The 60,948-nt window shown below is 39.3% G+C and overlaps 2 protein-coding genes across 12 annotated transcripts; both read left to right on the top strand.

The window, feature by feature from the left end:
• Nucleotides 531-9,614, top strand: LOC100513868 (butyrophilin-like protein 1). Of its 9 annotated transcripts, XM_013977694.2 has the most exons (12): nucleotides 721-739; nucleotides 848-920; nucleotides 1,126-1,338; nucleotides 1,619-1,727; nucleotides 2,679-3,029; nucleotides 3,838-4,119; nucleotides 4,256-4,456; nucleotides 5,296-5,316; nucleotides 5,406-5,432; nucleotides 5,611-5,637; nucleotides 8,078-8,104; nucleotides 8,812-9,614. In XM_013977694.2, exons 4-12 carry the CDS (start codon nucleotides 1,646-1,648, stop codon nucleotides 9,312-9,314), a joined length of 1,521 nt encoding a protein of 506 aa, XP_013833148.1. In that variant the 5' UTR covers nucleotides 721-739; nucleotides 848-920; nucleotides 1,126-1,338; nucleotides 1,619-1,645; the 3' UTR covers nucleotides 9,315-9,614. The 9 variants fall into 9 exon arrangements, with proteins under 9 accessions (XP_013833147.1, XP_013833143.1, XP_013833149.1 ...); XM_013977693.2 differs by lacking the exon at nucleotides 1,126-1,338 and having other exon boundaries at nucleotides 531-739; XM_013977689.2 differs by lacking the exon at nucleotides 1,126-1,338 and having other exon boundaries at nucleotides 680-739; nucleotides 1,581-1,727.
• LOC102158214 (butyrophilin subfamily 1 member A1-like) lies at nucleotides 14,309-48,686 on the top strand. 3 transcript variants are annotated; one of them, XM_021098493.1, is made up of 11 exons: nucleotides 14,453-14,749; nucleotides 20,449-20,469; nucleotides 21,625-21,645; nucleotides 30,801-30,844; nucleotides 35,279-35,365; nucleotides 36,729-36,749; nucleotides 37,909-37,929; nucleotides 42,398-42,481; nucleotides 43,500-43,520; nucleotides 46,404-46,430; nucleotides 46,604-48,686. In XM_021098493.1, exons 5-11 carry the CDS (start codon nucleotides 35,350-35,352, stop codon nucleotides 47,128-47,130), a joined length of 717 nt encoding a protein of 238 aa, XP_020954152.1. In that variant the 5' UTR covers nucleotides 14,453-14,749; nucleotides 20,449-20,469; nucleotides 21,625-21,645; nucleotides 30,801-30,844; nucleotides 35,279-35,349; the 3' UTR covers nucleotides 47,131-48,686. The 3 variants fall into 3 exon arrangements, with proteins under 3 accessions (XP_013833132.1, XP_020954152.1, XP_020954153.1); XM_013977678.2 differs by lacking the exon at nucleotides 30,801-30,844 and having other exon boundaries at nucleotides 14,309-14,749; XM_021098494.1 differs by lacking the exon at nucleotides 21,625-21,645.

Genomic DNA, 60,948 nt, shown 5'->3' with positions numbered 1-60,948 from the left:
TAGTTACAGGCCTGTAAGCTTTTGTGAAACATCATTGAGATGCATGTTTTCAAACCGTGCTTTCATGGTGTGCAAATTATACCTCAATGCATTTGATTTCTCAAAAAGGTGAATGTACCTTACTGTCTCTGGAGAATATTTATTTAAGATTGTGGTATTCATTTGGCCAGACTGTTAAGGGCTTACATGCTAATGTTTATGGAATTGCTCTTTGTGTCCCCGATTATCCGTAAACCTTGTGTGACATGAAGAAACATGAATTAAACGTGGAAAGAGTGTGAAATGGAAAGAAACTGCCATTTGAGCTTTCAGTATCCAGCACTGAGCAACTGTGTTGTTACATCTGTTCTAATGTGGGGGGCCCTGAGGTTTTTGGAGCACAGAGCCCTCTATCTCTGACCTCTTGTTTTCCCTTGTGCAACTCTGCACGTGGCTTCTGATGGCAGTCACGGTGTGGGAGGAGGAAACACACTCCTCTCGGGTTTATTCTCCAAATCACTTAACTTTGTAAGTTGCGCACTTGGATAACCAACTGACCTGAAGATTACACAGCAAGATGCTTCCTTCCCCCTGAATAATGTGATTTCAGCCCTTGGCCGGTGGGAGGAGGGAGCTCTGCTGAGCATTCGCCACCAAAGTGACTTCAGAGTCTCTATCCTCCTACAGCTCAGCCCAGTCCAAAGTCCCCCCGGGATGACCTCCATTAGTTCCACTTTCAAAGTAGCTAGAAGAGCTGAAGGTAGGCTGCGACTTTCTTGTTAAGCCCCTTCTAGGAGAGGCATTGAAATGCGAGTCCCTCTTGGCAGCCCCGTTCGTCCTCCTCCCTGAGAATTTTTTCCCAATCCAGGGATGGGTTAGGAACCTGCCGTTTCCAGCCCCCTGCAGCCACTCCCTTGGATCCTGACCAGGAGAACAACCAGGTACAAATTGTCTCTGCAGCTGGGCCTTGTAGGTGCACCGTGGGGACCAGGACTTTCAGGACCCCCTGGCCCCGTGGCTCCATCTGGTTGGTGAGAGAGAGAAATGTGTGGCGATGTGCAGGTGTGTCTGTGGAACATGTGGGTCCTAAAAAAAGAAGGGCTTGAGCTCTGGGTCATGTGGTGAGAAAACTCCCATCTCTTTCAGGAGTTAAGCCATGAGAGCATTTGTGGTCAAAATAAATAAATACATGTGTGAAAGAACTAACAAATGAAGGAAGGAAGGAAAGTAGACTGAGAGGAGTGGACAAATTCTGTGTCTGACTTCAGTTCTCAACATTGAGTTTTCAACTTCAGCAGAGCCCTGGGGAGGAAGTGAATCCGCAGATAAGCGGGAAAGCCCACGGGACACAAGAAGACGGTTTAACAATTTTCCACACCTGCTGGGGAAACAGTTGGTTTTCAGGAAAAAAATAAAAAAAGGGCGGGGGTGGGTGGGAGTTAAAAAAAAAAAAACCCACTGGGAAGGGATAGGAGTTGGTGGTGTTTGTTTTAAGGTCTGTGAGGGCAAACAGCCAAAAACTTGTGTAGAAAGCATGTCTTGGAACACAGCAGTTTTTTTCTAAGAACAGTCAGATGGCTTCTTACCACCTTCTCGTGCAGGCAACCTCCTCCTGAGAATGAATGTTCTGTGCTTCCAGCTCGTTCCGCTTTCGGCTCCGAAGAAGATGGCGGATTTTCCCAGCTTCTTTCCTACTGGCTTTTTCTCCATTCTTGCCCTTCTCCAGATGTCCACGTGGTGTTCTGCGGGTCAGTGTTGTCCCTTATGCTTTTTTGTTGTTGTTGTTGGCTTGTTTTCAATGGCTCTTCTCATGTAATGAGTCCATCAGTCAGAGCTCGGCACCTTCTCAAAGGAAGTTATATTGGGGCGATCTCCTTCCCATGCGCACCCCTTACTCCTTGAGCAGACCCCATGAAACTCAGAGTGGAATATTTATCCACATCTTGATTAAGTAGGAGTGATCTTAGCCTGTTTAAAGTTGATGTAACTGTTTGTTAAAATATACTTTGTAATGTTTACACTGCCAAGAAAACCCGAGTCTGAGTCCAGATTCTCTGGACTCAGGATGCCTGAACTCTGTCTGGTTATAATCTTGGACACACAATTCATTCTTTCTGGGACATGAGTTCTTCCTTCATGAAATAAAAGGTGCCCTCATGATGAAGTTTTCAGACTCCAGGTTTGAAGAGAAACCAGCTATGAGGTTGCAATAATATTTTCTGTTATTGTCTCTTTAATGTGAAGTCAGGCAATGAGTATCAAAATGTTTACTACCTATACATGTTGGCTCAGCAGCTCTATAATAATGTATCCCAAAGAAAGCTCTCCCACATTTATATGTGTATTTGTATAACATGCTTATTGCAGGAATGTTTGTAGTAACACTGAAGTGGAGGCAATGGAAATATTCACCAATATAGGAAAAGCTTAAACAGTGACCAAGACAATCAGTAGAGCTGACTGCATGTCTTACAATGGTTCCTTATTGGAGAAATTTATATGTAATGATCCCGTTTTCATGAAACAGAATTATTTCTTTTCATTGGTTGTAGCACTTCACATGTACATAGCACATATAACTTTTTTCAAAGTAATGCAAAAAAGAAGGAAGTATGTTTGGGTCCCTACAAAATGCAGGTGCGTTTGCCATCTCATTCCCCCTCACTCTTTCCTCCAACGTGTTTCTGATTTTCGTGCAGTGTCCAAGTTTTCCGTGAAGGGACCAGCTCAGCCCATCCTGGTCCTGCTGGGGGCAGATGCCTCTCTGCCCTGCCAGCTGTTCCCTGAGCAGAGTGCAGCCCACATGCAGATCCGGTGGTACCGAGCTCAGTTCTCCCCAGCTGTGCTTGTGTACCAGAATGGGCAGGAACAAGGCGGGGAGCAAATGCTGGAGTACCGTGGCAGGACAGAGCTGGTGCAGGACTCCATTGGCAGAGGGACCGTGACCCTGCTGATCCAACAGATCCGTGCCTCTGACGATGGCCAGTATCGGTGTCATTTTAAGGAGGGTTACATCTCCCAAGAAGCCATCGTGGAGCTGCATGTTATAGGTATGTTAACATGGCATAGAGTGCATGTGTCACGGTGCACAGCAAACTATTACGTTTAGAAGGGACAAACGACAAGACCCTACGGTACACGGCACAGGGAACTATATCCGGTCTCCTGGGATAGATCATGATGGAAAAGAATATAAACAAGAATGTGTGTGCATGTATAACTGGATCACTGTGTAACAGATTTTGGCACAATGCTGGAAGCCAACTATACTTTAATAAAAAACTTGTTTGGTTTAACAATTTAAAAATACATAACTTTTTAAAAAGCAAAGGGAAAGGTGACACTATCTGGATTCCCAAGCTGGCCTTTCTTGCGATCTTCCATATGTTGATATTCTGCTTTCCCTTGCAGAACGTCAATTTCCTAAACTGTACAGCGAGGATAAGACCACATGCTGTTTGCCTTTCAATAGCAATGTTTCTGAAGATATTCTGGTATCCAAAAAGATCTCAAAAATTAATTAACCAGTAATAATTCACATGGGTCCTGACACCGTCAAGTATTTTTTACCCAATCAGGAGAGAAAAACAGCAATAATGTTAAACTCCTTTTTTTTCTGTCTTGAATTGTCCCTGTTTTTTTCTCTTCTTGGAATGACCTCAAAGCTCTCTCAGTCCACGTAAAGCACAAAGGCATTATGTTGACTTAAAAACTGAATCACAGGTAAGCCTAACACTGGCTGTGAGTGGTTTTGAATTCTGAGCTTCAGTTTGCTCCTCAGCCCAACGAAGAGCAGGTGGACCTTCAGCTTCAGGGACTCTGGAGTCCCAAGGGCCAGCACATGCTTTCTCTTCTCAGGCTTGGGCGCTGCCCCTCACGTTCACATGATGGGGCCCGAGGATGACGGGATCCGAGTTCTGTGCTCCTCAGGTGGCTGGTTCCCCAAACCCAGGGTGCAATGGAGCGATATGGCAGGAGCGAAGCTTCCTTCCCTTTCTGAGTCCCAGTCCCAAGATGGAGATGGGCTCTTCCATGTGGAGGCGTCTCTCGTGGTCACGGACAGCTCTCTGGGCAATGTGACCTGCTCCTTCCAGAACCCCCTCTCTGGCCAGGAGAAAGTGTCAGCCCTTTTCCTCCCAGGTCAGTAAAGCACAAACCCCAAGGCAGAGCTGGGGTGTGTTAAGGGCAGGGAGGAGTGAAGAAGGGCTGAAGGGAGCCTTGGAGAAAAGCTTCCTCCAGATGAGCCTCTCACTGTGTCTCCACATGCCTGTGTCAGAGCCCTTCTTCCCCAGGACGTCGCCATGGAAAAAAGCCTTGGCTGGGACACTCCCTGTGCTGGTGCTTCTCCTCATCGGGATGAGCTACTTTGGCTGGAGAGAACATAAAGCCAAAGAGCGAGAAGTCATGGAAAGGAAGAAAGAATCTCAGGAAAAAGAGGAGATGAGCAGCAACAAGGAACGAGCACTTGCAGCCAAAGGTAAGTCAGGGCAGCAGGTCAAATCAGAGGTTCCAGATACAGGTTGTGCAGGGCGGATGGGGAATAAAAGCTTGCCCAGGAACTGCAAATAAAACACAGGGTACCAGAGTTCCCGTCGTGGCGCAGTGGTTAACGAATCCGACTAGGAACCATGAGGTTGCGGGTTCGGTCCCTGCCCTTGCTCAGTGGGTTAACGATCCGGCGTTGCCGTGAGCTGTGGTGTAGGTCGCAGACGCGGCTCGGATCCTGCGTTGCTGTGGCTCTGGTGTAGGCCGGTGGCTACAGCTCCGATTCAACCCCTAGCCTGGGAACCTCCATATGCCGCAGGAGCGGCCGAAGAAATAGCAACAACAACAACAACAACAAAAAGACAAAAGACAAAAAAAAAAAAAAAAAAAAAAAAAACAGGGTACCAAGAATTCCACAGAGCTGGGAGATGTGTGGAAAGGAGAACACTGAGTGGGAAGTGTGGACATCTGTGCGCCGTGGTCATGAAGCCTCCAAATTGCAGCTCAATCTGCACTCCACCTTTTCGTGCCTCTGTGCTCTAACCTGTTTTTCTTTGGGGAAATGTCTTCCCTTATCTTCTCTTCCATTTTTGCCCTCCCATGAAGTTTAAGATCACCTGGGTTTCCTTCCCAGGTGATCCCATGTTATTTCCCATGTAACTTTTCTTAGCACTTGTCCTTTCACATTTGACATAACATGTTTGCTAATCTTTCTCACCTGCTTCGCTATGGGACCCTTAAGGGAAGGCCAGATTGAATTCATTTAGCTACCCCCCAAAGTCAGGAGAAGCTAGACCCCAATTTGATGGATTTTATATCTTCTCCTTTCAGAGAAACTCAAGGCAGAGCTCGGTAAGTCATGCGTCTTCTTGTGCCCTGTGTAAATCTGTTCCCATTTTTACCCTGTTCTGGGTCTCTCACTGAATCTTTTCTTTTTCCAGACCAGCGAAAGGCATTATACAAGGAAGGTAAGAGACCCTGTCATGTCAGTTGATGTCCTGATGTCCACCAATTGCTCAGTTCCCTATCCTTAGAGGAAAAGACTAAATGACCTGATGATTAGTAGAAGAGAAATAAGGGAAAGGAAGAGAAATATGAGCCTCCAGATCATTGCATCTTGTCTTACCTGTATTTGTTCTATTTTAGATTGGAAAAAGGCCCTGCTATATCCTGGTACGTAACTCTCTGGCCCCTGTCTTGTCAAGCGCCTATGGTGTTCTGAGCATAATAAGCAGAGTCATAAACACTCACAAACACACACACTTGAAAATTTATTGTGTATCACTCTGTAATATTTTGTATTTGGAGGCTCAAATAATCACTTGTTTTCCAGAGCTAATGATAAAGGAGAAACAACTGCTAACGGGTCAATTCTGTAACATATCTATGGTAGGACCTGACATGAATTGTCAGCCCATCCACTATGGAGAAAAAAAGGATGGAACTCAGAGTGATTTTGATGAAATGTGGGAAGAATAAAGAATTCTTTTTTTTTTTTTTTTTAAGGTCGTACCCTTGGCACATAGAAGTTACCAGGCTTGGGGTCGAATCAGAGCTGTAGCTGCTGGCCTACACCACAGCCACAGCAATGAAGGATCCGAGTCACATCTGCAACCTACACCACAGCTCACAGCAACGCCAGATCCCTAACCCACTGAATGAGGCCAGGCATGGAAACTGTATCCTCATGGATCCTAGTCGGGTTTGTTAATCACTGACCCATGAAGGGAACTCCAGAATAAAGAATTCTTGGAGTTCCCACTGTGGCTCAGTGGGTTAAGAACCCGACACAGTCTCTGTGAGGATGCAGGTTCAATCGCTGGCCTTGCTCAGTGGCTTAAGGATCAGGCATTGCCACAAGTTTGTAGATGCAGCTTGGATCTGGTGTTGCCCTGGCTCTGGTGTAGGCCTCAGCTGCAGCTCTAATTCACCACTAGCCTGGGAATTTCCATATGCTGCAGGTGCAGATGTAAAAAAAAAAAAAAAGAATTCTCTATATTATGTCAGCATTTCTAGTCTACAAATAAAGTTTCAAAGAGCAAAAGAGCAGTAAATATATTGTATTTTATGTTTGGAGCCATATATTAACTAGGACTTTTACTTATTTTACCTGTTTGAAATAAAGAAAGTAAAATTCAATGTACAGGGACAAATGCTTATGTTTGAAAACGCTGAAAAACAATCTTTCAAAATATTTTAATATCATTTGCAAAATTACGTTTATCTGGTAGTAGGGGGAATTCTAGATACCTTCTAAAATCTGTGTCTAGGAATTCTCTGGTGGTGCAGCCAGTTAAATATCTGGCATTGTTACTGTAGCAGCTCAGGTCACTGCTGTGGCGAAGGTTTGATCGCTGGCCCAGGAACTTCTGCATGCTCTGAGTGCAGCCACACACACACACAATCTATGTCTATGTATTGTGTGGATTGATAACATGCACGTGTGTGAATGGATGGATGGATGTGTAATCTAGAGCTGGGCCTCAAAAACATACTGTGCCATTCTTTGAATATATACGTGTGTAGGTTTTATATGCCAGAAGTTGTTCTGACGTTATTTCTGATCCTGTGGAACTAAAAGTCCATTGGGGAGGTAAGCTAAGAACCAGGCAACTACATGTGCCTGATAAGTGCTTTGATAAGAGGAGGTTGGAGGAACTCCTCCCAAGGATTATAGTTGATTAAGCAATTTCTTTTATGAGTTTTCTTTTATGAGATGCTGAAAAGGGTTTCCATGTTTCCAAAGGAGTGAGCAAAGTCCTGAGGATCACCTATGACTTTCAGTTCTGCTCTATCAATTACCACTGATAAGTCGGGTTATTTTCTCTCTCTTGACCTAAGTGTCCTCATCACTAAGAGGAAGAGTCTGGAATACATGATCTCAGAGATCCTCTGCAACTCATATTCATAGATTCTGTACCTCCAACTGTGACACTTCTTACAGGAGGGCAGTTAGTGAGAGACCACAGTGCTGCTCCAATCAAGAATTATGGATATGTCTTTATCTGCCTATTGTCCCAAAACCCTCTGAGAATGTACAATCTTTATATAAAGTCCACAAAATCACACTGGCAGTAAGAGACGTGGCCAAGGCAGAAGCAGATGCAGTTCTATTTCCCAAGAGGAATTTGTCTCTGGAGAAAAATATAAGTAATTTGATCATAATCTGGGTCAAACTAATAAGGGCCATAGTCGTAATCTTAAACTCTATTCTGAGGAGGTCATAGGCTAGAAAAACTATAAATACAATAGAATAAAATAAAGTAAATTTAAAAATACATTATCAATGAGAAGGTCCATAAAGTTTTGAGAGCATAGTAGAGCAGCATGCAGAGCATTATAGCCTGCTTCAGGTGTTCCCAAATCTGGCTCAGACTGGAGAATAGGCCTCAGTTTGGGGCTGAATTATGAGACAGTTCTAATCTGAGACAGAGCACAGAAAACATAGTATTTGTTTTGTAGTTTCTGGACACTTCCAGAATTTGAGGCTTTTAGAGGAGGAAGAGAATGTTGAGGGGAGAAGGTGATGCGGATGAGTCAGAGAAGGAAGTGTCTCACCTCCTTTTCATTCGATGAGTATGCTTCCATCTCAATTTGTATTTCTCTTTTTCAGACTGGAGGAAGGAACTTTTCAAACCTGGTAAGCAGGTCTTTATCTTTTTGGCTCCCTTCCAGTCTGCTGAGACCCCATTTTTCCTTCTTAACATTATCTCCCAGTTGAAAAGACAGAGGCGCCATTGTTCTGGTAAAGAGAGGGAAGAACGTGAACATTATTAAATATTATCCCGAACTGAAAATTGCTGCTAGGATTAGCTACTCTGGTCATGCATCCACTCTCACACACTGACACAGCTTTCTTGTCTGTGGGGTCCACTTGGTTCTGAAACAGAAATTAATATACACCTCAACGAGGAGACCCCAAACTCAGTTAAAAAAATTCAACTGCTGTTGAATTACTCAAAACAGCAAGAGTAATTCAGTCGTTCTTTGTAGAGAGGTCAGCTTCTATGGAGACTGTTACTAATTGAGGAACGTAGGTCTAATTTCTAGAGAACATGGAAAGAACACTCTTCTCCAATAAACACTTCGAGGCCCCTTCTCACTCTGGCACTCTGCCAAGACACTGACCATAGCGGAGATAAGACAAGATAAGCAGCATGGAACTCAAGACAGAGTACATCAAAACCCCCGGCACCACCTCCCCCAGTACACAGGCATTCAGAGGAGAGGTGTTTTTTTCACCATTCCTTACACATTTGCTCTATTTTGATGATTTCCCCTGTACAATAGTTATCTGAAATATACAACATTGGCCCTTTCATCCCCCCCTCCTTTTTTTTCTTCCAGCTCCTATAACTCTAAATCATGAAAACTCTTCTGAGGGCGATTCTGACCCAGTGAGAGAAGAGAACTTCGGAAAGGAAGCACCTAGTGATACACCAAGAGACTGCAACCTTATCACACTTGAACAGGAAGCATTCTCTTCAGGGAGACATTACTGGGAAGTGGACATTAAGGACACTGATGAATGGACTCTAGGCATTTATGAGATGCCCATGCAGGGGGAGGGGAAATGCAACGATCTACCAAAGAAGTTCAGAGTCTTAGAGAAGAAGGGACCGGACTACAGGGCTCTCATCTGTTCCAACCAAGACATTTCCCAAGAAGAGCTTGTCCAGATTGAAAAGGATCCACAAAAGATTGTGATTTTCTTGGGTTATGAGGACGGTGACATTTCATTCTACAGCATGACTGATGGTGCCCACATCTACTCCTTCACCCACTGTAACTTTTTTGGGCAAATCTCTCCTTATGTCAAGCTTAAATCCTATCTGCACCAATTTAAGTGACTTAGAAGAAGAACCTATAAACCGTGAAGACAGTAGCCCATTCTCTGTAAACTCTGACTCCAGACCTAGAGTATCTTCAGGACCACTAATTAGGATGCTTCCTGGCTTAAGGGTCTGAGTCTGCATGACCAAAGTTTCCAACCACATTAAGCAGTGTTTCTCAATCTACAGAGAAGAATCTTTTTTTTCCTTTTGTTTATTGCTGTAAATGTTTCTTGATTTATAAATTATATATCACAGATTTATACTTTTCTGAAAAATTACTGGAAACAAAGAAGTGAATAAAAAACATTGTGGTAACAAGTGGTAATTTTATTATTAGATACAATATACCTAAAAGTTTCTGTCCATTTGCTCTAAAGTTTTGTAATCCTCTATTTCTGTATTTGTTTCGTAAAGAACTAGTAGGAAACAGTTTATAATTATGCATGGGTCACATTTTAGTAGCACTGTTTAAGGAATAAAAATTAGATATACCTCTTCACATTTCTCAACAGCAACATGAATAAAATGGCAAAAGAGTTCTATTTCCTCTTTCTTTCTTTCTTTCTTTCTTTCTTTCTTTCTTTCTTTCTTTCTTTCTTTCTTTCTTTCTTTCTTTCTTTCTTTCTATCTTTCTTTCCCTTTTAGGCTGTACCTGAGGCATACTGGAGGATGTTCCCAAGCTAGGGATTAAATCGAAGCTGCAGCTGCCAGCCTATGCCACAGCCACAGCAACACTATATTAGCACGGAGGATCTGAGCCATGTCTGTGATTTACACCACAGCTCATGGCAGTGTTGGATATTTAACCCAATGAGTGAAGCTAGGGATCAAATCCGCATCCTCATGGATACCAGTCAGGTTTATAACCCTCAGAGCCATAACAGGAACTCCCAAAGAGTTCTATTTTCAAATATGGAAGGAGAAAATTTAAACTATAATTTGATAATGAGCTAAGCTGTATCTTAAATGCAAGGATAATCTGATAAAGCAAAAATATATATCAATCACAATCTGATTGATTCTAACAAACATACTGATCTGATGTCAACATGATAGAGGTCTGGAGAAATCAGAATCAAATGAGAGAATTTTAGGTATTATCTTATTGAATGATGAGAGAGAAATTTGATTGATTAGTTTAAGATGTTAATAAGGAGAATTACTACTTTGAATTCTTGGGAATTCTAAGTATATCTCCCAGCAAAGATAAGGAAAGACCCTTCTTTTCTCTCTATTATTGGAGCTATCTATCATGTTAAAATGAAATGATTAGAGTAAAACAGTAACCAGGGCTTCAGCAGGGATGAGAAGAAAGTGTGATCCTACCAGCCAGGCTGGAAAACCTTGTAAATGCAGTGGCCATGGTGTAGAGTACCCAGAAAAGTCTTGCCTTAGTAACTGGGAATAATTAGCACCATACTAAAAACTGATCCAATATTGATGAGGGGATTTAAAAGCAAGGTTCAACTCAACCATTTTTTTTTTTGTCTTTTTAGGGCCAGGCCCATGGCATATGGAGATTCTCAGGCTAGGGGAATAATCGGAGCTGCAGCTGCCATTCTACACCCTAGCCATAGCAATGCTGGATCTGAGCCGCATCTGCGACCTACACCACAGCTCATGGCAATGCCAGATCCTTAACCCACTGAGTGAGGCCAGGGATCAAATCTGCATCCTCATGGATGCTAGTTGGGTTTGCTAACTGCTAAGCCACAATGGGAACTTCACCAAATTCTTTTCAAGTATCTAAACTTCATCTCAGAGCAAAGCTCAACAAAGCAAAATTCACATTGTCTGGCATTCAATCAAAAACTCCCAGTTCAGGAAAGAAGCAGGAAAATATGACATACAGTGAACCAAAAACCAATAAATTAAAATTGACATGGAACTGGTACAGGTGTTCAAATTTATAGACAAGAATTTTTTTGGTTTTATTTTTATTTTTTTTTATAATTCAACAAATTTTATTATATTTATAGTTGTACAACCATCACCATTCACAACCTAATTTTAGAACATTTCACACCAAACCCTCAGTATAGACAAGAATATTAAAACAGAAGTTATAATGTATTCCAAATGTTCAAATAGTTCATTAGAGATAAACATTTAAAACAAAACCCCAAAATGGACTTCTAGCAATGAAAAGTTCAGTGTGTGAGATGAAAATTTCTTTGGATATGAGTAACAGTAGATAAGTCATTGAAGAAATAAGTGATGAGTGACCTTGAAGACATAGAAATTCAAACTACCTAAAGTTACAGAAAGAAATAATTTATAAAACGAAGAGTATCAGAGATTTGATGGAAAACTTTAAAGGGCATAAAACAAAGGTAATTGTAGACCTTGAAGAGAAAGGTGTGTGGATAGAAAAAAGATTTGAGAAAAATGAGAACCTAAAATATATTCTAAATTTGACCATTATAAGCTCCAGATCCGAAAATTAGCCTTAGTCTGTTCAGATTGCTGTAAAAAAACGCTAAAGACTCCGTGGCTTGTAAGTAGTATAAATTTATTTCTCACAGTTCTAGAGGCTGTTCATTAAGGTGAACAAGAATTAAAGTTGTACAATCTCACAACCACATGTTGAGACATTGTCACATTTAAATGTATGGAAAATATCCATGGTCACCAACTGAGACCTCACAAAAACTGCAGAGTCTAAATGACATGTGTATTAAATATAAGAATTCTTTAAATTCCTTAAGTTAACTTTGAACGTGCATTTTGTTAAGTTGAATGTATTCAGAAATATGTTAGGTATCACCTGTGCTTTATGCACTAAGAGGGACTGCAGAGCAGCTGCTGACACACGAAAACACGAAGTCTACATCATCTATAGCGTCAAAGCCTCTTATATACAGAAAATATATATTGTATACACACACACACACTGTTAGAGATAAAACAAATTCGGCAAAGTTGCAAGATCGACATGCAAATTTCAGTTGTATTTGTACACACTATGAACAATCCAAAGATAAAATTAAGAAAAAAGTTTTATTTATAGTAGATCAAAATAATAAAATACTTAGGAATGAATATAATGAAGAAAGTATAAGATTATAAATGTAAAATTACAAAATATTGTTGGAAGAAAGTATCAAAGACATAGATAAAGACATTCCATGAACATGGATTGAAAAACTTAGTATTTTTAAGATGGCATTACTAGGCAAAACTTACATTTCTCAATTTCAAAACTTACTACAAATCTGCACTGATCAATACAGTGTGGTTCTGGCATAAGAGTAAAATATAGGAGTTCCCATCGTGGCACAGTGGTTAACGAATCTGACTAGGAACCATGAGGTTGAGGGTTCGATCCCTGGCCTTGCTCAGTGGGTTAGGGATCTGGTGTTGCCGTGAGTCATGAGATGTGGTATAGGTTGCAGACGAGGCTTGGATCCCGAGTTGCTGTGGCTCTGGCGTAGGCCGGTGGCTACAGCTCCCATTCGACTCCTAGCCTGGGAGCCTCCATATGCCATGGGAGTGGCCCAAGAAATGGCAAAACCCAATATATAAATAAATAAATAAAAATAAAATAAAATTGTATTTAAAAAACAGAATAAAATATAAATCAGTAGAATTTCTTGAGAATCCAGAAAATAAGCCCATACTTTTATGGCCAATTGATTTTTGACAAGGATCAAAAAAAATCAATTTATCCATATGATGGTAAAAGAATAATCATTTCAATAAATGCTGAAGGGACAGTAAACATCCACATGCAAAAGAATGAAATGGACCTCTATTTCACATCATATATAAAAAGTTAAGTAAGTAATTAAAGATCTTAATATTAAAGATCTAAATGTAAGCACAGGTGTAAATCTTGCTATACTATACTGTGTTTTTTTTTTCTTTAGATATTACAACAAAAACACAACCAAACAAAAATAAATAAACTTTGCTTTATTGAAATTAGAAGTTTTGTGCACAAAAATACACTATCGAAAAAGTGAAGAGGCAGGAGTTCTTGCTGTGGCACCGTGGATTGAGGATCCAGCATTGCTGCAGCTGCGCCTAGGCCACAGCTGTGGCTTGGATTTTATCCCTGGGCCAGAAATTTCTATATGCAGGTGTTGCAAAAAAAAGAATAGTGTAGAGGCAATTCATAGAAAGGGAAAAAATCTTTATAAATTATCGGATAAGAGTTTAGTATGAAGAATATATAAAGACTTAATAGTAAACAATGAAAAGAAAAGCAATTCAGTTTTTTTTAAATGAACAAATGATGTGAAAAGACATTCCTCTGAAGAAAATATGCAAATGGCCAACAAGCACATGAAAAGATGTGAAACACAATTAGTCATTTGGGAAATGTAAATCATAGTGTAATATCACATCATTCTCTCTAGGATCGCTGTCCTATGCCCTCCCTATACCCCCCTCACCGCCAAAAAAATAAATAAATGGAAAAATAACAAGTGTTGGAAAGGATATAGAGAAATCAGAAACTCATGCATTGCTGGTTGAATGTAAAATGACACAGTCATTTACACTCTCACAAGTTAAATGTAGAATTACCGTAACTCTGTAATTTCACTCTAAGTTATATACAAAATAAATAAAGCTATAATATTCATAAAAACGTGTACACGAACGTTCATAGCAGTATTTATCATAATGGCCAAAGAAGTGCAAACAACCCAAATGCTTATCGATGGATGAACGGATAAACAAAATTTGGGTACTGCCACACGATGGCATATTTTTCCACTATGAAAGGATTGTGGACCTAGGTAAGGATTAGAAAGATACCAAGACGACTATAACAGAATCTAGGTTTACCTTGTCAGGCAGAGTTCAAAAAGTCACCAAATTTGAGAAGAATAGAAGCTAGTACTAAATTTGGATGGCAGAAGTATAGTCTTGGAGCAAGGACTGGAATCAACAAGTAAAGAAACCCAGAATTATTGCCTACTCTGTAACAATCCTGGCTTAAGTTTAATTGGTTCTCACAGATTGTCAAGTGAACATAAAATTTCTTCTTTCTCCAGCACTAGACAGTCTCACTGGGGTTTATCTGCTTGAAGAAAAACAAACTAACTAACCATGCAGCAACTGAACTTTGTATGTAAATGCACATTCAAGTAAGAAAATTTATGCTCATAACTAAGATAATATTGTCCCATGAGGACAAAAGTCCAGAGTCTCCTTCCCTGCTTCTGAGATAACTATAATCTACGTGGCTGTAGAGCTTGGGAGCCAGAACCCTGGTTCCTGTGACTGAAGCTGGCTCAAGGATACAGCCCTGGGTGGTACTGTGCCTCCCTTCTGTCCTGGCATAGGAAGCACAAGGGCACTTTAAGCTCTACAACCCAGATCAGCATAAATCTTGGAATTTCTTGTGGACCAAGAGTGACAGACGTGAAACAAACTCACTTCTCAGCTGGTAACTCAAACAATGAGTTGGTTTCAGAGGCTATTTACAAACTCTGGAGAAGGTAAGTTTTATTTTTGTTACTGCTATAGTTTGTGTTTATATGTGTAGGTGTGTTTGAGTATATTTGAGCCGCAGAGAGAGAGCAGACCACAAGGTACAAAGCCAGGGGTTGGGGCTGTTACTTTTAGATCTGCCCAAACTGTCTATTCATTCCCTAGTTAGTGATCTCTAAGCAGTTTTTACCTCACGAATCTATTTCTCATTATATGTTGATTTTTTTCTTCCACCTCATTCTTCTATCTCACTTCTTTCAGTACACTTTAATTTTTGGATACTATCACTCTTCCCGTATTTCTCTTCTTTGGATCTGTGATGCTTTTGGTAATATGCTTCTTGCATATTCTGGGTCTTTTTCTCTTTACTCCAAACTCACAATTCAAACTCCTTGAGTAATCTCACTCTAATCCATTTATTTTTATATTCTAAAAATATTGAAAAATCACCTTGTAAAATTGAAAACCAATACTCTCATACTGGGCATAGTAATGAAATAAAATCTTTTAAATAATACATTGACAAGGAATTATAGGTGGGTATTAATGTGCATGATCAAAAATCATAATGTGCATTTATTTGGAGGTTCTGAGAGTGGAGTAGAAATCCAGTCTCTAGTGACTATAATTCTGATTCCTATTTAGTACTGAGAAATATATAAAATGAGACTTTGGACAAGTGATGAACCTTTTCTGTCTTGAAAAATGATGATTTGATCAAGTGTGTAAGTCACCAGTGTATGTTCACATACAACTGGTGAATGAGGAAAAGTTTGCCCCAATAAGAAGGGGGAGGGAGTGGGAGGGATCGGGAGCTTGGGCTTATCAGACACAACCTAGAATAGATTTACAAGGAGATCCTGCTGAATAGCATTGAGAACTATGTCTAGATACTCATGTTGCAACAGAACAAAGGGTGGGGGAAAAACTGTAATTGCAATGTATACATGTAAGGATAACCTGACCCCCTTGCTGTACAGTGGGAAAATAAAATAAAAAAAAAAAAAAAGAAAAACTATTTCTTGCCATTAGTGGGGTATATTCAAGTCACCCTCACGTAAGATTTATGTACTCTTTCCACCTACAGAGATACGGTTTTCACTGGGAACTGCTTGAAGCTTCCTCTGAGAGTAGACATGCTGTCTTCACTTGCTCTCATTCATGTGAACTAACACAGTCAGGGTTCACCACGGAAAGATCCTTCCTAGACCCACAAAGTGCTTTATCAATTGACCCAAGCTCTCTCCAGTATCAATTCAGTGTTTTCCTTTCTGGAGAGAGATGGGGGGTTGTCTGAACTCTGGCGGAGGCCCAAGCTTGGCTCTGTATCTAGAGTGTCCTTGAAATGAAGGAACAAAGAAGCTGCATTGGTTGGTCAGTGAGTCTTAAACATATCAAGAGTGAATATTTTCCAATCTCCGTCTTGGAATAATTTATGCAATATCAGTCAGGCCATATATATTTCCATCCTGATAGTAATCATATATTATCATTTCATGTGTAAGAAACCACATGAAGATAGTCAGAGTCATCTTGTGAGCTAAAGGGAGCATCCCCCCACTCCTTAAAAGAGTTTACCCTTGAGTTGAGAACAGAGAAGAGCACACTCTGAGTTTCTCAGTGCAGAAGTAATCTCCAAGCAAGAGATGTCAGTGTGCTTTTCTGTGGTCATGTTTCAGCTAGAGTTCTCTGCTTAGTGCTGGGATACTGAATTTGAAAAAAAAAAATAAGAGGAACATGTCAGAGGTATAATATACAGAATTGTGAAGGGTCTAAACACTTGGAATAAGATGGAATTTTCTAAGGACATTTAACTTTGAATGGAGACAATTTTGGAGAAGGTAAAGGCTGTTTTCAAATGTTGGAAGTCCTTAATATTCAGCAATCAGAATAAGTATTGAAAATTTTGGAGTTCCCATTGTGGCACAGTGGAAACGAATCTGACTAGGAACCATGAGGTTGAGGGTTCGATCCCTGGCCTTGCTCAGTGGGTTAAGGACCCAGGGTTGCTGTGAGCTGTGGTGTAGGTCACAGATGTGGCTCAGATCCCGCACTGCTGTGGCTGTGGCATAGGCCGGTGGCTACAGCTCTGATTAGACCCCTAGCCAGGAACCTCCATATGCCATGGGTGCGGCCCTAAAAAAAGACAAAAAGACAAAAAAAAAAAAAAAAAAAAGAAGAAAAATTTAAAAGGCCATCTTTACCTTTCCACGGAAAAGAAACTCATGGACATGGAGCATGGAGAAGAGACTTGGGGTTGCCAAGGGGGAAGGGGCAAGTGGGATGGACTGGGAATTTGGGGTTAATAGATGCAAACTATTGCCCTTGGAATGGATAAGTGATGAGATCCTGCTGTATAGCACTGGGAACTAGATCTAGTCACTTATGATGGAGCATGATTGATGAGAGAAAAAAAAGAATGTAAACATGTATGCATGACTGGGTCTACCTTACAGTAGAAAATTAACAGAACAGTGTAAACCAGCTATAATGGAAAAAATAAAAATCATTATTAAAAAAATTAAAAAAACAAAAGGCCATCTTATTTCAAATGGTGAATAACTGGAAAAAAAAAGAACCAACTTTTTGTTTCATTGCCTTTCATCATTACTTTTCTACTATTTTGTTAATCTTCTTTCTAATCTTTATTATTTTCTTTCTTCTGAGAGCTTTTTTTTCCCCATATTCATGGCATGTGGAAGTTCCCAGGCCAGGAAACCAACCTGTGTCTTAGCAGCAACCCAAGTCACATCAGGGAAAACACTGGATCCCTAACTTGCTGAGTCACTGGGGAACTCCTAAGAGTGTGTTGTTTAATTTCCACATAATTGTGATTTTTTTAAGATTTCCTTTTATTATTGATTTCTAACTTCATTCCTTTGTAATCAGAAAAGATATTTTGTATTGCATCAACTTTAAAATTTATTAAGACTTTTTCTCTACAGCCCAACACATGGTCTATTTAGAGAATGTGCTATGTTCATTACATAAAAAAGTACATACTCTGCTCTTTTTCAGTAGAATTTAATGTATAGGTCTGTTAAATCTGATTGGCTTAATGCTGTTCAACCCTCTATTTCTCCATTGATCTTCTATTTGGTCATTCTATCAATTATTAAAAATGGAGTACTGAAGTCTCCAACCAATAGTGTAAATCTGCCCATTTCTCCCTCTGCTTTGTCAGTGTTTGCTTTGTATATTTTGGGCATCTGTTATTTGGTGTATACAAGCTTATATTTTTTATATCTTCTTGGCGATTTGCCCTTTTATGAATATACAATGTCCTTCTTTGATTATTTTTAACAGGTTTTGTCTTACGGTCAGTTCTCTGATAATGGGATAGTTCTCTCTTGGTTTGTATTTGAATGGAATGTCTTTCTCCATTGTTTCACTTACAACCTGTGTGTATTTATATCAAAATTATTTACTTTTAGAGCATTATTGGATTTTTTTAATCTATGTGCCCAATCTGTGTCCTTAGATTGGGATCTTTGACTTATTTGCTTTAAATATAATTAGTGATTGAGAAAGGCTGTAGCTTCTTACTACTTGCTTTCTGTCTTATAGCAGTTTTGTCCTTCATTTCCTGCACTGCTTTCTTCCTTTGAATCAGTTGGTCTTTTTTTTTTTTTTTTTAATGGCACGTTGAGATTACTTATCATTTTCTTTTCTGTGTAGTCCGTGGATATTTTCTTTGTGGAAACCATGGAGTTGTACCTAATATCCTAAAGTTTTGACAATCTATTTTCTCTTGACAGCAATGTGACTTCAAATGCATCAGAAATGCTCTACTTCTGTGAAGCTCTATCCCCCCTTTTGTAATCAGTGTTACACATTACATCTTTCTACATTGTGTACTCATTAACACAGACTTATTATTTTATGCATTTGCTTTTACATCTTGTGGAAATATCTTTAAAAGGAGTTACAAACCAAAATTATAAATAATGCTAGATGGTATATTTTCCCTTGTAATTACTTTTATTGGAAATATTTACATCTTCATATGGCTGTGAATAAGTATCTAGGATCCTTTCATTTACAAATATATTCATAATTCTCACTTTTGAGAAAATATCCAATCATAATACTTATAATTAATTATTTTGTATTTTTTGATACAATTATCACATTGGCAAACTCAATCCCTTTTAAATATTTGTAGTGGCCTATATGTCTTAAGGGAAGTCCAAATATAACAGCTCTTGATTCTGAAAGTTTTATATGAGGAATGTTTATAACTATGGTCCTGGGATGTTTCCAAAAGAAAACCGAATACGATCATAAATTTTAACATTCTCCTTTTCTAATGATATCTTCAGATCATATTCTTGTTTCCATCCAGAATATAATGTAAGAGTATCTACTGTCAATGTATAGTACAGGTTTTATGTGACTACTGCTACATACTCAGCTTTGGACAAAAGGGTGCCTTTACTGTGTGCTTCCTCATCACTTTTTGTGTGGTAACTGTGTCATGGATGTGTGCATATTTGCTCTTTATTCTGAAAAAGGCCAACGAAAGAGGAATGACTGACATCATTTAACCCAGCAGAATTCCTGTCAGTCTTCCTCTCATGTTTCCCGTCTTAGCTCTTTTTGCACCAAGGAGTGGAGTGATGCAAACAAACAAATGCACCCACACGCGCACGCGCACACTCAAACACACACACACACACACACACAACTTCTGATTGTTGGAATGCCCTTTGAAATCTTAAGGTATCAATTCTCATAAATATGGGTCAATATGTGCCATAGAGTAAACTATAAAGGGGTTTTAAATTTTGTCCTCCTCCATTCCTGACAAAATAGATTCATTTGGAATGGATAGTTTCTTCCTTCCTCCTACTTTTTAGAGGGCAGTGACCATGAGAAAGGCAAGTACCGATAGCGTATTGCACCGAGGACCTTGTCATTATTTCATCTGTTTCTTGTACCCTTGCCTTCAACAAGTGAGGATCGCCTTTCTCAAGTTACACAGACACATATTTTTATTCTGTTTTATGTTGTTAATTTATCTTTCCGACTGGGGTTACCCATCTTTGTTTGCCATTCAGTTTCCCCCATTGTTACTGCTTTGATTTGTCTTCTAGTTGCAACAGATCTTTTCTTTCTTGTAAATTTTATCAGAATACTTTTGAAATTTGGGCATATTTAATATTTCTGACATGTACGAGTTCTCCCAGAAAGATTATGGTCATTTGATTTAGAACCTCCTTTACTGTCATTTAATACTTTTTGCCCTCCCCTGCCCTCTGCCCATGTCATTTAGGTGAAGATAAGCTTTATTCAGGCTAGGTTAAAACAGAAACTCAGATTCAATAAAATTGCATATTAATTGATAGACAAAAACTTTTGTGCATAGAGGCACCCAGCAACATAACTGTGTTTTAGGAATCTATAGAGCAGTGATTCTGTTCACTCTAACAAAGTGTTTGAGGTGACTTTACACAGTGTAGCTACCGCAGTATAAGAATTGATTGTATATATTTAACCCCAGCCAAAGACCAAATTGAAGCTAACAAACCAAATAATAAGTGAGCTCAGATTCACTGTCTGTGTGGCTTGGTTTCTGTGTGTATGTGAGAACAGCCTTCTGCATTCTGTGTACATTTTAAATACTAATTTTTTCAATATATTTGAATTTCACACCCTGTGTCTAGCTCATGAGATTTACATTGATCTTTGCATTTCTATTTTTCAGAAGAACTTCAGAAAAAAGTTGGTAAGTTTTCTAATACCCCTTTCCCCAAAGTCCTTTAAAACAACTGGTTTCAGAGTTCCCATCGTGGCGCAGTGGTTAACGAATCTGACTAGGAACCATGAGGTTGCGGGTTCGGTCCCTGCCCTTGCTCAGTGGGTTAACGATCCGGTGTTGCCGTGAGCTGTGGTGTAGGTTGCAGACGTGGCTCGGATCCTGCGTTGCTGTGGCTGTGGCGTAGGCTGGTGGCTACGGCTCCGATTCAACCCCTAGCCTGGGAACCTCCATATGCTGCGGGAGCGGCCCAAGAAAAGGCAAAAGGACAAAAAAAAACAAAAAAACAAAAAAAACTGGTTTCTTGATGTCTTTATGATTCCCTGCCTTTTAAAAAATGTATAAGCCATCTGTTGGCCTCCAGTGCTCCTGGATGTCTGTTATTCACATGCAGACTTTATGGTGTTGGACTTCCCCTGTTTTAAAGTCCGGTCATTTCTGTTCCGATACCTCCCAATCCATTCCCATTCTTCCTACTTGATTTTATGTCATCCCTTCTATATAAACACTGGCTTCTTCTATCTCATAGTGGTGCTCTTCTAGTGACAAGTCTCTACATTTCTTTGTTTGAAAAATAATTCATTCCCCCTCCATTGGATGCCTAATTAGCTTTAGAAATCTATTTTTTCTTTTTTCCTTTTCAGAGTTTAAAGTTGTGATTTGATAGTCTTCTGGTTTACTTATTTACTGAAAAAGAACTGCAAAAAAATTGATTCAAATCTATTTTGGGGGATGTTCCCTTCATGACTTAGTGGTTAATGAACCTGACTAGGATCCATGAAGATGCGGGTTCAATCCCTGGCCTCGCCCCGGTGTAGCTGTGAGCTGTGGTGTAGGTTGCAAATGTGGCTTGGATGCTGCATTGCTGTGGCTGGTTAAGATGACTTTACACAATGTAGCTACTGTATATATTTAACCCTAGCCAAAGACCAAATTGAAGCTAACAAACCAAATAATAAGTGAGCTCAGATTCACTGTCTGTGTGGCTTGGTTTCTGTGTGTATGTGAGAGCAACCCTCTGCATTCTGAGAGTGTGCATTTTAAATACTAATTTTTTTTTTTGAACTTCACACCCTGTGTCTAGCTCATGAGATTTACATTGATCTTTGCATTTCTATTTTTCAGAAGAACTTCAGAAAAAAGTTGGTAAGTTTTCTAATACCCCTTTCCCCAAAGCCCTTTAAAACAACTGGTTTCTTGATGTCTTTATGATTCCCTGCCTTTTAAAAAATGTATAAGCCGTCTGTTGGCCTCCGGTGCTCCTGGATGTCTATTATTCGCATGTAGACTTTATGGTGTTGGACTTCCCCTGTTTTAAGGTCTGGTCATTTCTGTCTCTCTACTTTCCATCCATTCCTATTCCTCCTATTTTCATTTTATGTCATCCCTTCTATATAAACACTGGCTTCTTCTATAGTGTGGTGGTGTTATTCTCTTGAAAAATGCCTCTACATTTCTTTGAACAAATAATTCATCCTCCCTCCATTGGATACATAATTAGCTTTAGAATTCTAGTTTTTTCTTTTTTCCTTTTCAGAGTTTCAAGTTGTGACTTGATAGTCTTCTGACTTGCATGTTTACTGACAAAAAACTGCAAAAAAAATTGACTCAGATCTCTTTTGGGGGGGGTGTTCCCTTTGTGGCTCAGTGATTAATGAACCCAACTAGGATCCATGAAGATGCGGGTTCAATCCCTGGCCTCACCCCGGTGTTGCTGTGGCTGTGGCGTAGGCCTGCAGCTGTAGCTTCGATTCTCCCTCAGCCTGGGAACTTCCAAATGCCGTGGCTGCAGCCCTAAAAATAACAAACTATTTTTGGTGAAATGTCTTTTCCTGTTTTCCAGGTTTTTAAAAAAATATTTATTAATGAGGAACTCTTTATGTTTACCCAGCTTGGGGCCAGCTGTGGCTTTCTATTTTCAAAAATTGGATGTTTGGACAACTATTTCTTCTTTATTTTCCCTGCTCATTACACTGCTTCTAAAATCTGAAATACATGCATATTAACTCATTTGATGCCATTTTTTCTCTTTGCTTAAGTGGGTTTAATATTTTATTTTTATGTCTCCATTTTTAGTAATTTTTGCTTCTTCAGTGTCTCATGTACTGTTTCCATCTAGCAAATCAGTTTTGAAATATTGCATTTTAATCCTAGAGGGTTCTACTTGTCTCTTTTTTCTGCTTGTACTTTTGTGTTTTTTTTTCTCATGGTGGTTTTTTTTTTTTTTTTTTTTTTTTTGTCTTTTTGCTATTTCCTGGGCCACTCCCGCGGCACATGGACATTCCCAGGCTAGGGGTTGAATCGGAGCTGTAGCCACCGGCCTACGCCAGAGCCACAGCAACACAGGATCCGAGCCACGTTCTGCAACCTAAACTGCAGCTCACAGCAATGCTGGATCGTTAACCCACTGAGCAAGGGCAGGGACTGAACCCGCAACCTCATGGTTCCTAGTCAGATTCATTAACCACTGCACCACGACGGGAACTCCACTCATGGTGTTTTTTTAAATTAATGAATATATTATTAATTCAGACAAAAATACTATTTTAAAATCATTATTGAAGTGTACCATCTCAACCATTTTAAGTCTTTTCATTTGAATGTTTCTCTCCTACTTGTGGATTATGTTTTTCTTCTCTATCTAGCTTGTAATTTTTTGTTGGATGTTAGCTATTTAGACTATTACATCTCTGACTACTGGATTTAGTGTATATTTTTTTTTCCTTTTTTGAGTATTGACTTTATTCTGGCACAGAGTTAAGTTATTCAAAAATTGATTAAATTATTTTAAGATTTGTTTTAAACTTCTCCAGAGCAGGCATAGATAGCCTTCAACATATGATTCCTTTTGTCTTACCACTAGATGGGCCCATTTTTTGATATCTGCTCAGTGCACTATATGTTCAATGACAACTCTTTGATCTAACATGAGTGCCTCCTAGCCCTATATGAGCCATGTAAATATTTTACCTTACAGATCCTTGGCCATTACATGCCTCACTTCTTTAGGCCACTTCACCCTATGCACACATAGCTTAATATTCGACAAGTGCATCCAGGCAGAACTCTAAGCAGATATTTGAAGTTATTTCTTTGCATAGCTTACTCCTCCCAGTGTTCAGCTATACAAATGCCAGCTCCTTTTACCCACAGAAACTGATCTTATTGTCTTCAACTGAGGACTACGACCAGATTTTCTTGGTATCCCTCCTCTTTTGATTGAAGTCCTGATTGTGCCCCAAGGCAAAAAACCAGTATCTTATAAGACTCAACCTATTTGTCTGCTTTTGTTTAGGAATCCCAAAATTCTAAGACAATATTTGAGAATGACATTTTTCCATTTCTTTAAATAATTAGAAAATTATTTCTAAAGAGATTCACAGAGAACTTACTACAAGTGTTAATTTCTTTCCTTTTTCCTTTTTTTTTTTTCTGTGAAGTGATATTATAGTTAGGAATGCATGGTAATCCTTAAGGGATTTTTCAAAGTTAAAAAGGAAGGATTGACTAATAGTCTTTGAGGAAAATATTTTATATATTAAAATGGATTTCTCTTTTATTGATAAACTCCCAGCTAAAGCCATGTAAGAATCTGTGAAAGAGCAGTAATGCATAAATTCAAAGAGAAGAGAGGGAAGAGAAAGGCAGAAACAAAAGAAAGAAGGGAAACAAAATGCAGAAATCTGGCAGGAAATGCTACAGAGAAGGTTTAGTTTTAAAGCTATCTCAATCAAAAATGCTGATTGAATTACAGAAAAAAGGAAGCAGATTCATTAATTCAGTGTGTAAATACAATATTCTGGGAGCAACCTGCAAGATCTAATAGGGTGACAACCTCCCTCTATAAACAGGATAGAAGAGTCTGGTAGCCTCTCAGAGACTCTAAACTCTGTGTATTAGGATTTCTGTAAAAAATCTACCAACCCCTGTATATTTTCCTAATGGAGCTGAAGAAGAACAACTGGAGGTTATATGATAAAAACATGTGTCAGCCCAGCACACCTTCTCTCACTTTTGCCTAACCTCACTGGACCCGGCAAAACATCACATGTTTATGGAGTTTTGATGAACCGGAACAATAAGATAACCAGGATTTATATTCTTTTCTCAACCACAGCAATACCACACTTGTTATCTTTATCAAATATATCACTCATCTGCCAAATGAAATTTTGTTAGAAAAATTACCACTTAAATAAATCAGTTAAGTAGATTGGATATGCCCATTAGATGGATTGGCAGTTTGCATATTAACAAAATCTTTGTAATTTGTAGGATTCTGTTTTACTGCATATTTCCCAACTTATCTGAAGGTGTTTATAAATTTAACGTCTTTTATTTAATGGAGAAATGAGTGGGTATGGCCAAGATGATGGAGAAGGAAAACCCTGAGCTCATCTCCTCTCATGGGCACACCAAAATGACAACCACTTACACAGACAGTATTGAGAGGAAGACCTGAAGACTAGCAGAAGCGACCTTCTACAACTAAAGATATGAAGAAGAAACCACACTGAGAGTGTAGGAGGAGCAGAGACGTGGGCTAGTCAGGACTCAATTACTTCGGGAGAGCCAGAGGGCTGTTTAAAATAGACTCCACTTTAAAAATTTTTTTTTATATATATTTTTTAATTTTCCCACTGTACAGCAAGGGGGTCAGGTTATCCTTACATGTATACATTACAATTATATTTTTTCCACCACCCTTTCTTCTGTTGCAACATGAGTATCTAGACATAGTTCTCAATGCTATTCAGCAGGATCTCCTTGTAAATCTATTCTAAGTTGTGTCTGATAAGCCCAAGCTCCCGATCCCTCCCACTCCCTCCCCCTCGCATCAGGCAGCCACAAGTCTCTTCTCCAAGTCCATGATTTTCTTTTCTGAGGAGATGTTCATTTGTGCTGGATATTAGATTCCAGTTATAAGTGATATCATATGGTATTTGTCTTTGCTTTTCTGGCTCATTTCACTCAGTATGAGATTCTCTAGTTCCATCCATGTTGCTGCAAATGGCATTATGTCATTCCTTTTTATGGCTGAGTAGTATTCCATTGTGTATATATACCACCTCTTCCGAATCCAATCCTCTGTCGATGGACATTTGGGTTGTTTCCATGTCCTGGCTATTGTGAATAGTGCTGCAATGAACATGTGGGTGCACGTGTCTCTTTTAGGTAGAGATTTGTCCGGATAGATGCCCAAGAGTGGGATTGCGGGGTCATATGGAAGTTCTATGTATAGATGTCTAAGGTATTTCCAAACTGTTCTCCATAGTGGCTGTACCAGTTGACATTCCCACCAGCAGTGCAGGAGGGTTCCCTTTTCTCCGCAGCCCCTCCAGCACTTGTTATTTGTGGATTTATTAATGATGGCCATTCTGACTGGTGTGAGGTGGTATCTCATGGTAGTTTTGATTTGCATTTCTCTTATAATCAGCGATGTTGAGCATTTTTTCATGTGTTTGTTGGCCATCTGTATATCTTCTTTGGAGAACAGTCTATTCAGGTCTTTTGCCCATTTTTCCATTGATTGATTGGTTTTTTTGCTGTTGGGTTGTATAAGTTGTTTATATATTCGAGAGATTAAGCCCTTGTCGGTTGCATCATTTGAAACTATTTTCTCCCATTCTGTAAGTTGTCTTTTTGTTTTCTTTTGGGTTTCCTTTGCTGTGCAAAAGCTTTTCAGGTTGATGAGGTCCCATGGGTTTCTTTTTGCTCTAATTTCTATTGCTTTGGGAGACTGACCTGAGAAAATATTCATGATGTTGATGTCAGAGAGTGTTCTGCCTATGTTTTCTTCTAGGAGTTTGATGGTGTCCTGTCGTATATTTAAGTCTTTCAGCCATTTGGAGTTTATTTTTGTGCATGGTGTGAGGGTGTGTTCTAGTTTCATTGCTTTGCATGCAGCTGTCCAGGTTTCCCAGCAATGCTTGCTGAATAGACTTTTTTTTTTCCCATTTTATGTTCCTGCCTCCCTTGTCAAAGATTAATTGACCATAGGTGTCCGGGTTTATTTCCGGATTCTCTATTCTGTTCCATTGGTCTGTCTGTCTGTTTTGATACCAGTACCACACTGTTTTGATGACTGTGGCTTTGTAGTATTTCTTGAAGTCTGGGAGAGTTATGCCTCCTGCTTGGTTTTTGTTTCTCAGGATTGCTTTGGCGATTCTGGGTCTTTTGTGGTTCCATATAAATGTTTGGATAGTTTGTTCTAGTTCTGTGAACAATGTCATGGGTCATTTGATAGGGATTGCATTGAATCTGTAGATTGCTTTGGGTAGTATGGCCATTTTTACAATATTGATTTTCCCAATCCAGGAACATGGAATATCTTTCCATTTCTTTACATCTTCTTTGATTTCTTTGATTAAAGTTTTATAGTTCTCGGCATATAGGTCCTTGGTCAGGTGTATTCCGAGGTATTTGATTTTGTGAGGTGCAATTTTAAAAGGTATTGTATTTTTGTATTCCTTTTCTAGTATTTCATTGCTGGTATACAGAAATGCAACTGACTTCTGAATGTTAATCTTCTATCCTGCTACTTTGCTGAATTTATGAATCAGTTCAAGGAGTTTTGGGGTTGAGTCCTTAGGGTTTTCTAGGTATAGTATCATGTCATCTGCATACAGTGACAGTTTGATCTCTTCTCTTCCTATATGGATGCCTTTTATTTCTTTTGTTTGTCTAATTGCTGTGGCTAGGACTTCCAGAACGATGTTGAAGGGCAGTGGTGAGAGTGGGCATCCCTGTCTTGTTCCAGATTTGAGGGAGAAGGCTTTCAGTTTTTCCCCATTGAGGATTATATTTGCTGTGGGTTTCTCATAAATGGCTTTGATTATATTCAGGAATGTTCCCTCTTTACCCACTTTGGCGAGGGTCTTGATCATGAATGGATGTTGGACTTTGTCAAATGCTTTTTCTGCGTCTATTGAGATGATCATATGATTTTTGACTTTTTGTTTTGGTAATGTGGTGTATGATGCTGGTTGATTTGCGTATGTTGAACCATCCTTGTGAACCTGGGATGAACCCAACCTGATCATGGTGTATAATTTTTTTTGGTATGTTGTTGGATTCGGTTGGCTAAGATTTTGTTGAGAATTTTTGCATCTATATTCATCAATGATATTGGGCGATAGTTTTCTTTTTTGGTGGTATCTCTGTCTGGTTTTGGAATGAGGGTGATGGTGGCCTCATAGAATGTCTTTGGGAGTATTCCTTCTTCTTCAACCTTTTGAAAGAGGTTAAGGAGGATGGGCAGTAATTCCTCTTTATATGTTTGATAGAATTCACCTGTGAAGCCATCTGGTCCTGGACTTTTATTTGTAGGGAGTGATTTTATGACCTCTTCAATTTCATTTCTAGTGATCGGTCTGTTCAGTTGGTCTGTTTCTGCTTGATTCAGTTTTGGCAGGCTGTAAGATTCTAGAAAATTGTCCATTTCTTCCAGATTGTCAAACTTGTTGCGGTATAGTTGTTCATAGTATTCTCTTATGGTTTTTTGTATTTCTGTTGTATCCGTTGTGATTTCTCTTTTTTCATTTCTAATTTTGGTGATTTGGGTTCTTTCTCTCCTCTTTTTAGTGAGTCTGGCCAGGGCTTTGTCAATTTTGTTCACCTTTTCAAAGAACCAGCTCTTGGTTTTATTAATTTTCTCTATTGTTTTTTGAGTCTCTATTTTATTGATTTCTTCTTTGATCTTTATAATTTCCTTCCTTCTGCTGACTTTAGGACTTTTTTGTTCTTCTTTTTCTAATTCGTTTAGGTGGAGGGTTAAGTTGTCAATTTGGGATCTTTCTTCTTTTTTGAGAAAGGCCTGTATTGCTATAAATTTCCCTCTGAGCACTGCTTTCGCAGCATCCCATAGATTTTGAGAGGTTGTGTCTTCATTATCATTTGTTTCAAGGTAGTTTTTAATTTCCTTCTTGATTTCCTCATTGACCCATTGGTTTTTTAGTAGCATGTTGTTTAGTCTCCATGGAGTAGGTTTTTTCTCTTTCCTTTTCCCGTGGTTGGTTTCTAATTTCATGGCATTGTGGTCAGAGAAGATACTTGAGATAATTTCTACGCTCCTAAATTTATTGAGATTCGCTTTGTGTCCCAATATGTGGTCGATTCTTGAGAATGTTCCATGAGCATTTGAGAAGAATGTGTATTCTGCTTTTTTTGGATGTAGTGTCCTGAAGATATCAATGAAGTCTAACTTTTCTATTGTTTCCTTTAGGATCTCTGTTGCTTTATTGGTTTTCTGTCTAGAGGATCTGTGCATTGATGTGAGGGGGGTATTTAGGTCTCCTACTATGATTGTATTCTCATCAATATCTCCCTTTATGTCTGTTAATATTTGTTGTATGTATCTGGGTGCTCCTGTATTTGGGGCATATATGTTGATGATAGTAACATCCTCTCCTTGGATGGATCCCTTAATCATTAAGTAGTGTCCTTCTTTGTCTTTCTTTATGTCTTTTGTTTTAAAGTCTATTTTGTCTGATATGAGCATTGCGACTCCTGCTTTTCTGTCATGTCTATTGGCGTGAAATATTTTTCCCCACGCTTTCACTTTCAATCTATATGTATCTTTTGTCCTAAGGTGAGTTTCTTGTAGGCAGCATATTGAAGGTTTTTGCCTTTTTATCCACTCAGCCACTCTGTGTCTTTTGATTGGGGCATTCAGTCCATTGACATTTAAGGTGATAATTGATAGATGATTATTTATTGCCATTTGAACCTCGTGTTCCAGTTGATTCTATGGTTCTCCATTCTTCCTTTCTTTTGTTTTTAGTTGGATGGTCTCCTGTTATTATCTGCTTGAGTGTATTTTTTTTTTCATTTTTTGCAAATGCAACATTTGCTTTTGGCTTGTGGTTGCCCTGTTTTTTAAGTATGCTAACCCCTTCCCATAATTGTGTGTTTTAGCCTGATGGTCCTGTAAGTTCAAACACTTCATTACTATATTAAAATTAAGAAGAGAGACATACATACTAACAAAAACTGTTATTTACCTCCTAATATCCCTTCCCCACATTTTATGGTTTTGATGACTCTTTTTTATTTTTTTCTTTTTAATTTTATTTTGTTTGAAGCATGTTCATGATTAAATCTGTATGCTGGCTTATTTGAGTGACTGCTCTCTGATTGCGATTTCCTCAGTCCTAGTTCTTCCTCTTCTTCTTTTTTTTTTCTTTTCTTTTTTCTTCCCCTTCCTTCCTTTCTTTTTGGTTTAGAGAAGCCCTTTCAATATTTCCTTTAACCTGGGTTTTGTGTTGCTGTGTTCTTTAAGTTTTTGTTTGTTGGAAAAAATTTTTATTTCCCCTTCTATTTTAAATGATATTCTTGCTGGATAGAGTATTTTAGGTTGCATATTTTTTCCTTTTAGCTCTTTGAATATCTCTTGCCATTCCCTCCTGGCCTGTAGTGTTTCTGTAGAGAAATCAGCTGATATTCTTATGGGGGTTCCCTTGTAGGTAACATTCTGTTTTTCTCTTGCTGCCTTTAGGATCCTCTCTTTATCGCTAACTTTTGCCATTTTTATTATGATGTGTCTTGGTGTGGGTCTGTTTGGGTTCAGTTTGTTTGGGGCCCTCTGTGCTTGAACCCAGTATCCTTTAGATTTGGGAAGTTTCCATTGATAATTTCTTCAAATATATTTTCCATCCCCTTATCTTTTTCTACTCCTTCTGGAATTCCTATTATGCATAGATTGGCCCGCTTTATATTATCCCATAGGTCTCTTATATTGCTTTCCAGTTTTTTGATTCGGTTTTCTGTCTGTTGACCAGATTGAGTGATTTCCATTATTCTATCTTCCATATCACTGATTCGTTCTTTTGCATTATTCATTCTGGTTTTTACTGCCCCTAGTTCAGTTTGCATCTCTGCAAGTGAGTGTTCTAGTTTTTCTTGGCTCCTCCTTGTATTTTCTAGTTCCTTTCTGAGGGTATCTGCATTACTGTTCATATCTTCTCTTTTTTTTTTTTTTTTGTCTTTTTGTCTTTTGTTGTTGTTGCTATTTCTTGGGCCGCCCCCCGGGGCATATGGAGGTTCCCAGGCTAGGGGTTGAATCGGAGCTGTAGCCACCAGCCTACGCCAGAGCCACAGCAACGCTGGATCTGAGCCGCGTCTGCAACCTACACCACAGCTCACGGCAACGCCGGATCGTTAACCCACTGAGCAAGGGCAGGGACCGAACCCTCAACCTCATGGTTCCTAGTCAGATTTGTTAACCACTGCGCCACGACGGTAACTCCCATATCTTCTCTTAATTCCTTCAGTATTTTCACTATTTCTCTTTTGAACTCCAGGTCTGTCTGACTGCAGAGATCTGTTTTATTGCTGACTGTTTTAGGTGAGTTCTCCTGTTGGTTTGACTGGGGGTGCTTTCTCAGCTTCTTCATCTTGCTTGTTGTTTTCTTTCTCCTGAGGGAGTTGTACTCTCCGTTATCTGGCAGTGTTTGCCTTGTCACTGCCGTGGAATATTTCCTGAGGGCTGGCGTTGTTGGTTAGTCTTTTTTGAGGCAGTGTGGCTTTTCTGGAGTGTTGCTGGGGCTAACAGTGTTTCTTTGAAGCAAAGGAGGGCTTCCTGAGGGCAGACAGGACTGGGAGGTCCACACCACGATGGTAGCAGATTTCACTTGGTCATGCAGAGCTTGCTCTGGTGTTTTTAGGCTGTGGGGTTCTTGCAGGGGGTTGGCGGTGTTGGGCAGCTGTTCCTCAGGAGTGCAGCACCCCCTGGGGGCTGGAGCAGCTATCTGGGTCACTGAGAACCTAAGAGGCTCTTCCCTAGGGCAGCCCAACTCAGAAGGACAGCCTGAGAATATAGGCGGATCTTTTCACAGTCTGGCCAAGCTTGTTGCAGCTTTTCTGGGCTGCGGGGGCTCTTCCAGGTGGCTGGTGGTGCTGAGCAGCTATTCCGTGGGAGTGGGGCACCCCCTGGGGGCTTGGGTGGGTAGCAGGGCTGTTGGAAACCCAAGAGGCTCCTCCCCAGGGCAGCCTGACTCAGAAAGACCGTCTGAGATCTTTTCCCAACTCAGCTAAGCTTGTTGCAGCTTTTCTGGGCTGCAGGGGGTCCTGCCTGGAGCTGGCAGTCCTATGCAGCTGATCCACTAGGGCACCCCTTGGGTGCTTGGTCGGGTAGCAGGGCTGTTGGCAGCCCTTGAGGCTCCTCCCCAGGCAGCCCGACTCAGAAAAACTGTCTGAGAATTAGGCAGATCTCTTCACGGCCTGGCTAAGCTTGTTCTAGCTTTTCTGGGCTGCAGGCCTTTTCTCGGGGGCTGGTGGTGTTTGGTGCTGCTCTGCGGAAGTGTAGCCCCTCCAACGGGCAAGCAAGCCTGTGCAGGGACCCAAGAGGCCCCTGCGGTGGTAGGCTTCAGGCAATTGTTGAGGCCAGCCCTCCTGGATGGCAGGCAACCCCAGGTTGGGCGAGAGCGTAGGGGGTGGGGGGGGTGGGGGGAGGGGATGCACTGGGAAGCACAGCTTTCAGCTAGCTAGCGGGCCTGTAAGCTTGCTGTGGCATGGGTGGTATTCTATGGGGACCCACCCCTTCTTCTCTCCCCTCCCCAGCACGGGCGCAGACCAGGCTCTTCTCCCAGGTTCCCTCTGATGCGGCTTTCCACTTCCTCGCCCTAGAGTATTGCTCCCTTCCTGTGCAACAGCTTTGTTTTCTAGTCTCCCAGGCAGTCTCTGCCCCGTCAAATGGTTTCTAGACCTCCCAAGCAGTTTCTGCTCAGCACCCCCCCGCCCCGCCAGTCCGGGGACTAACCTCTGGAGCCGAGGTCTCGGTGCCCAGCCCCCACCCAGGCATCCCCGGACCCTTTCTCGGGGACTAATCTTCGGAGGCGATTCTCGGTGCCCAGCCGCCACCCAGGCGTCCCCCGGCCCTTTCCCAGGGACTAACCTCTGGAGCTGAGGACTCGGTGCCCAGCCCCCACCCAGGCGTCTCAATTTTTGGTGACCGTGCCCGTAGTTCAGATGGTCCGTTTGGTTCTTGATCGGCTTTTCCGTACTCCAACTTACTGCTACACTCTTCTCTACATCTGGAGATTCCTCCAGTTCGTTTGATCTTTCCCCCGTGTAGGTGACTTTCCAGGGTGCGGGATCCCTTTCTCCTCTGCAGTTCCCTTTCGGGAGCGCCTGTCCCTCTCGGATTCACCTTCTCTCACTCTCCTCTTTTCTCCCGTTCTGCCCAGTAATGTCACGAACTTCTTGCCGTTATTGGAGTTTAGGTTCCTCTGCCAGCGATTGGTTGCTGTTCTGTGCGAGTCATTTATTCTGTAGATGTGCTTTTTTTGTTGTGTTTGTGGGAGAGGGCGAGCGTGTCCCCCTACTCCTCTGCCATCTTGTCCTCTCTCTCCACTTTTTAAATTTAAGTATAGTTGATTTGTACTGCTGTGCCAATTGCTGCTGTGCAGCAAAGTGACTCAGTCATAGGAGTTCTCGTCGTGCCTCAGCGGTTAATGAATCTGACTAGCATCCATGAGGATGCAAGTTCCAACTCTGGCTTTGCTCAGTGGGTTAAGCATCTGGCTTTGCCATGAACTGTGGTGTAGGTCGCAGATATGGCTTGGATCCTGTGTTGCTGTGGATGTGGCGGTGGCCAGCAGCTACAGCTCTGATTCAACCCCTAGCCTGGGAACCTACATATGCCATGGCTGAGGCCCCAGAAACCAAAAAAAAAAAAAAAAAAAAAAAAAGTGACTCAATCATACATATGTATATACACACACACACACATTCTTATATATATGTATTGTGTGTATATATATATATACATACATATATGTATGTGTATATATATATATCTATGCATTATTTTTTAAATATTATTTTCCATTATGGTCTATCCCAGGAGTAGAGACTCCACTCTTAAAGGGCAGACACAAAAATCTCACACACCCCAGGACTCAGGGCATGAGCAGTAATTTAAAAGAAGCCTGGGTCAGACCCACCTGCTGATCTTGGAAGGCCTCCTGGGAAGGCAGGAGGCAACTGGCGCTCACTCTAGGGACACAGACCCTGGTGGCAGCCATTTTTGGGAATCACCTACTATGAGGGCATTAATGCTGGCAAGTGTCATTTTGGAATCCAGCACCAGGACCTGGACCCACCCACCACTTGCTGGCACCAGTACCAGGATGCCTCAGGCCAAACAGGAACACAGCCAGGCAGGAACACAGCCCCATCCATACATAGGAATACTACTCATCCATAAAAAGAATGAAATCTGGGCATTTGCCACAACATGGATGGACCTACAGGGCGTTATGCTAAGTGAAATAACTCAGATATGAGAAAGTCAAATACTGCATGCTTTCACTTAAATGTGGAATCTAAAAAACAAAACAAATGAATAAACGCAACAGAACAGATGGAGTTATAGAGACAGAGAACAAAAAGGTGGTTGCCAGAGGGGAGGGAGAGGGCAGAGGAAGGAAAAAGGTGAGGGAGAGTAAGAGGTACAGACTTCTAGAGGCATAATAAGTGAGTCACGGTATGAAATGTACAGTGTGGAGAATATAGTCAATAATTATGTAATATCTTTGTATGGTGACAGAGTAACTAGACTTATTGTGGTGATTGTTTTGAAATGTATAGAAATATGGAATCACTATGTCGTGGAACAGTAACTAACATAGTGTGGTAGGTCAATTAAACTTCAAAAACAAACCTATAGAAAAAGAGGTCAGGTTTGTGGTGACCAGAAGTGGGGTGGGAGGAGGGGGAACTGGATGAAGGTATTCAAAAGGGACAAACTTCCAGTTAGAAGATAAATAAGCCCTAGGGATGAAATGTACAACATGATAATATAATTAACATTAATGAATGTTATATAAAAACTGTTGACAGTAAATCCTCAGTGTTCTCATGACAAGGAAATTTTTTTTTCTATTTCTTTAAACTATATGAGATGATGTTCCTTGAACTTACTGTGATAATCATTCCACGAGGTATGTGAGTCAAACCACTATGCTGTACACTTTGAATTTATACAGTGCTATATGTCGATTTTACCTCAATAACACTGGGAGAAAAAAGTTAAAAAGATGAATAAGTTCTAGAAAAAAAAATTAGTAGCCTCTCATTCAGAGGGTGTGGCTAGGTCGTGTTACTCTAGAAAATTCCAAATGCCATTTAGTGTGAGAAAGTGATGAAACCCTTTGAATAATTTAGAGGACAGTGTCTGAAATGCTTGGAAATGAGATTATGAGAAAAATGCTAATAAAAAGGTTTGGCAGGGCATCCCTTTTGAGCTGTAAATGTATATCACAGAGATGAGTGAGGTAGAAAATTAAGAAGTAGTAGAAGTAGAAAGTTAAAAAATAGACTGAGAGGCATTGGTGGCACAAGCCTTTCTCAGAATTGCACGCAGAATATTGATACAGAGTAGTTCAAGTTTCCACTTCCAAGATAATCAGCATGGGCTGACCGAGTCAAGCGAGCTCCTCCATGCCTATCACTGCAAGTTCTTTCTATGGTTCAGTTATAATGACTAATTTAAATTTATACATTTTTTTTTAAAACAACTGTACCTGAGCTTCAAAATAAAGAATCTCAGCAGTTTCAACCATATTATACAACTTGAGTGCAACTTGAGCGCAACGCTGATACAAGTGTAAAATTAAGCGTTGTTCAGAATGATGCTTTTGTTATTTAAACAAAGAGAGCGCTCTTAAACCCATTACAATAGTAGTAGAAAAAGAGAAGTGCACTCCTATTGTGGGAGGGGAATAGGAATCAAAATTCCATTTAATTTTATGAGTCTATGTTTTGCTTTCATTTTCAGAGGAATCTACCCTATTTTATCATCGTGTACTCTTTTCCGGTTTCACAATAGGATCAGCTGTACTTCTATATATGTACTTGAAGAATGGTAAGTTTCAAGATAAAATGTATCAAACGAGGAGGAGCCCCATGGTATGAGTGGTACAAGAGACAGTGAAGAAGGATAATGCCACAGGTGGGGGTGGGAGGAAGGGGAACTGAATGAAGGTGGTCAAAAGGTGCAAACTTCCGGACTTCCGTTATGGCTTGGCGGTAAGGAACCCGACCAGTATCCATGAGGACATGGGTTTGATCCCTGGCCTTGCTCAGTGGGTTCAGCTGGACCCCTAGCCTGGGAACCTCCATATGCCCTGAGTGTGGTCCTAAAAATAAAAGATAAATAAGCATTAGGGATAAAATGTACAACATGATAAATATAATTAACAGTGGCGTATGTTATATATGAAAATTGTTGTATATGTTATATATGTAAATTGTTAAGACAGTAAATCCTGGGTATTCTCATGACAAGGAAAAAAAATTTTTTTTGACATCTAGCAGTTCTGAATATCAGTCGTTCATCAAGTGTGATCTTGAGGGTCACTCTTTCACTGCCCTTGAACATATTACCCAAGGGCTCCCACGTATCTAAACATTTCACATAATTTTACTCATTTTTAGAGCTATCCAACCTTAATAACTGTAATGTATTCATTTGCATTTAACTGACAAAATTAACAAATTTGCAAACTGCAACTTCTTTTAAATGCTTGTAGCAGGATTATATGTCTTAAGGGGAGTCCTAACATAACATAGCTCTCAATTCAGAAGGTTTTATATGAGAAATACAAGAATAGATTGTGCTGAGATGTGTTTTAAAAGCCACCTAACCTAATCATTAAATTTTAATCATCCTTTTCTAATGCCACTTTTCAGTCACATTCTTGTTTTCATGGGAATGGAATTTAGGAATATACCTGTTCAATATACAGAGCAGGGTTCCTACGGCGACTGCTACGTATACAGTTACGGACAGATGCGTGCCTTTACAGTGTGCTTCCTCATCACTTTCTAAGTAGTACCCGAGCATAAGTGTGTGTGTATGTGTGTGTTTGCATTTTTATTCAGAAGCAGGTGATGGCTCAATGAAAGATGAGAGATTGATAGTGTTTATCCTAGCGGAAGTGCTGTGCTTCCTCCTTGCCTGGTGTCATTTCCCATCTTAGCTCCCTTTGTACCAAGGAGTCTGGAGCGGGGCGGGGTGTTGGGGGGGTGTGCTGAAAAACAGCACTGCCTCTGCTTGGTGGCATGTCCTTTGGAACTTTCTATAAGGTTCCAGTTACCACAAATATGAGTCAATTTGCAACACAGAGTAAACTGTGATAAGGTTTCAAATTTTTGTCCTCCTCCCTCTTGACAATGTATCTTTATTTGATATGGATTTTTCTTTCTTTCTTTTTTTAACATTTCAGCGGACACTGAGCAGAAAAAAGGCAAGTACCAGTAAGGTATCGCATGGTGGACCTTTTCCTCCTTTCATGTTTCATGCACCCTTGTCTTCAAATCTCAATGATCATCTTCCTTAATTCTAATAGACACACACACACACACACACACACACACACACACACGCACATATTTTTTACCACCCACCCCTCCTTATTCCAACTGTCTGGGACTCCTAACAGACACATATTTATATTTATTTGTTTATTTGTTTATTTATTTAGATTTCTAGAGCCTCTCCTGCGGCATATGGAGGTTCCCAGGCTAGGGGTCTAATCGGAGCCGTAGCCACCGGCCTACACCAGAGCCACAGCAACGTGGGATCCGAGCCGCGTCTGCAACCTACACCACAGCTCGTGGCAACGCCGGATCGTTAACCCACTGAGCAAGGGCAGGGACCGAACCCGCAACCTCATGGTTCCTAGTCGGATTCGTTAACCACTGCGCCACGACGGGAACTCCAGACACATATTTTCATAGGATTTTTGCCTCGGTATTTTATCTTCTAATTAAGGTTACACATTTTGATTTGCAATTCCATTTCCCCCACTATTACTTCTTTCTTTTATCTTTTCTTTGCAATGAAAGAAACAGATTCTTTCTGTATAGTATGTTTTATTTGTATAATACCTTTGATATGTGGGCATTTTAAGGGTTTTGAATTGTAAATTTTCTCCAAGAAAGACCTAGATCATTTAATTTAGAACCTCCTTCACTGCCATATAATACTTTGTAATTTATATATATATAAACCCCATTCATGGGGTTTAGTGAGGATAAGTTTAAGACATGAGTTAAATTCAATTATGGCATTTTAATTGGTTGACCAAAACTGCATAAAGACACCCAGAAAGCTAATTCTGTATAATCTATAGAGCAGTGATTATATTTAAGATGACTTTACACAATGTAGCTACTGTATATATTTAACCCCAGCCAAAGACCAAATTGAAGCTAACAAACCAAATAATAAGTGAGCTCAGATTCACTGTCTGTGTGGCTTGGTTTCTGTGTGTATGTGAGAGCAACCCTCTGCATTCTGAGAGTGTGCATTTTAAATACTAATTTTTTTTCAATACATTTGAATTTCACACCCTGTGTCTAGCTCATGAGATTTACATTGATCTTTGCATTTCTATTTTTCAGAAGAACTTCAGAAAAAAGTTGGTAAGTTTTCTAATACCCCTTTCCCCAAAGCCCTTTAAAACAACTGGTTTCTTGATGTCTTTATGATTCCCTGCCTTTTAAAAAATGTATAAGCCGTCTGTTGGCCTCCGGTGCTCCTGGATGTCTATTATTCGCATGTAGACTTTATGGTGTTGGACTTCCCCTGTTTTAAGGTCTGGTCATTTCTGTCTCTCTACTTTCCATCCATTCCTATTCCTCCTATTTTCATTTTATGTCATCCCTTCTATATAAACACTGGCTTCTTCTATAGTGTGGTGGCGTTATTCTAGTGAAAAATGTCTTTATGTTTCTTTGAAAAAATAATTAATTCCCCTTTCATTTTTGAAAGATTATTACTGGCTTTAGAATTTTATTTTTTTTCTTTTTTTCCTTTTCCGAGTTTTGAGTTGTGACTTGATAGTCTTCTGGTTTGCATATTTAAGGACAAAGTACTGTTAAGAAATTCACCCTTAAATCTTTTTTTTTTTTTTTTTTTGGTAAAATGTCTTTTTCTCAAACCATTTTCCAGATTAAAAATAAAAAGGTTCTTAGTAAGGAATTCTTTTGGTTAAGTTGGCTTAGGGCCAGCTATGCCTTTCCAGTTTTATAAAATTTGGAAAAATTTGGACAACTGTTTCTTCTTCATTCGCACTGCTAATTACCACAGATTTTAGGATCTGAAATACATGTATGTTTACTCATTTGATGCCATTTTTCCTCTGTGCTTCAGTGTGGTTAGTATTTCATTTTTATGTCACTATTTTTAGTAATTTTTACTTCTGTAGTGTAACATATAGTTTTATCCAATAAATTAAAATTTTCAAAAATTGTGGGTTTTTTTTTTGTTTTTTATTTTGTTTTTCTTTTTTCTTTTTGGGGCTGCACTATCTGTGTATGGAAGTTCTTGGGCTAGGGGTGAAATCAGAGCTACAGCTGCCAGCCTACACCACAGCCACACCAACATCAGATCTGAGCCGCATCTGTGACGTACATTGCAGCTCATGGCAACATCAGATCCTTAACCCACTGACAGAACCCAAATCCTCATGGATACCAGTCGGGTTCTTAACCTGCTGAGCCATGACAGGAGCTCCTTGACAGTCGTGTTTTTAATTCTTAAGAGTTCTACTTGTCTCCTTTTGTACTTTGTATTTTTAATGGTGTTTTTATAAATTAATGAATGTATTGATAATAAAAAACACTGTTTTAAAATCATTATTGAATTCCACCATCTCTGCCACTTTAGGTCGTTTCTTTTGAATGTTTCTCTCCTAGTTATGGATTATATTTTTCTCCTCTATCTAGCTAGTAATTTTTTTGTTGGATGTTGGATATTTAGAGTGTTATACCTTTGGAGTTCCCGTCGTAGTGCAGTGGAAACGAATCCAACTGGGAACCATGAGGTTGCAGGTTCGATCCCTTGCCTCACTCAGTAGGTTAAGGATCTGGCATTGCCATAAGCTCTGGGGTACGTTGCAGACGTGGCTTGGATCTGGTGTTGCTGTGGCTCTGGCGTAGACCGGTGGCTACAACTCCGGTTCGACCTCTAGCCTGGGAACCTCCATATGCCACAGGTGCGGCCCTAGACAAGGCAAAAAGACAAAAAAAAAAAAAAAAAAAAAAAAGAATGTTATACCTTCGACTTATGGAGTTAGTGGATTTTTTTCCCCTTTTTTGAGTATTGACTTTGTTCTGGTACAGGAAGTTACTCGAAAATTGACTTGATTATTTTAAGGTTTGTTTTAAACTTCGTCAGCACAGGCATAGAGTAGCCCTTAGCATGTGATTCCTTTTGTCTTACCACTAGATGGGCCCATTTTTTGGCATCTGCTCAGTGCCCTATATGTTCAGTGAAAACTCTTTGCTCTAGCTGGTATAAACTTGAATGCTTGCCAGCCCTATGTAAGCCCTGTAAATATTTTATCTTACAGATCCTTGGCCATTATATTCCTCGCTTCCTTAGTTTCATCCTATACATGCATAGCTTAATGTTTGACAAGAAAATCAAGGTAGAACTCTAAGCAGATATTTGGAGTTATTTTTTTGCAAAGCTTTTTCCTCAGGGAATCAAGTTCCCCTTCTCAGCTATACAAATTCCAGCTCCCTTTACCCACAGAAACTGATCTTACTGCCTTCAACTGCAGGCTACCACCAGATTTTCTTGGTACCACTTCCATTTATATTTTTCCATTTCTTTAAATAATTTGAAAATTATCTGAAAAGAGTCAAAGAAAATTCACTGCAAATAGTTTATTTTTTTATTTTTTTGTAAAGCCATATTATAATTAGGAAGGCATGATAATCATTACGGGATTTTTCAAAGTTAAGAATGAAGGATTGACTAATAGTCTATGAGGAAAATATTTTACGTAGCACAATGAACTTTTCTTTTAATGAGAAACTCTCTGCTAAAGCCATATAAAATCTGTGAAAGAGAAGTAAGGCATAAATTAAAAGGGAATACAAATACAGAAATCTGGTAGGAAATACTGGCATTCATAGAGAAGGATCAACAGTGAGCAAAGAAGGAAAATAAAAGAATAACAAGAAAAAGAAGGAGGAGAAGGAGTAGGAGGAGGAGGAGAAGAGGGACTTCCTGTAGTGGTGCCACAGAAACGAATCTGACTTGTATCCATGAGGATGAGGGTTCGGGTTTGATCCCTGACCTTGCTCAGTGGGTCAGCGATCTGGTGTTGCTGTGAGCTGTGGGGTATGTTGAAGATGCAGCTCAGATCCTCTGTTGCTGTGGCAACTGTAGCTCTAATTCGATCCCTAGCCTGGGAACTTCCATATGCCTTGGGTACAACCCTAAAAAGCAAAAAAAAAAAAAAAAAAAAAAAAAAAAAAGAGGAAAGAAGAGGAAGAGAAGAAGATGAAGGAGAAGAAGGAGGGAAGGAGGGAGAGGAATGACGAGGGAGGAGGAGGTAAAGAGAAGAAGCAGCAGCAAAGGAAGAAAAAGAGGAAGGAGGAGAAAGAAAGTGAGGAGAAAGAAGACACAGAGAAAACAGTGCTACTCTCTCTCTAAGACTGAGGCTAAAGCTTGTCCAAAACTTTCTCTGTACTTGTGTTCGAACTTGTTATTATCATAAAAAGGGAAAGTAAGCCCTGCGTAAATGACATGAGAAATAAACAGATGGTTAATGAAAATATTTAGATATATCTGTAAAAACCAGTACATAAATATTAAGATGAATGCAAGAAAAAAAAAGACTTTTTCTAACATAAGTTTTCCTTTAAAATGAAATAAAAAGAAAAGAGAATACATTTACTCAACATCGAGATCACATCTTTTTCCACTGATATGTATTTTACATATCACAAGAAAACTTGTGTTTCTTTTGCTTTTCCCTAATTATAAAGGATGTGAGCTCCTTACATGTTTAGCAGTACTGTGAACTCTATTCATTGCTTCTTTTTTCTATTGACTTTTGGCTTCTCTTTTGCTGATTTATAATGCATGTTATTAGATATAGAAATAAGGCCCTTATCTGTAATAATTTGTGCAAAGAAGCAAAGTGTATCGAGACTGAATTACAGAGCAAAGGAAGTGGATTTGTTAATTTAGTGTGTAAATACAATATTCTGGAAGCAACCTGCGAGATCTAATAGGATGATAACAGGGTGGAGGAATTTGGTGGAAAATTAATAGCTTCTCCTTGAAAGAGTGTGGATAGGTAGTATTACTCTAGAAAATTCCTAATGTCACTTCATGGGAGAAAATTGCGAAACCCTGTGTGTTTGGTGGCATGTTTATTTTTGGTAATTAGATGGAGGTTGCAATTTTTAAAAATAATGAAAAGAACCAGAAAAGAGAATGACAGGAAAAGAGTAGTCAGAGGGCAATATCTGCAATGCCTAGAGATGAGATTATGAGAAAAATGTTAATAAGAAGATTTTACATTTTAAGCTGTAAATTGGGCTACAGAGAGGTGTGAGGTAGGAAATTAAGAGATAGGATAAGTAGAAAGTTAAAAAAATGGAATGAGAGGCATTGGTGGCACAGCCTTTCTCAGAATTGCACGCAGAATATTGATACAGAGTAGTGCAAGTTTCCACTTTCAGGATAATCAGCATGGACTGACTGAGTCAAGCAAACTCCTCCATCACTATCTCTGCAAGGTCCTTTCATGGTTCAGTTATCAATGGCTACATTAAATTTACAGACTCTTTCTAAAACTCCACCTGAGTTTTAAAGAATCTCAGGGGTGTCAACCACATTATAGAACTCACCTGGAACTTCCTGTACACAAGGGTAACATTTATGTCTGTGATTTTCCCATAACAACAAATGTAATTTCATAAAATTAGGTATTGCTCAAAACCAAGTTTTGTTATTTGAACAAAGAGAGGGGTCTTTAACTGACTATGATAAGAGTAGAAAAATCTAAGTGCTTTCTTGATATGGAAGGGGAATAGGAATAAACATTCCATTTAATTTTATGTGTCTATGTTTTGCTTTTATTTTCAGAGAAATCCAATTTTTTTAATCTTGTATTCTTCTTGAGTTTTGTCATTGGAGCAGCTCTCCTCCTATACAAGTATTTTAAAAAAGGTAAGTTTCAAGATTAAATACAGTTAAATAGGAGGCAGCCATAGTATGAGTGGTAAAGGAGACAGGTGAGGAAGGATAAAATCAATAGAGACTTCACATCTTAGCGGTTCTGAATATCAGTCGTTCATCAAGTGTGATCTTGAGGGTCACTCTTTCACTGCCCTTGAACATATTACCCAAGGGCTCCCACGTATCTAAACATTTCACATAATTTTACTCATTTTTAGAGCTATCCAACCTTAATAACTGTGATGTATTCATTTGCATTTAACTGACAAAATTAACAAATTTGCAAACTGCAACTTCTTTTAAATGCTTGTAGCAGGATTATATGTCTTAAGGGGAGTCCTAACATAACATAGCTCTCAATTCAGAAGGTTTTATATGAGAAATACAAGAATAGATTGTGCTGAGATGTGTTTTAAAAGCCACCTAACCTAATCATTAAATTTTAATCATCCTTTTCTAATGCCACTTTTCAGTCACATTCTTGTTTTCATGGGAATGGAATTTAGGAATATACCTGTTCAATATACAGAGCAGGGTTCCTACGGCGACTGCTACGTATACAGTTACGGACAGATGCGTGCCTTTACAGTGTGCTTCCTCATCACTTTCTAAGTAGTACCCGAGCATAAGTGTGTGTGTATGTGTGTGTTTGCATTTTTATTCAGAAGCAGGTGATGGCTCAATGAAAGATGAGAGATTGATAGTGTTTATCCTAGCGGAAGTGCTGTGCTTCCTCCTTGCCTGGTGTCATTTCCCATCTTAGCTCCCTTTGTACCAAGGAGTCTGGAGCGGGGCGGGGTGTTGGGGGGGTGTGCTGAAAAACAGCACTGCCTCTGCTTGGTGGCATGTCCTTTGGAACTTTCTATAAGGTTCCAGTTACCACAAATATGAGTCAATTTGCAACACAGAGTAAACTGTGATAAGGTTTCAAATTTTTGTCCTCCTCCCTCTTGACAATGTATCTTTATTTGATATGGATTTTTCTTTCTTTCTTTTTTTAACATTTCAGCGGACACTGAGCAGAAAAAAGGCAAGTACCAGTAAGGTATCGCATGGTGGACCTTTTCCTCCTTTCATGTTTCATGCACCCTTGTCTTCAAATCTCAATGATCATCTTCCTTAATTCTAATAGACACACACACACACACACACACACACACACACACACACACACACGCACATATTTTTTACCACCCACCCCTCCTTATTCCAACTGTCTGGGACTCCTAACAGACACATATTTATATTTATTTGTTTATTTGTTTATTTATTTAGATTTCTAGAGCCTCTCCTGCGGCATATGGAGGTTCCCAGGCTAGGGGTCTAATCGGAGCCGTAGCCACCGGCCTACGCCAGAGCCACAGCAACGTGGGATCCGAGCCGCGTCTGCAACCTACACCACAGCTCGTGGCAACGCCGGATCGTTAACCCACTGAGCAAGGGCAGGGACCGAACCCGCAACCTCATGGTTCCTAGTCGGATTCGTTAACCACTGCGCCACGACGGGAACTCCTGGTTGGGAAAATTTACTCCCTTTTCTTTTGAACATAAATATTTGCCTCCTTGACATTTTAAAATATTTCTTTGTTTCTATAATTGTGTGATTTTCAGTGCACTTTAAATTTTAAACTCCTCTTTATTTTCTGTATTAGTTTTCCTTGACATTTACATGTATTTTTTTTCATTTTATTTTTCAGAAGTATTTCAGAATGAAATTGATAACTTTTTTTTTCTTACATTCTTTTGTTTGTTTTATTTTGCTTTTTTTATGGCTGCACTTGTGGCATATGGAATTTCCCAGGCCAGGAGTTGAATCAGAGGTTGCAGCTGCTGGCCACAGCCATAGCCACAGCCACATCCACAGCCACAGCAACGTGGGATCTGAGCTGTGTCTGTGACCTACACCACAGTTCATGGCCACATCAGATCCATAACCCACTGAGCAAGGCCAGGGATTGAACCTGCCTCCTCATGGTTACTAGTTGGGTTTGTAACTCACTGAGCCACTATGGACTCCTTTACATTCTTTTTGACTAATGTTTTTCTTAGAAATTTTTATCTTTGTTCTTATTTCTTCCTTTCCTATATTCTTAGGCTTCCTTTATCATCTGGATGATTGCCATAATTTAATTATAAGGTAGTAGGATGAAGGGGATTAGGCTAAGGAAAACATGTTTTTCTTCATTTAATAGAAATTTTCCTTTTTTCTTGGGTTCTTCAACATGCGTTCTGAGATGGAGTATCTATTGATTTACGCATGATATTGTCTCAGTCCTTAATGGAAAGTTTCAGACTCCAAAGCTACTGAGTTAAGTTACTCTTTTGTTGCTCTTTTGCACACCTTGTATATTACTGATGTCAAGTGTAGTCCTGAGATATGCTAATTACCTTCTCTTCCCCCTAAACTCGGGTGAGCAAAGGTATATAAATATTTTTGCATGATTTTGCCTCTTTTTTTCCAACTATAAGGATTACTCTACTCTCATTTTAATTCATTTATTAATTCAGCAAATTGCTCTCCCTTCAGTATTTTATACATCCATTTTTTTCTTTCAAGTAAATGGCATTGCTAATATATCTTTAAAGCCTAAGGCTATTTTCTATGATATTCCTGTGCTACTTTTTAGTACAAGAATTATTCAAATCCTCATGTCCCTACATATAAAGTTGTATTCTTCAAAATGCAGTGAAGTTTTCATATGGAATGAATTTTAGAGATTTCTTTCATAACTTTTAAAATGGGCATTACTTGATCAATATGCAGACAAAAACATTGGTGGATGTGTGGCTTTAATTGCATCTTCCTTGTGATATTAAGAAAACCTGATATATGTGTGTTTGTGTATCTTTCCTCAAATAGGAGGAAGGCTCAATATAGGTCTGGTGAGAAATGCTTGTCTCTCAGAAAGCTCCATTCTTCTATTTCTCCTGGGTCCTGCCTCTATAGCGGTAGATAGAAAGCAGAAATACAACAAAAATATCGATTGTTGGCAAAAAAGCATTTGTTGCATTATTTTTCCAAATTTCAGTCGTTTCAATAAATTCTCTCTGAAGGACAGACCACAAGTGACTCAGCATGCTCTTCCTGTGGTCCTTTTTTCCTATGTTTATTTCGTCTCTCGTCTCTCTCTTCCTCCATCGCTTCTAACTTTTGTTGCTTCTGTAATTCTATCTGTCCTATACATGATCATTTTTGTTATCATGTTTGAACAAATGAAATATGAGGATAACATTGGATAGAAAGATAACTAAGGGAGAAATGGAAAAGACAGTGAGAGAAAACAAGGAAGGCAAGAAAGGAAAAGCTTTCCTAAGTTGTTCTTTTGCAGCCTGGAGCAAAGCACCATTATATCCTGGTGGGAGAAATGCACTATGATGAAGGAAATTCTATTATTCAAAGATATGGTAAATGAACATATAGTGTGTGCAAAATTATATGCTGAAAATCAAAGAAACTCCAAGCATTTATTCCATGAACTCAAAAGATTATTCAACATTTTAACAGGTGTTTTAAATGTTAACTTTTAGTGTTTTTATTATTTTTAATTGTAACTCACATTGTGTTTTGAATGTAGGTAAAGTGGTTATCATCTAAAATCTGAGGAAACAAGCTAAAAGTCAGTTATGTGGTCAGAGTCACCATATTTCCTATTTCCTCTCAAACATCCTAAATAGATTATAGATAGTTATCCGGTGGGAATGTTGGATGAGGAGAGCCTAGAAATGGCTCAGGTCTTCAGTTGGGCATGATTTGGTGGGTTATAAAAAGAGGTTCAAGTATATGAAATAGTATTTTCTTTGGTTGCTATTATTCCTGAATTAGTCCTGAGGAATTTATACTTCTAGTATTCTGGACATACAGGCAGCTTTATCTTTTAGATGATGGGTTTTTATTTTTATTTGTTTTTTACAGATTGGAGGAAAGAAGAATTCAAAGCTGGTGAGTCTGTAATGGTCCAGGATCCTACTTCTGGCAGGGTAGTTTCAGGGAAAGATGGGTGGAAGTGAGCTGGATCTACTCAGGGCCAGAGGAGGCCTCACAAAATGGGAGCCCTCTGACCCTGGTCTACTGAGACCCTCCCCAGAAACATGATAGTCCATTTGTCTTTGCAGTAAATGTGATCCTGGATGCAGCCACAGCCCATCCTGCCCTCCTCCTATCTAAGAATGGGAGACGAGTCACCTGGAAAGGAACAGGTCAAGATCTACCCAGATCCACACAGAGATTCAACTCCATTCCCTATGTGCTGGGTCACCTAAGCATCTGCTCAGGGAAGTCCCACTGGGAGGTGGAGGTTGGGAATGCGAGTTGCTGGGACCTGGGAATTTGTAGAGATAATGTAACAAAGAAGGAGGAGTTCACCATGTCCCCGCAGAAAGGTTTCTGGGTTATTAGGCTCTGTGATGGGGACTACTGGGCCCTCACCTCTTCAGTAACCCTTCTTACTCTAAAAGAAAAACCCCTTAAGGTGGGGATATTCCTGGATTATGAGGCTGGATATGTATCTTTCTATAACATGACAGATGGATCCCACATTTTCAGCTTTTCCCAGAACAAATTCTCTGGTGTCCTAAAGCCTTTTTTTAGGCTTTGGTCCTCTGACTCAGGCTTCCTAACCATCTGTCCAGGTGAAGAATAGACCAATGTTGTAATTTATATGCAAACCTTCCATGAATAATATTTACTTTGGTTCCCAATGATGATCACAATTTTTCCCTGGTGAGATACAAATTGATTTTTTTTCTCCCCCTTACTGGCTCATTCTTTGAGAATGAAGCCCTGGGACATGGATTGATGAATGCCTCTCATGTCAGTTCTCCCTCCTATATTAGTTATAGACTTCTTTCTATTACCTTGTCCTATGAGAGTCTCATATAAATACTAGATTTCCTAGTCTCCCTTGCTACATGTGACTAAGGAGGGTTGGTGTTTTATAAGCTGAATTATTCTGTATGACTCCTGGGATGTGTCCTTAAAGGGAAATTGTGCCTTTCTTTACTTTTTTTACTTCTCTGCTGGCTGGAATATGTCATGATGGATGAAACTCAAAGAACATCTAAGATCAGGTGCCATGACATGGAAGGCAGAGAAGATAGAATGTGCTTGAGGTTTTGTTTAAATTTTATTAAAGTATAATTGATTTACAATGTTGTGATAATTTCTGCTATACAACGACAAAGTGTTCAACCATTCTTGTATGCACATCCATTCTTTTTCAGATTCTTTTCCCACACAGACCATCACAGAATATTGAGTAGAGTTCCCCATGCTATATACAGCAGGTCTCCATTGCCCAGTCATTCCATGTACCAAAATAAACAAATGGGACCTCATTAAACTGAAAAGTTTTTGCATGTAATGTATGGGCAGTGGGGTCCTACTGTATAGCACAGGGAACTCTGTGTGCCTGGGTAACTTTGCTGAATAACAGAAATTGAAGAAACATTGTAAATCAACTATACTTTACTAAAAATTTTTTGCACAGCAAAGGAAAATATAAACAAAATGAAAAGACAACCTACAGAATGGGAGAAAATATTTGCAAATGAAGCAACTGACAAGAGATTAATCTCCAAAACATACAAATTCAGACAGCTCAATATCAAAAAACCCCAAACTACCCAATCAAAAAACAGAGAAGACCTAAATTGACATATCTCCAAGGAAGACATTCAGATGGTCAAAAAACACATGATAAGATGCTCAACATAGCTAATTATTAGAGAAATGCAAATCAAAACTACTATGAGGTACAACATTATACTACCCACAATGGCCATCATCAAAAAGAGCTTGAATTTTTGACAGCTTTGGAGAACTACTCTATTGCACAATTCCCAAGTTATGTTTTGTGAAAAAATAAGCTTTTGTACCTTTAAGTCATTTATATGTTGGATAACTGTCACTTGTGATTGAATCTAACCCTAATTGGTGCACTCTTCTTTTAAGAATGATGGTGGATGTTGTGAGCCACACAGGAACACCATGCACAAAAATAAACTCATAATGGCTTAAAGACTTAAATATAGGACAAGACACCATCAAACTCCTGGAAGAGAACATAGGCAAAACATTCTCTGACATAAACCTTACAAATGTTTTCTTAGGTCAGTCTCCCAAAACAACAGAAATAGAGGCAAAAATAAACCAATGGAACCTAAGCAAACTGACAAGTTTTTGCACAGCAAAGGAAACCCAAAAGAAAACAAAAAGACAACTTACAGAATGGGAGAAAATAGTTTCAAATGATGCAACTGACAAGGGCTTCATCTCTAAAATATACAAGCAACTTATACAACTCAAAATCAAAAGAGCCAACAACCCAATGGAAAAATGGGCAAAAGGCCTGAGTAGACATTTCTCCAAGGAAGATACACAAATGGCCAACAAGCACATGGAAAAATGATCAACATCCCTGATTATTAGAAAAATGCAAGTCAAAACTACCACAAGATATCACCTCACACCAGTCAGAATGGCCATCATTAATAAGTCGACAGATAACAAATGCTGGAGGTGGTATGGAGAAAGGGAACCTTCCTGCACTGTTGGTGGGAATATAAGCTGGTACAACTACATGGAGAACAGTATGGAAGTACCTTAAAAAACTATACATAGGACTACCATATGACCCAGCAACCCCACTCTTGGGCATATATCCAGACAAAACCTTTCTTGAAAAAGACACATGTACCTGCATGTTCATTGCAGCACTATTCACAATAGCCAAGACATGGAAACAACCCAAATGTCCATAGACAGATGATTGGATTAGGGAGTTGTGGTATATATACACAATGGAATACTAGTCAGCCATAAAAAAGAACAAAATAATGCCATTTGCAGCAACATGGATGGAACTAGAGACTCTCATACTGAGTGAAGTAAGTCAGAAAGAGAAAGACAAATATCATATGATATCACTTATATCTGGAATCTAATATAAGGCACAAATGAACCTTTCCGCAGAAAAGAAAATCATGGACTTGCAGAATAGACCTGTGGTTGCCAAGAAGAAAGGGGAGGGAGTGGGGTGGATGGGGAGCTTGAAGTTAATGGATGCTAACTATTGCCTTTGAACTGGATTAGCAATGAGATCCTGCTGTGTAGCACTGGGAACTCTGTCTAGTCACTTATGATGGAGCATGATAATGTAAGCCAAAAGAATGTGTACATGTATGTGTAACTGGGTCACCATGCTGTACAGTAGAAAATGACAGAACACAGTAAACCAGCTATAATGGAAAAAAATAAAAATCATATACAAAAAAAATATGACAGATGGCATCCACCATTTACTGTGCAGGTAAAAACAGTGGTTTAAAGTCCTGTTCTTGATTATTTATCTCCTCCTCCAGTGAGTTAGTCTCATTAGGGTCCTTCAGTTTCCTCTGAGCCATCAGTTATTCTTGACTTCTTTTTCTACTCTTTCCTATTTAGGTACCCTCATAATTTACTAAAAAACAAACATCCCATGTGTCATTTTCCTTCTTTCACATCCACTTGCCAAAACTTCAAATATGGATTAATCTAATTATCCTTCCTCATATCAGTTGCTTGACATGCTTTAAAAATGTAAAGCTGAGGAGAATGTAAAAAATCACTACATTTGTAACAGGAACCAAAATGGTGTCAATTATACTTCAAAAAACAAACAGACTCATAGAAAAAAAAATCAGCTTTGTGATTATCCCAAGTGGAGGGTAGGGTAGAGGGAATTGGATAAGGTGGTCAAAAGGTTCAAACTTCCAGTTATAAAATAAATAAATACTAGGGATGTAATATACAACATGATAAATGTAATTAACACTGCTGCTTGTTAAAAGAGTAAATCTTGAGTTCTCATTAGAAGGAAAAAAAAACATTTTCTCCCTATTCTTTTTCTATTTTAAAAATTTTGTATCTATATGAGATGATAAATGTTCATGAAACTTGTGATAATCATTCATGATTTATGTAAGTCAAATCCTTATGCCTCACATTTCAAACTGATACAGTGCTGTATGTCAGTTATATCTCAATCAAACTGGAAAAAATCAATACTAATACTTTAGACTCATTATAAAAAATAAAATAAAATAAAAATCCACACATATCAGCAGATTGGTTTTTCTATACATGTGTAGTCATTTCTCACAAGTTGGAGGCCAGCATTACTTGGTAATTCTCCCATGTCTCTCCAGTGATTTGCATTTTTTTTTTTACTTTTGCACTGTCATTTTCATAAAAATCTCCTCTTAAAAATTTTTAACTATAGTGCTCCCTTCTTCTCAATATATAACAGTCTTTCCTTTTGAAAAAATTATAATAATTAAAATACAACAGCAGGGGACTGCCTGATTTTTGCAGTGATGAATATAACAAACATATTTAAACCTGCACTTCTCCAGTACTCCTCACTCACTGTCACATCGAGAGAGGTATTCCTCTTCCTTTACGGAGATCACCAGTCCATTGATCGTCCCCAGCCATCTCAAACCTCCCTCTCTGGTCCTGGGATCAGTTATTCCTCTCTGCTTTTGTACTAGCTTCTTCCCATGAGCCTTCAAGTTTTCAAAACCTTGCCCATCTTAAAATCAAAACCACAGAATTTTCCATCAACTCTTTGGTGTTCAGTATGAATGCATAGTGACTTCGACATCAGCATATACTTCAGGTCACCACACGATCAAATTACTGTATAACTATGAACAATTTGTGATGTACCATGAATGATATATCCTCCTATACACACTCCTATTGTTCTTTCCATAATCAATCTTCTCAAGATACTTATCTAAATAGTCTAGTTTCATTCCCCTGTTTTCTATTTCCTTCTCAGTATACTCAATGTTATGGGTTGTATTGTGCCCCCTTGCAAGTCCTCCATTAAAATCCTAACCTCCAGTACTCAGGATATGACCTAATTTGGGAGTAGAGACATTCAGATGTAATTAGGAAAGATAAAAGTCTTTAATCCAATGTGCTGGGTGTCCTTAAAAAAAAAAAAAAGGAAATTTAGACACAGGTATGTACACAGGGAGAACATCATGTCAACACTGGCATTTTGGAGTTTCTGTTAGGGCTTCATGGATTAGGAACCGGACTATTATCCATGAGGATGCAGGTTCGATCCCTGACCTCACTCAGTGGGTTAGGGATCCAGCATTGCTGCAAGCTGTGGTGTAGGTTGCAGACATGGCTCAGATCTGGCCTTGCTATGGCTGTGGTATAGGCCAGCAGCTGCAACTCCAATTCAACCCCTAGCCTGGGAACTTCCATATGCTGCAAGTGTGGCCATAAAAAGGAAATAAGTAAGTAAGTAAATAAATAAATAAATATAAATTTATAAAGGATATTGCATGGCCATGCAGAGTACATGGTAAACATTTCTGCTAGACTCTGATGAACATGGACAGTAATAAAACTTATAACCATTATGGAAGTTGTTTATTGAAAACACCATGTACCACCTTTATCTGCACTCTACCTGGAGAGGAGAGCCTATTAAAGTGGGAAAAAAATAAGCAGGGACAGTGTTCAAAAGGGTGCAAAGCCACAAATGACATTTGTTTGTGATGTGGGTGTAGAAGATTAGAGGAAAAATGATCCCAGATCAAATATATGTAGAAGCAGGGAACTTAGTAGAAAACATAGTATGAGAAAAATTGATGTATTTTAAAGAAGTATAAAGTGTGAGTTTAAGCAATTGCTGAAGTATAAGAACAGATAAATAATCCAGTCTGATACTAGGAATAGACTTCCTCACGTGACCCAGTACGTATACTGAGTTTGGAAAACAAGCAACATTTGTATAATCATAGATGTTTTCGGTCAGTACTCGAAAGATTTTAGAGATAACCATGAACAAAAGGAATAGACTCTTGTGTGTACAGGGAAAAATATCAGTGTTAATATATTTAACAATATAGAAGTAAAAGTGTAAGTGGTGTAACTGAGTAAAGAACAGTCAAGTACTTTTGAGTGGGCAATAGGGAGAAAGTGTGGAGGAAAGTCGAGAGTGAATATCCTCATAAGATGTGTAATTAATTAACAGCAATACCATTAAAAGCTTATATGATTTTTTTTTTGTCTTTTTAGAGCTGCACCCATAGCACATGGAAGTTCCCAGGCTAGGGGTTGAATCAGAGCAGTAGCTGCTGGCCTATGCCACAGCCACAGCAATGCCAGATCTGAGCTGTTTCTGTGACCTACACCACAGCTCATGGCAATGCCGGATCCTTAATCCACTGAGCGGATACTTAACCCACTGAGCGAGGCCAGGGATCAAGTCCACGTCCTCATGGATACTAGTTGGGTTCGGGTTCATTAACCACTGAGCCACAACAGGAACTCCTCATGTGATTTTGTGATTGGCATATGCACACTACTATAGTATAAGATTGGATATAGTAATATGCTGCCAGTGCAGCCCTAAAAAGAAAAAAGTCATTTGTGGGCAAGAAATAACCTCATAAGTGGATAAATGGAAAAAGATTTAAAATTGTACAATCTCACAACCACATGTTGAAGCATTGCTATTTTTAAAAATGTGAAAAATATCTATGGTAATTAATTGAGATCTGAGCTCTTATAAAAACCTTTGAGTCTAGATGATGCATGTGTTGAATATATCCATAAGTATCCTTTTACAGTGACAGGTATCACCTCTGCCTTGTATACCTGGAAGGAATACAGAGCAGTTGCTGACATATGAAAATGCTTTCTGAAGATTACATTGTTTGTAGACTCAAAGCCTTTTTGGTTGGAAAAGAGGTGAAGAAGCTCCATATTCCTAGATATATTTTCCAATCTATCTTATTATACCTTTATGATTAAAAAAATATATTCATGCCTATGTGAAGAAGTGAGTAATAATCTTTTGAATGTACCCTGAAGAATCAGACCTCTATACACATAACATACACTTTTATACCAAGAACTTTTGCTGTGTTTGGAATATCAAGTCTTTCCTAGTTGTGTCTCTATAAATAGATCCCCAAGTTTATGTTCAGTTTGGTATTCCTTTGAAAATTGCTTAAGTGTTAATAATCTCATTAGAGATTTGGGTTTGCATTTTCCAAACAGGCAGAAGTTTGACATGGATATAAATGCTAGCCTGCTTTTGGGGAAAAAAAAATAGACTTAAATAATTCTCCTAATCTTAACCTTGATGTTAATGTTAAAGGGTCACCATGTTCCACCTCTCCAGTCCAGATGTCATAGTCCATAGAAGAGTTTTGCAAATCACAGTCCCTGAGCCTATCCTGGCCCATAGTCTGTTTTTGTATAATATATAACCAAGAAGATTTTTCACATTTTTAGAGGGATGTAGGGAACAAATATATGACACAGACTATATGTAGACTACAGAGCCTAAAACAATTTAGTTTCTGACCTTTTATAGAATAAACATGCTGACTTCTAGTCTACAGGATTGATAGCTATAGGGTTGTGCAGTGTACCTCCTGTGCAACTGTACTAGGTTTCCAAGATGTTTACATTTTATATTTTGCCAAAAATTGTTACTTTCTATAGCTTTTTCTTTCCAGCCCCTGTTTATATTTCATACTCTTGCCACCATATTTCTCTTTTAAAATAATATGGATTATTTTTAATAAGAAAACCTAACCTACAACATTCCTATTCATTCATTTATTTTCTTTAACATGGTCTCTTTCTCTCTCGTGTGGCAAAAAGTTCTATTCAAGGATTAAAAACTGTACCTAAAAATTGTTCAGACTATAATGGGGTGTACATAAATGAAAGCACATTAATGAAGCACACTTTAAAAGGTGATGTGTGTGTGCATGTGTGAGCACACGTTATTGTTTCCATTTGGGGATACTAGATCTGACTCCAGATTTGCCAAACATATATATGACTCCTGACAACATAAGAAAGATACATCAGATTAGGATGACTAAAATAATTTTAAAGAATAATATTTTCTAAAAGAGAATTATTGAAGGACTTCAGGCCTGAACTGCCAAGTATCATAGATGGAGCCTAAATATAATATAGAACTACATAAATAACTGAGAGCTATGAGACAAAAGAAATTGTTTGAACCACAGCCAAAGATAGTATTCAAAATATTTACAATGAGCCAGGACAATGAATACATTTTTATATTCCACTCATTTATAGATTTGCCTTGTTTTATTCTGTGAATTGCAAAAGAGTAAGTTTTATGTTTGGGATTGGCAACCATTAAAATAAAAATTAGATTAAATTCCAATTAGGACATATTAAATTATGATGAATTTTTAATGTGAAATGAAATAGACTAGATACAGGGAACTCTGGACTGGTTTCTTTGTATTTATAAAGTGACTAAATCTTACTTGGTGTAATCACAGAGTAATGACCTTCAATTTCTTCACAAGAGAGCTCTTATTCTTGTAATCTTATTTCAAAGATCACCCTTGCTTTATATATTCTTTGAAGTCAGAGTATTTAGAAAATAAGGAAAATGAAATATTACATCTGAGATGAAGTCAAACTGATGCTGGAAAGATGTTATTGGGATCAGGTTCTTGTTCACACAGCTGAAGAATGAACTTTGTGAACACACAGGTAGCAAGCAAGCAAAGTCGTTATTACAGGAAAGCAAATAGCTCCCAGGACAGCTGGGAGGGGGGAGAAGTGTCCCCCCTCTCTATTGTCCTATAGGAGTTTTTATCTCTTAAAGATGGGGAGGGGTACCAACGTGGGGTCCAGAAAGATGTGGTTTTCTCCCATTGGCCTTGCCCAATTACCTATATCAGTTCCTGTCCTATATGGGTCTAGAGGTGGAAATGTCCCATATGTCTCAGGGTTTCTTTGCTCTTTTCTTCCTGTAAACTGAGTTACAGGGGGTTAGAGATTAATGACCATCTGGGCATAGGTACACTGCCTATAGTAAACAAGGCCTGTGGGGATGTTACTCCCTAGAGCCCTTAAGCTACAAATGTTAATCAATAGCCATAGCAAAGAATGCATGGGAGCCCATGCTCCTACACTGACTCCCTGAGTTAATATTCTGCCTCAAAAGAACTCAGCCCTACCTTTAATCAAAGGTCAATTATACGTTAATGTAACCGAGCCTGTTTGGCATACAAGAGTTTCTGTGTCTTCCATTTATTGTTTTTAGGGAATAAGCCTCAGCCACTATGACCTTCTGTGAATTCCAAAGGGCAGCTGCTAATCAGGGAAGGGAAGGCCTGCAGAGACCAGGGAGGAGCAGTCAAGGTGGTGCAGCCTTAGGGCAGGTCCTGGTTCCTCCTCAAAGACTATGGATAATAATTTCCTTGAGTCTTTCTGAAGAACTGAAACCTCCAACAAATGGAAGAACTACTTGATGAAGCATTCTTCATTCCTGCAAGAAGAAGGACCACTAGAATCTGTCCTGGGGCCACAAAACACCAGCTTTGAAAGACAATGCAAGCTTGCAACCTTGATCTTTATCTGTGGCCCTATTTTCCACTTCTCAAACCAAAAAACCACCTCCAAATCTCTTCCAAAGGAGGCACAGTCTTCAAGGCATTAGTCTGGTGTGGCGCCCTTTGTCTGACAAAGCAATAAAGCTATCTTTTCTCCTTCACCCAAAACTCCCAAAACTCACCCAAAACTTCGGCAACAGTAGGCAGAGGTTGAGTTTCAGTAACATTAACTACCCTCATGAGTTTTAGTGGCACATAACACTTTTGGGTGAGGCACCACAATATCTTTATACCCATGAAGATAGTGCTATGGGTCAAGAACACTAGGTTAATTGTGGTTGAAAGGGAGTTCAAAATATTTCTTTTGATAAGAAGTGGCTGGTTTGATAAGAGGGTCCTTGCACAATACAATCCCTTCCATTTCACCCTGACTTGAGGGCTCAGCAGGAGCTCTCAGATAAGGGATAGGAGGAATGGGAGACAGGTAGGACTGTGCTTCTTAATTCTGCCTTGCATAGTATAATCCCCTGAGAATGTATTTTAAGTTACTGATTCATAGCCCTGCCTTCTCTTTCTTCCTCCCATTCCCAAGAAATTTCTATTTAATTAGTCTGAGGTGGGAACCAGGCAATGGTTCTTTTTAAAAGCTCTTAGCTGGTTCTAATGGTACCTGGGGTTGAGATCAGTTGATCTAGAAATAGGGTTAATATTTTAAACAATTCAAGTAGCCAAAGGGGCCTTGACACACATTGACTGCACAGTCAGAATATGAGGTTCTCAGCAATAACAATAAAGATTGACACAAGGCTGGTTGGCTGGCCAAAAATGAGATTTTTATATCCCTGCAAAGCATGGTTTAAAATTAATTATATACTTTTTGGTGGCTATGAAATGGAAGAATTGTGTGGTTCTTTTCCTAACCTCATTCCCTGTCTTCTCATTCCATCCAAGATGGCTAAGAGATGCTACGAAATGGCCCAAGTCAAGACACCCTCTGCAGAGGGCTAACGGGCTCATGAAAACATGCCCAGCATCACTAATTATTAGAGAAATGCAAATCAAAACACAGTGGAATATCACCTCATACCTGATAGAATGGCGATTATTACAAGTCAAATATTGGTGAGGCTATGGAGAAAAGGGAACCCTTATACACTGTTGGCAGGAATGTAAATTGGTGCAGTCTCTATGTGAAACAGCATGGGCGTTCCTCAGAAACTTAAAGATGGGATTTCCCCCTGTGGCACAATGGGACTTGCGGCATCTTGGGAGCCCTGGGACACAGGTTTAATCCCTGACCAGGCAGAGTGGGTTAATGATCTGGCGTTGCTGCAGCTGCAGCTTAGGTTTTGCGACTGTGCCTCAGATCTGATCCCTGGCCAGGGAAATCCATATGCTGTGGGGCAGCCAAAAAACAAAAAAAACAACTACAATATGATCCAGCAATTCCACTCTGGGTATATATCTGAAGAGAACAAAAACACTGATTTGAAAAAAAAAATATACCCCAATATTCATAGCAGCGTTATTTACAATAGCCAAGATATGGAGGCAACTTAAATGTCTATCAACAGATGAATAAAAGAGAAGATTTGGAATATACATGGCATATAAATGTGTGTATGTGTATCAATGTGTGTGTGTGTGTGTATAAAATGAAATATTACTCAGCCATAAAATAATGAAATTCTGACATTTGCAACAACATGGATAGACCTAGAGAGTATTATGCTTAGTGACAAAATTCAGAGAGAGAAGGAAAATACATTAACACTTACATGCGGAAGTCTAAAAGTAAAACAAACAAATGTATATAACAGAACAGAAACAGACTCACAGATATAGAAAACAAACCAGTGGTTACCAACAGGGAGAGGGAAGGTGGAAGTCCTGTTACTCAAACTTGGCCTCTGTCCACCGGGGCTGAATAGAAACTCAGAGACAGAGTTTGGGGCCTAGGAGAAAATATTGCTTTGCCAGGCAAAGGAGCGCACAGCAGGCGAATGCCCTAAAGACTATGCCCTCCCTTGGGAGAAATTAGGAAGTGGTTTTACAGTTTGAGAGTAGAAAATAGGGCTGGAGATAAGGATCAGGGTAGATGCAAGTTTTCATCCTTCTTCAAAGCTGGTGTTTAGTGGCCCTGGGACTGGTTCCTGGGGTCCTCCTTTCTGGAATGAAGAATGCTTCACCAAGTAGTTAGCATCATTCATGTGTTGGGGGTTTTAGCTCTGCAGAAGAGCTCAAAGATATTGTTCCATGTATTCCTTGATAGAGGAAACAGAACCCCGGCCCCAAAGCGGCACTTGACTCTTCCTCCCTGGTCTCTGCATCCCCTCCCTTCCCTAATTAACAGCTGCTTGAACCTGCCCTTTGGAACTCAGGGGAGGTCATGGAGGCTGAATAAGGCCTATTTCCTACAGACAGGAAATGGGGGACAGGGAAAGGCTGTTGTGTCCAGAAGCTCCACAGGGCCCTGCTCAGTTTCATATTGAATCACTATACCAAACACCTGAAACTAACGTATTATTGTAAATTAACTATACTTCAATAAAAAAAAAATCATGGAAATAATAGGGACTGCCTTAGTATTACTTCTCATTTTTCTACAAAGTTGAGAAGATAAGGAGAATACATAACCTTCTTCCATAAAGCTGCAAAGGTAAGAATTTTCAAAAAGGGTAATTCTCCAGTAGCCGTTTCCTAAGGAGAATTGGGACAGGCACACAGATAAGTTATGTGTTAGTCTTTGGGTGAACATTCTTGGAAATTAACACCAATGAAGACAATCTTTTGGGTCAAGTTTTTCCTCTATATCAACAGATTATGAAGACCTTCAGAGAAAAGAGGAATAATTCCCTTTTTTTTCAAGTATTGTCAAAAGACTTAAAAACTTCCCGTCCTTTTGATTATTCATTCACATGTAATATGTGTGAATGGAGCACAGGCTAGTCCTGCCCCAAATTACCCTAAGTGTTTATAAAAAGTGACTTCATCCAGGTCCTGTCTTGGATGAGATAAAAATTTCTTGGGAGGGGACATTCTGTTGTGGCTCAGCAGAAATAAATCTGACTGGTATCCAAGAGGACACAGCTTAGATCTCTAGTCCCACGCAGTAGGTTAAGGATCCGGCGTTGTCGTGAGCTGGATAAGATCCCAGACATGTCTCAGATCTGGCCTTGCCGTGGCTGTGGCATAGGCCAGCGGCTACAGCTCCAATTGGACCCCTAGCCTGGGAACCTCCGTATGCCTCAGGTGTGGCCCTAAAAAGATTTTTTTCCCCTTGGGAATGGGGAGGGGGAGAGGAGGGAAAGAAGGCAGGGCTATGAATCAGTAATTTAATGACAGTCTCAAGTGACTATGCAGTGCACCCAGGATTAAGAAGCACAGTACTAGGCTGCCATCTCCATGCCTCCTGGCCTTTGTCTGTTAGCTCCTACTGAGCCTCAAGGCTGGGTGAGGACGAAGGGAGTGCATTGTTCAAGGACCTTTTATCCAACCAGCCAACTATTTCTATCTAACAGAATTATGTAAAGAAAATAACCTAACACAACTGTGTAAGTCAACTATACTCCAATGAAATTTATTTTTTAAAAAAGAGAAGAACAGCATTTAAAAAAAAACAGTCTCTTTCCTCTGAAAATTCATTATGACCTTGACATGTTTTATTTTATAAATATAAAGTAGCATTCATGTTTTTCAGGAAGAAAGCAAGAAAAGGCAAGAGAAATACAGTGAGAGAGGGAGAAAAGAGAGGTTGTAACTTCTTTTTGCTTTTTATGGCCACACTAGAGGCATATGGAAGTTCCCAAGCTAGGGGTAGAATCGGAGCTGCAGCTGTCAGCCTACACCACAGCTCACAGCAACGCTGCTGGATCCTTAACCCACTGAGCGAGGCCAGGGATAGAACCTGTATCCTCATGGATACTAGTCAGATTAATTACCATTGAGCCACAATGGGAACTCCCTATTTTTATCTTTTTGATGCACCCAAGACATATGGAAATTCCTGGGCCAGGGGTCAAACCCATGCCACAGCAGTAACCAGAGCCAGAGCAGAGATGATGCTCTGTCCTTAACCTACTGAGCCACCAGGGAACTCCAAAAAAAGTTCATTAACCATGATCACAACTACTCATTTTTAACTGCCTTGAAAACAAATAGAAGTAGGCATGGGTTACAATAAGGCAGAGAAAAGAAAGAAGCAGAATAACAACAGCAAATGATCATTTTTAATTCATATTTCATTAATTAGAAAATCTTTACTGAAAAAGAGTATTTTCAAACGACTTTATTAAAGCAGGACTGTAAAATTCGCTGAAGTTAAAGTACACACATACCTGGTTTTATTGTGCTTTGCTTTATTGTGCTTCATAGACACAGTTTGTTTGTTTGTTTGCTGGTTTGTTTTTTGCAAATTAAAGGTTTGTGGCAATCCTGCACAGAGTCAGTCTATCAGTGCCATTTTCCAAGAGCATTTCTCATTTCATGTCTCTGTGTCACATTTTGGTAATTCCTGCAATATTTCAAAGGTTTTCATTGTGATCATATTCATAACAAATCATATTAAGGTGATTTGTCATCAGCGATCATTAATGTTACCGCTATTGCAAAAAGACTAAGATGTGCTGAAGGCTCAGATAAGTATATTTTAGCAATGAAGTATTTTTAACTTAAGATATATATATATATATATTTAGATATAATCCTATTTAATACTTAACAGACTACAATACAGTGTAAATATAACTTTTAATGCACTGGGAAACCAAAAAACTAGCATGACTAGCTTTATTGGAATATTCGCTTTATCAAAGTGGTCTGGAATTGAACTCACTGTATCTCCAAGATATGCCTACAGTGTCAAGAACACCACTGGAAATACTAATAAACTATTATATCAGGTATTATAAACATATAATTCTATTAAAAATACAAGTACATTGTGAGATATTACTATGTGACATCACTCTGTGTTCAGTGCCCTTTATGCTAATCTATCCCTCAAACAAGACGGTCATTGATCTAAAAGGAAAGAAAGGACTTGAATTCTGGAG

The sequence above is a fragment of the Sus scrofa genome, chromosome 7 (genome assembly GCF_000003025.6).
Source record: "Sus scrofa isolate TJ Tabasco breed Duroc chromosome 7, Sscrofa11.1, whole genome shotgun sequence".
NCBI lineage: Eukaryota > Metazoa > Chordata > Mammalia > Artiodactyla > Suidae > Sus > Sus scrofa.
This window is presented reverse-complemented; position numbering and strand designations above follow the sequence as displayed.

Excerpts from the sequence above, each read along its gene's own strand:
- LOC100513868 (XM_013977689.2), top strand. The coding sequence starts at position 1,598 with ATGAATGTTCTGTGCTTCCAGCTCGTTCCGCTTTCGGCTCCGAAGAAG. Across the intron at positions 5,317-5,405 it reads GAAACTCAAGGCAGAGCTCG|ACCAGCGAAAGGCATTATAC; the intron begins GTAAGTCATGCG and ends TTCTTTTTCCAG. Across the intron at positions 8,105-8,811 it reads GAAGGAACTTTTCAAACCTG|CTCCTATAACTCTAAATCAT; the intron begins GTAAGCAGGTCT and ends TTTTTCTTCCAG.
- LOC102158214 (XM_013977678.2), top strand. The coding sequence starts at position 14,710 with ATGAGTTGGTTTCAGAGGCTATTTACAAACTCTGGAGAAG. Across the intron at positions 36,750-37,908 it reads GGACACTGAGCAGAAAAAAG|AAGAACTTCAGAAAAAAGTT; the intron begins GCAAGTACCAGT and ends TCTATTTTTCAG. Across the intron at positions 42,482-43,499 it reads ATACAAGTATTTTAAAAAAG|CGGACACTGAGCAGAAAAAA; the intron begins GTAAGTTTCAAG and ends TTAACATTTCAG.